This window comes from Thalia democratica, chromosome 5 (genome assembly GCF_965202585.1).
Source record: "Thalia democratica chromosome 5, ktThaDemo2.hap1.1, whole genome shotgun sequence".
Classification (NCBI taxonomy): domain Eukaryota; kingdom Metazoa; phylum Chordata; class Thaliacea; order Salpida; family Salpidae; genus Thalia; species Thalia democratica.
Window position 1 is genome coordinate 12202048 of NC_139169.1, and position 72089 is coordinate 12274136.

The 72089-nt window shown below is 27.0% G+C and overlaps 1 protein-coding gene across 1 annotated transcript; it reads right to left on the reverse strand.

Moving 5' to 3' along the window:
* Positions 1-16087: 16087 nt before the first annotated feature.
* On the reverse strand, positions 16088-49300 carry LOC145835396 (uncharacterized). Its single transcript, XM_082942966.1, has 18 exons — positions 49085-49300; positions 46692-46814; positions 43419-43541; positions 42643-42711; positions 38857-38911; positions 34773-34942; positions 31163-34479; positions 30573-30666; positions 27449-27538; positions 27148-27282; positions 22258-22502; positions 20955-22064; positions 20647-20743; positions 20378-20419; positions 19892-20113; positions 19333-19518; positions 17382-17541; positions 16088-16769 (listed from the first exon to the last, which is right to left on the reverse strand). The coding sequence occupies exons 1-18, from the start codon at positions 49253-49255 to the stop codon at positions 16732-16734; spliced, it is 6447 nt and encodes a 2148-aa protein (XP_082799092.1). The 5' UTR covers positions 49256-49300; the 3' UTR covers positions 16088-16731.
* Positions 49301-72089: the final 22789 nt, after the last annotated feature.

Consider the following 72089-nt stretch of genomic DNA (forward strand, 5'->3'; position numbering starts at 1 on the left):
AAATTAAAATTAAAAGTTTTTAACTTCCAAGAAATATTCTGCTTGTTGGTTATTCATTCTGGATTCAATAAGTTATTAGAATGAAGTTAAAAACAAAACCATAAATAAAACTTTTTTTATAACTCTTAACAAAAAGTATTAAGAAAAATGAACAATTTTTGCAAAAAAAAAGAAAAAAAAAGCATTAAGAAATAAGACAAGGTTAGAGACGAAACTTTGCTGTTTAGAATAACGTAATTGAATCAAGTCTTTAAATAAGAGATTATAAAATTACACAAATCATTATGACGTACTATAGAAGAGAAGCATAAAAAACTGCAGTATAAAGTTTTCAGTATTTTATAAAATAATGTTTAACTTATAAACAATATGAATTTTCATTTGAAAGTTTGTACATTTAGTATGTGCATTTAAGAAGCTGTGTTGTTCGGAAGGCCAAATTTATCAAGATAAGTATTCCACAGGCCGTACTTATTGAAAAAGTTTTCGCAGGCGAGCAAATTTTAAAAAGAAACACTAAAAAGTTTGAAGAACTCTTTGAAAGCGAAATTTAAAAAAAAACAGTTCTACAAACACTACTGTTACTTAAAATGAAACTATAAGCAAAATTGAAAATATTTCATACAGCTTTGCACAATAAAAATCTTACAACTAACAAGTACTTTATTTCAACTGACTCGTTTTTTAATTTAAATTGCTACTAAAGTTTGAAATCAAAATAACATTAAAAAATATGGTTGACAATCGCTTAGAAAGTAGTGAAAGAATTAAGAGTATGTAATTAGAATAGGGATGGACAATGTTTGACCCGTCAAGCAGAAGTCTTTTCAACGACGTATATTTTTTTAAACAAGTTTTATTTTAAATTGCGCCAAAACTGCATAGGGACGTAACGAGCAGATGTAAGTTTTTATCGATTTTATGATAGTTCAAATTGTTTAAAGTTATAACCAATGGTCATCTTATGATACAGTCCTCTGTATTATTTTTAGTGAACTATTGTAATGACAGTGCGAAATTCCCTGCGTTGTCATCGTTTTGGAGAATATTTAGAATTAGATACGCTTAACTGCACGAGCCAATGAGAATCATCTGATGTAATGTTGAAACTAAATACTGATGCAACGGAGCGTCAAGGGTGATAGTCAGTTTCATGTATGCAGTGAGTTTAGTTTGGTCTGCAGCTGGAAGCAACAACATATCTTGAACTGATTTGTGAATGTTATTGTTAGTATTGTTTTAAAAGTGAATATTTCAACTGGTATTTAATTGTTTAAATAATTAAGCCAGGTTTATAGTTATTAGTTTATTCTTTTACAGTTTCTTTTTTACTAAAAGTTCTATTTAATTTTTAGCTTATTGTTTAAAGTCTTTTAAATAGATTTAAATAGCTTGTAGTTTCTAAAACGTTTGTCATAGTAATTCATAGTTTTGTATATGCTAGTATTTCTTGTTGTGTTTTATATAAAAGATTCATCACTCAAAACTGTCTGTCTGATTTATATAAAGTAGCCTAGAGTAGCATTAAATATATATAGTTATTATGTCCAACTTAGATAGTATTAATGATAAGTTGCCTGCAGCGGGTTCTGAACATAAGCCTGTTAGAAGGTCACCCGCTTGTAGGAAAAGTATGAACAAAAAGGTCAGGTTGACCATCTGCCCACAGTAAGTCAACCTGACCCAACTGAGGCTTTAGATGTTGGGCCACCAACATCGGTAGCCCACACTATAAACACTATTTTAAGTACTTTTTTTTTGGTAAGACAATTGCATTTTTATTTTAAATAGGAAAAGTTTATCTTTATATATTTTGTTTAAAATCAGCTTTTTCTTATATCTTGCACGAAATAAAAGAAAACAATTTCTTTTTTTTTTATCAATAAAAATTATACTCAAACAACTTTTGGTTTAATAAGTGTACAGGTTTGTTTAAAATGTAAAGGTTTAGAGTTAATAAAAAGAATATTTAAAACATTTCTCAAAAAATTAAACTTGTTGAAAACTTTGAAAATCATAAAATGGATTTTAAAACTTTATATTGATTCGAGTAGCATAAAAATATGTATTTGAGTCCATTTGTTAAAATATTATCAACATTTTTTTTTTCAAAAATGATAGATCTTATTTTAAAGAGTTGTCACATATTCATAGAAAGAAGTAAGATGTAACTTACTTTTGTTAATTTTGATTTTATCTTTAAAACTTGACTAAATATGTATGTAAAATTAAATTTGAAGGTATTGAGGTTATTTTTAATTAGTATAAAAAATATTATTGTTTTTTTTATTACTTTTAACTGTTCTATTTTTTCATAAATTAATTTTATTGATAACTTCTTTCTAGTATTGTTTCGTAAATACTTACAGCATATTGACTTTCATCTGGTAAAATCGGCTCTCTCTTTACAAAACTTTTTTCTCGTCGTCCTAGATTAGAATGAAATTAAGTTAGTAAACATTTATATAATTGTAATAAATTGTATTAAATTTTTTTTTAACTAAAATAGTTCTATTTTAAACTTATTGTTTTGTTCTATCATATAAATACAATTTGATCAAATAAGAATTTGTTAATAACTGAGGATATATAAAAAAATAGAATATTTTTTTATAACAAAATTCTTCAAAAAATATTATTTTTAATTATATCCTAGAACCAAAGTTTATATTTCCAATTGTTTTAAAAAGACCGGAAAAAATATAATTAAATCAATAAATTGGTAATAATTATACATATAACTAGATGAATTTTAATATGATGGGTTCTATTTGTTACTACAGCAATACACTTTGTTGAAGTTTTCTTCGTTTTAATAAACTTATAAATTTATAAACTACAAACTTGAAGATTTTTTAGTACTTTTTATCTGTAGTAAATTTATTTTTTCCACTTGACAAGATCAGAATTTTTTTCCCACTAAAACCTGGTAGTGGATGAAATACTTACCTTACACTAATATTATTATTTACATTAGATATGTCAAAAAGCTGATATTTCTAACCTTTTTTATTAGCTTTGTTTTTGTCTAGTATAAACTATCATTTAAGATCTTTTTAACCAGAATAGTCTTTTTAAATAACATTTAGATAAAATTACTTTTTCAGCTTAAATTTTATTTTATAAGCATAGTTCCTTAATAGTCTAATATATATTTGAAATATTAGCAACTATGTTGTCATGTAACTCTTATCATAAATAGTTTAGTAATTTTATGTATATCAAATGTTTTATACCATTCATGATTATGAAACTTTTAATTAGCTTCTTAAATACTTAAAGAAAAAAGGGTTAATATCTATGTTTAAGTGTTTTCTGCTGTTAGAGCCCGAATTTGATTTATTGACTCTTCAAAATAATTGAATATACATAGAATACAGTTTCTTCATCAATGTAGAAGCTTTTTAATATACTCTATTAGTAAGCTAATGTTTGTGGTTACGTCATTCAACGAGAGTAAAAAATAAAAAAAAAAAACGAGAGAACTGTTAATCACTTGATGTCAGGTTGATAAGATTATAATAAAACAAAATTTCATTTCAAAGTACCATACTAGATTACTTTATTTTTACATATATTTCCGTTGTAGAAAATGTAAAACGGTTTAAAAACTAAAACATGAAACAAAAACTTTTTAAGTTATTAAACAAAGCTTACATCATAAATTATCTAAAAATAATAAACTACATTACACAGATTATATCAACTTGAGTTCATAGGATTTAATTAGTGGGAATATCGATGTTGGACTTTCTAGAGTTTCTTTGATAAAATGGTAAAATACCAATTTTATAGTTTTTAAACAATTTTATCAGTAGGTACTTTACTCAGCAAAACAATAACAAACTGAATCTAAAAAGAGTTTTGAGATAAAACTATGGTTGAATAAACATGCGTCAGTAAAGTTCTTTATATTAAATTCACTCCCATATATGGTTATCTGTTTACAAAAACTACATATCCACCATTCAAAATAATGAAAAATTTTAGTAAATGCAATTAAAGTAGTAGTTATACTTTAAAATTTTATTAATAAGTATAACTACTACCTTTACACCACTTCTTGTTTAGGTAGGAATTAACAATAGTTTTACGTGAAGTAGTTCTAAAGTCAGTCTCTGCTTAAGTACGCACTATAATCACAGCTAAAATGTGCGAAGTTAAGGAGTCCTGGCCCAAAAAGAAAACACAAATTCTTTGCTTTAAAAGATATACCCTAGTTTTGAAAAAGATCTTTAACTAGATCTTTAATAGGATTAGGTTACTTCTACATAAAAAAAGTGCAATCAAGGCGTTTAAAAAACATTTGCTGCTTTTTGTTTTGTTTTGCTTGAAAATTTATGATTCTATAATAAATAATTGAAAACAAACATGATTAATCGCAACGTCATAAAAATCTTTCCTTGCATAATATAAACAAAATGAGAGCTACGAACAATAACGAAATGAACATGAACCTAATCGATTACTGTAATAAACGGGTAAGATGCCTAAGGAAAATACATAAAAAACATTTAGTGCAAAACTTGAATTTGTCTCTTAGCAACAAACATGGCAATGCGCGGCTGGATTTCGGAGACTGAGACGAAGACAGGCAGATAAGGTTGGAGTCAGCATAGAGTTACTTTGCTTCGTTTTAGTGTTTGTTAAAAGCCTGACTCGCAAAGATAAGTGGTGGTGAATGGTAAAAGAAATTTTACTGCACGCTTTGCTAAGACGGGTACTTTGAAATTGCACATATCCAAAAATCTAAAAGCTCCTTCCCTTTGAAACTCAATTTTAAATTGCTATCTCAAGATAGTTGCAGTAATTCGTTTTCTGTATCTGTAGGAAGATTCACTTCTTCTGAAGCAATATCACACATAAATGGAATTCAAAATAATATCATTGAGTAATAATAATTAAACAGAAAAAGCATTTAATACTTAAATAACAAACTTTACCATAGTTGACACATAGACATTTAAACACTTTTATTATGTAAATTTAAAAAGTTATTTCAAACTCAACTTCTGTTAAAATTTTAAAGACCTAGCCACAACTTTTAAAAATTAGAGTAATATTTTTTATTAAAAAAGTCTAAACAAACTATTTCAAATTCAATTTCTGTTAAAATTTTATAGGCCTGGCCAGATTTTTTTTAAATTATAGTATCATTTTTAAGTAAAAAATAAGCTTTTATACATTATAATTTTAAATCAAGCTTATAGACATCTTTTTAAACATTTTTACAGCATTTGAAACCATACAATATACCAGAAATAAGTTTCTAGTAAAGATATTTTAATTAGTTTTATTGAGTAAACATTTAGAAATTTGTTTTGATTGCTCCTACATTGTTTGCTTTAATGATAATACCAGTATTTTCATGACTAAACTAAAAAAAAAATTCAAAAAATTTGCGCAACCAGGACACCTATTAATAATGAATACCCATTAAAAGTCCTACCACTAGATACACACTAAGCAGATCAATGAATGCTATAATTATATATGTTTTCCATTTTATATGTTCCATTTTTTTTGAAGTATATGATTTATGTTTTTTTTTGATTTCTTTTTTAAATTTCGAAAGGCTTCGCGGAACCCCTGAAAGGCATCGCGGAACCCTAGGGTTCCGCGGAACCCTATTTCAGAAGAACTGCACTAGATAATAGACAGGTTACAAGTGTTGGTAATTACAACGTCTACTAAAATAAACCAAGAATTGGAACTATATATCGCTCTAAATATAAAAATCTAGAGATTGAAACTGAACAAGATAAGTTCAAAATTTTAGACTTAAGTTGAATGTGCTTAAGCTTTAAAGAAGAAAAAGATAACAGTTTAATAAAGCTTATAGTTTGAAAAAGTTTTAATGATAAATTAAATTCCTTGCAATCTCTGTTAACTATGTGCAATACAATGTCATAACAACATAATATTGTATTAGAACCTCTGTTAAAGTTATAATAGGAGTAAAATAAAACAACACATCAAAAAATATTTACTAATTATCTAACCAAATAAGCGTTCGCTGGAACGAACAAAAAGGATTCAATGAAAAAAAGTTTCTAAATTTATTAAAGAAAAGTTTACTTTTACAGTTGTTTATCATTAATAGAGTTTCTGCAAAGTTAAATTCTATAACTTGATATCGATGTGATCGAAAAGTAGGAAAGAATAATTCAAAAATAACAAAGTTTTTGCGATTTTTATTAGTTTTTGAGAAGCATAAAAATTTGAGTAAAGTTAATAAAGACATGATAAAAAAAACTATGGACGAACCACTAAAATGGTTTTTCATTTGTTTAAAAATAGCAAAAAAACACCAAGTTAAACTTTTGGTTAAGTAAATACAAAGCTAAAATTCTACATCAATAAGACAAATTTTTATCCAATAATGCCTTGATCACCTGAATTATCTTCAAGCAATTCTGAATATCAAGCTGTGAATTGAGATAAAACAAATAAACTTTCAACATTCTATTAATGAGCTTTCAACATTCTATTGAAGTGAGTTGGAAACGTAAGAAAACAGCTACAGTTGTAAGCTCAACTTTATAAAGTAAAACTTGATAACGACATTTTATAAGAATAAAGTTTGTAACAATAGTGAGTTTGGTAAAAAGAATTAATAACCAATGATTATTGAAAATATTAAAGTCAGTGTTTTTAACAACAAGCAGACAAATACTGCTTTTAATATTACAGTAAAAAGTAAAAAAAAAACAACAAATTAGAAAAAATTAAAATCGAAACACCACCAGGGTTTGAAGCCAGAAACCAAAACGATTTTTTTTTCCCGAAATGTTAAAGCAAAGTGTCATTATATGTTAAGTTGGTAGTTTAAACCAGTTGTACATATGAGATGCCTATAATTTTGAAGATATTGAAGTTATGTAAATAAGGAAAAAGTTACTGTATGAAAATTCTTCTACAACCTTTTAGAAGAATGAGCTTGCAAAAACAGAAAATATATTATTCTAAACAACAATTTGATATCGTTGAATTTCTATTTATTTTTATAGCTTTGTCTTGTCAAAATGGAACTTAAGTTGAATAGTTACTTTCCTAGTATGTGGTTTAAAACACAATAAACCAGTGTCTGCTGGCTTCAACTTTACATGATACATTCAAAACTTTGAACTTATATTGAATGTGCTTAAGCTTTAAAGAAGAAAAAGATAAAAGTTTAAAAAAACTTATAAATTGACAAATTTTTGATGATAAAGTAAATTTCTGTAATGTGTTTAGTTCAAACTCTGTTAAGTATGTGTTATTAGCAGGTTTAGAACACAAAAAGCAAAAACTCTGTTGTTATATAAAGAGATATTAGTAAGATGTTGAAACAGTTCAGCAAAAAATAATTACCAAATAAGCATTTGCTGGAACGATCAAAAAGGATTCAATGAAAAAAGTTGCTAGACTTGTCAAAACAAAAAAATTACAGTCGATTATCATTGAGAAAGTTTTTGAATGTAAAAGTTAAATGAAATTTATAACTTGGTTTCGATTTGATCGAAAAGTAAGATACAATTCGAAAAATAACAAAGTTTTTCCGATTTTCATAAGTTTTTGAGAAGCATAAAAAGTTCAATAAAGTTAATAAAAACTTGATAAAAAAAAAACTATGGACGAACCGCTGAAGAATTTTTTCATTTGTTTAAGAATATTAACAAAGACCAAACTTATATTTTGACCAAGTAAATAAAAATAATTTAAATAAGACGATACAAATCTCAAATTCTACATCAATAAAATAATTATTCTCCAATAACGATATTGCTATTCTGACCTGAATTATCTTCAAGCAATTCTGAATATCACGCTGTGAATGGAAATAAAACAAATCAACTTTCAACATACTACTTAAGTGTAATGGAAACGTAAACATACAGTTATAGTTGTAAGCTCAAATTTATAAAGTAAAACTTGATAACTGCAATTTGTAAGAAGTTAAATATGAGATTAAAGTAAATTCGGTAAAAAGAATAAATAATTATATATAAGTATAAGAGTTAGTATTATTAACATTGAAGTAGACAAACACTGCTTTTAATATTCTAGTAAAAGTAAAAAATCAACAAAAAAAAATTACAAACTAAACGCCACCAGGGTTTGAAGCCATAAACTAAAAAGATGTTTTTGTTCAAAATGTTAAAGCAAAGTATCATTATAAGAAATTGGTAATCTGAACAAGTTTTGAAATGTTTATAAAGATGAGAGTCACGAGTAATTGTGAAAACTAAAACTATGTAATTAAAAAAAAAATTGCTGTTTTCGAACTCTTCTTCAATTTTTTATAAGAAGGAGCGTGCAAAAAAAGACAATATATTTTTCTAATTAACAATTTGATATCATTGTATTTATTTTTTTTAAATTAAAATAATTTAGTATTTTTGTCAAACCGAAATTTGAGTTGAACAGTTGCTTTTATAATATTTGTTTTATAATATTCTCCTTTTTAAGTCGAGAACTTTGATTGCAACCTTTAATTCAAAAAGTACGCAATATTTGATTCATGATAAATCTTCTTATGTTAAAATTTCATCAATAAAGCAGGGTTACTTTGGATGTGCTTTGCAGCAAAAAAATATTTGAAAACAGAATAAAGTTATAAAAACCACTTAGATAGTATTTTCAAAATTCAGAAAACACCAAGCAGTAACTTACTTGAACAACTTCTAAAGTTTACTGATATGAATCAAAATCAAAGTTAATCAAGTGTACAAGTATGAATTATAATTTGTTTTAAATTAACATTGCTTTTTTGCTTCCATGAAACTATCAATTTTTTATAAATTTTTAACTTCCATGAAATATTCTGCTTGTTGGTTATTCATTCTGAATTCAATACGTTTTTAGAATGAAGATAAAAATAAATTAAAAAACATCAACAAAACTGTTTTTCTAACGCTTTACAAAAAGTATTAAGAAAAATGTAAACATTTTGCACAAGGAATAGAAAAAAAAGCATTTAGAAATAAGACAAAGTTAAAGACTAAACTTTGCTGTTTAGAATAACGTAATTGAATCAAGTCTTTAAATAAGAGGTTTTAAAATTGCACAAATCTTTATGACGTAATATAGAACAGGAGCATAAAAAACTGCAGTATAAAGTTTTTAGAACTTTTTAAAGAACGTTTAACTTGAAGACAAAATCAATTTTCATTTAAAAGTTTGTATTTTTAGTATGTGTATGAGAAGCTGTGCTGTTCGGAAGCCCAAATTTACCAAGAAAAGTACTCCACAGGTCGAACTTATTTAAAAAGTATTCGCAGGCGACCTAGTTTCGAAAAAAAACATTAAGGTTTTAAGAAGTCTTCAAAAGCAAAATTTCAATAAAATGACATTTTTACAAACATAACTTTTTACTTAAAATGTAACTACAAGCACATTTGAAAATATTTTATAAAGCAGCTCAATTCTATTAGTTTTGCACAATATAATTTTTATAATTTTAACCTGTTTACAACTGACTCGTTATCAAACTTCAATTGGAAATATATCCTACAGTGAAGTTTGAGATCAAACAGACATTAAAAATTATTTTTTATTATTGCTTAAAAAAAAGTTAAAAATTAGCAGTATGTACTTAAAATACAAACGGTCAAGCAGAAGTCTTGTGAAGAGCGTGTGTTTTTTCAAACAAATTTTATTCTCAAGATCGTCAAAACTGCAAAGGGTTGTAACGAGCATTTAAATATTTAAAATTTTATGGATTTTATTGTTGTTAAAATTGGTTTACAATTTAGAAAATAGTTAAAAACCAAGGGTAAAGGGGTTTAGGATAACAGTAACAATAAAAAAGGAAAATAACAAAAAAAAGAAACATAATATAAACCAAAAAATTTTATTAAAAAAAGACCTACTGAGAATAAGAAGTAGGGGTAACAGTGATAGTTAAATAAAAATAATAATTAATTAAAAACGAAGAAAATAAAATCATTATAACGTTAATGGTTAGGGATAACAATAACATTAAATTAAAAAAAAAAAAATAAATATAATGACGTAAAATAAAAAGTTCAATCCGTGCAAAAATGTTTTCATGCAAAAATAAACCTTCGTGCAAAAGTGTCTTAGTGCAAAAGTGACCTCCCGTGCAAAAGTGTTCCTTCGTGCATATTTGTCACCTACCCTATAAAAGTGTAAATTTAAAACCCAAGTTAAACATACTTGGTAGTTGGTTAATGTTTGCTTTTGGTGGGCTTGGTTTCTGATTGTTTATGTAGATGTTTTACGGATATAAACCAATTTTACAATTTTAAAAGTTCTCAAAATAGAAACAGTTTAGTCAAAGTTATGCATTAATAATTAAACGCATTATAATGAAACTTGTCTTCGTATTGTAAATTTTGTAATACTATGAAAATTAATAAACTTAACTTTATTTTGTACATCATAATTAAATATAAGAAAAAAATTTAATAAAAACAAGATAAGGACTAAATTGACAAAGTAAAATAGTTAATTTCAAGTACAATTAAACACGTTAGAAACAAATACTGTGATGAAATGAAACTCTCACTTTAAACAAAACTGTTAATGTCATCGCATTTTAAGACAAGTTTTCTCAAACTCGTCTAAGATGCGTCAAAACTGCATAGTGACGTAACAATCATTTATATCGTTAAAATTTTGATCGAAATTATTTTTATTCATATTCAAAAGACAATTTTAGATATATAAAACGAGCAATAAATAAAAATTGACTACATTGCTATACTTTAAATGAGCTGTTAAGCTCATGAATTTTTTAAAATTTTTATTATTTTTATTATTATTTTAATTAATTTACAAATTGTGTTTTGGTTTGTCATTAAACATACTAAATTAGCTTGAGAATAATCTACAGCTATTTAGATAATGATTTCAATTTTTAATATTGATTAAAACATTATTCATAAACTATTTTTTAGACCAGACAATGGGGTTAAACTTTTATTATTTTGTCAAGATTTCTTAAACTATTTAAAAAATTTGTCCTTATTTTTTCATTAAGTTATATATGTTAGTTAATAATTTTCATTGAGTATGTGATCTTGTAGGTTTATACCTATTACACTATTTGTCTACGACTATAAACACTGAGTCAATTGGACTCTATAGAGATGATGGACTTGCCGTTATCAATCAAACAAATAAGAGTAGTATTTGCAAAATAATAAACAAAATAACAAGAAAACTAGCAGACATAGGATTCGACATTACAATTAGCTAAGGTGAAACCTCCAGCAACTTCTTAGACATACATTTAAACCTCCTAACTGATGATTATTGCCCATATGTAAAGCCAAACGCAAAGACCACTTATATTGACAAAGATTCTAACCATCCTAGAACAATTATGAAAATATCCCAAAAATGATTGAAAATAGAATTTCAAAACTAACAAAAAGCAAAGTATCATTTGATAACGCGATCAAATCTACCAAAACGTTTTAAGCAAAAGCAACTTCCATCATAAGCCCGAATACAATCCAACAATTGACAACAACAAAGCAAAAAACAGAAAAAGAAAATGTATTTTTTACAACCCACCTTTCTGCGAATTCGTTAAAATCAAATTCGAAAACTTCTTTTTAAAACTGCTTGACAAGCACTTCCCAGAATCAACAGAACTACACAAAATCTTCAATAGAAATTCCACCAAGATATCGTATTGTTGTTCCCCAAACATAAAAGCATTAATTAGTGGACATAATAAGAAGCTGCTAGAAAAATTACCGATAGAACCGAAGCTATGCAACTGCAAAAACAATTTTTATAACCTCAAATAATTAATTTACTAACATTTTAACATATTCCAATGAGGTTTTTACTAGTTTTTATAAGTCTTTACTAAATAACTAGTGATGAGTAAACTAAGAATTTATACTATGTTTCAATGATACCACAACGTTTTTAAAGGAGCAATGTGTAAACAAACATGTGTAATAGAATAAACGTCATATTAATTAAATTTCTTAATTGTAATTTGCTTAATTGTAATCAATTCGTCTTTGGTACATAAACTTATATTTATATATTAACTTATAAAAAGTTTGAAAATTTTCTAATAACTTTTTCTTTTTTTCTACTTACGATGTTAAAAGCATATTTCACACAGTGGCTGATGTATTAAAAAAAAAGCATGTTAGTACAATAAAAATACTAAAGTTTCAAAATAAATATAAAACAGTAAGAAATGTAAGAAAACACGATAAGTATGATTTTGATAGCTCTAAAAAGGTACATGAAACTATTTTTACTGAGCTGATTAAAAACTTTTATAAAAACTTTTTTTTAAATTTACTTCCTAGTTGTTTTGATCAAAAGTAAAAATAATTATCAAAGTAACAATAATAAAAATAGTGATAGAGAAAGCACTAATGAGAAATGAAACTAGTACTTTTATAAATAAATGAGTATCCCAACTCATTTAAAACAATTCTGACTCAGAAAAGATCGTTTGCTATCCATGTATGTGTAAAAATTACTTGAACAACTATAGACTTAATTAAACTTTTCCACGATTAAACTGCTTGTCACGTTACATTTTTGACGCACTTGATCTTTTTGCATTATAAGCGCATCATCCAAAGTATACATTCTTATTAAACTTTATTATTTAACGTATTCAAATTAAAAACAGTACTTATGAGTCATTTCATTGCAGTGTTAACATCCAAATTAATATCTCTTATCAACTTTACTTAAAAGTTTAAACCAAAGTTCTTATTTACTATATCCATAATAATGAAAACGGTTTTCATAAAAACAAAATATTTTATTCAGTTTTAGCAAAACTAACGAAATATACTACTACTGCATTATAAATTTAGTGCTTGTATCAAAGTTAATAACATTAATTTTATATTAAAAACGTATTGTTTGTCTAACACTATAAATTGTTTATAGTTTTATTAGCTTTGTATAGTGTTTTTAGTAACACTTTTAATTAAACAATAATCGAGTTTATTATTAGTCGTTTTAGCTTATAGTAAAACAAGTTTACTGCATTTTTATTTTTGAAATTAAATGAAGCAGGATTTAGCAAAGTGGGTTATATTTCCTCCTTGACGGCCATTTTTAAAATTTAAAAGCCATAATTTAAAACTTACACTAAATTCTGGAATTTAAGATGAGGAGTAAAAAAGTTCTTAGGTGTATTTAAGGGTAGTTTTTTTGAGAAATCTTATTGTAGGGGGCCGTTGCCAGTAATAAAGGTGAAACAAGTAAAACAAACTTTACAGTTATATGCACTTTATAAGCATAGTAGCTCATTTTAAATATGATGAAGACTGAAGTTTCATAACCATGTGGTTGCAAAAGCTATTTATATAAAATAATTTTTACCATTGTTTTAAACGGTTTATTTGTTTGTTACGTCACAATGAAGTTTTACTGGATTTAAAATTAATGGAGTTAAATTATGAGCATGGTTTTAGGAAAGCGTGTTATTCAAAGTTTTAAATTTTTACAAAAAGCTTATTTATGCAAAATAAAAGCAGTAATTTTAAATAGTTCCACAATTACCATCTAAACTTCTATTTCTAATCAACTTATATGAAAGTTTAAATTAAAATTTATTTCTTACTTCGCTCAATAGGATAAAAATTATGCTTTTAAAAACTACATTTTGAGCTTAATTTCAGCAAATTACGTGAACAATCTAATAAATCCATCAAAATATTTCCAATAAAAAGCAGTTTACTCAAAAAGTTTACGATAAACCAAAAGCTCAAATGATTACAAGCTGAAAAAATAAGCCATAGGTACTTGATAAAAATAAGTTAGCAATTCGCTTGAACTGATAACAAATTGTTTGTGAATATTATGAGTGTCACACCTCACTTTAAAAAGGAAAGATGCAGGTTTTAAATAGGTTAAAATGATGACATGAGCAGGTAAAAAGTATCTTGAATAAAAATAAACTTTATCATAGTTTTAAATAAAGTTGAAACAAGTAATAACTATAAAACAAACTTAACAGTTGTATGCACTTTATGAGAATCGTAGCTCATTTTAAATATGATGAAGACTGAAGTTTCATAACCATATAGTTGTAAAAGCTACTTGTATAAAATAATTTTTACCATTGTTTTAAACGGTTTATCTGTTTGTTACGTCACTATGCAGTTTTGACGTATTTGAAATTAAGGGAGTGAAATTATGAGCATGGTTTAAAACGTGTCATTAAAAGTTTTATAAAATATTAGAAAATGCTTATTTATAAAAAATAAAGGCAGTAACTTAAAACAATACTAATATTGACATCTAAACTTCTATTCGTGATCAACGTGTAATCAAAGTTTAAACTGAAGTTCTATTATACTTTTTTTGAAAGGATAAAAACATAGGTTTTAAAAAATTAACTTCGAGCTTAATTTCAGCAAATTATCTGAACAAAATAATAAATCCATCAAAATATTCCCTATAAAAAGCAAAAATAAATCTAAAACTCTTTTAATATTTTACTGGAGAAATAAACCATAGGCATTTAGTAAAAAAAGGATTTTCTAAAACTGATAAAAGTCATGATTGTGTATTTTATGAGCATCACTGCTCATTTTAAAAAACAATTCACGATTGGTATTCAGAATAGAAAATAGTTAACTGGGAATAAAAATGGCAAAAGAAACAAAATAAAGTTTATGAACATTCAGTTGAATCACAAAACGATAAAATGAGCTGGTTCATTGTTTCTGCATCTGTAGCTTTTATTAATAAACCATTGAATGCTTTGTTTTTTATATCATACAATGAGGTACTTAAAATAATTACAATTGTCATTAATGTTGAAAATTATTATAGTATTCATTTAATACTGTACAAGCAAAAAAAACGTACTGAAGTTTGTACTTCAGTACGTTTACAAATACTAAAGATAAATATGGAATAAATTCTTAAAATTAATTTCAGTTTTAAGATAACTAGTTTTATATTTCAACTGAAGTAAGTAACATTTTCAATTTTATTAAAATTAAAAGCAACTGAATTCTTTTATATTAACACTTTTTTTTTACTCTAACCATTATTTCTTAATAAGGTTTTACACACAACAAAAAAAAAGATTATACTGCGAAATAATATAAATCTGATTACCTACAAGAGATGTTAAACATAAGAAAATTAAAATAGTTGATTATTATACTTGCGACTACCGTTATTACTTAATTTGTAAAAAAAAAAATGTTTTTCCTGTGTAGTATAAACATAACATTTGTCAAACAAAAATATTTGTCCCATTTTCATCCATAGAAAGAATGTGAACAGTCTTAAGGTTGCCGAAGATTTTTAAGAAAAATGCACTAGTATTCTCAATTTCTTCCAGGTTTTTAAAAATACAAGTTTTTGGGTTTATTTTTAGTAATTTATATAAAGTTTAAATATAACATAAAGACTGTCTAAAATAGTACAGCAAAATTAAAAAGATAATGTAAAGCTACTTTAAATGTGTCTTTAATTAAAAATTGGTGATAACCAAAAAAATAAGATAGATATAATTTCTCCTCTAGAATTTGAGACTTTTTATTAATTTTCGGAAAATCAAAACATATAGTATAGATTTTTTGTGTAAAATCGAATTTTTATTACTTTACATGCTAAAGTTGTTTAAAACTCCTGGTGTTTTCAAAAACTCTCAAAATCCAGGTATTTTAAGATTTCTCTAGCATAAATTGTAAAGTTCCAAGCTTTTTGGAATTCAAAGTTTTTTTGGCAACACTGGTAGTTCTAATTTATATGTATACAATAAAATAAATAATATTTTAAATTATATCAGCTGCAACACTTAAAACTATATTATTTTTTAATTCAAACTTAAATATTCTAGTCTAGTACTAATATAAAATGCTATAATAATTAAACAAGAAACAGGTACGAGTAAAATTTATAATTTTCTATTTTATTTGCCTACAATTAGTTTGCGCAAAAAAAAAAAAATTATTCACACCATTTATATAAGCATGCTAAGAATCGAAGTTTATTAAAAAACACAAAATGAAACAATGTTCAATACGTTTATTCGATAATGTTCACCAAAAGTTTAAATGGTTTACACAATATTTTTAATTTCTAATTTATTGTTAAAATAAATTTGCAAATATATCAGGTCTAATTACTTACAAGGCAGTAGAACCTTTGGAAAATAAATTTTATGAATGCAAACATTTTTTGTTTTGTGCATTTTGGGAAACATTTTTAACAAAAAATGATTTTTCATTAAGCTCTTTTTTAGTTTTTTTTTTATTTTTTAAATTTTTTTTAATGTTTTTTTTTTTTTCATTTTTTAAAATTTAAATTTTGGCTTTTTAGCACAAAGAGTTCTAAAGGTAAAAATAAAAAAACTAATGTTCAAAGAAAACTAATAATTTTTGAAGGGTACAAATAATTTTCTCAATTATTTACCTTCATTACATTTGGTGAATTAAGCACAAAACAAGGGCAACAATTGTTCAATTATACTTTTATCTTATATATAGCACCCAGTTAAATACGTCGGAAAAACAATTCAAAGGAAAATTAAAACGTTTAATAAACGAACACAAATTAGCTAAAACTAAATAACTATATTTTTTACCTATGTGGCAAAAAAGTGCGAACTTTTGAAAAAAACAAATTTCAACAACGTTTGAGAGTGTAGCTTGAATTTTCTAGGAAAAATTACAAAAACCACCATTTAGAATTGCAACGAATAATTTTCTACAACGCATATATGCAGCAAAATAGCACAAAAAAAAAAGTTTTTCTAAATTTTCTACTTTATATGTTCAGATATTTCTTGTATTCCTTGTCTTTTTCTGTGCAAAATATTATTATTAAAATACATCAATTTTTATATTGAAAAAAATAACAGATAGTAATACAATGTAAGTGTATTTATACTTATTAAATACTTATTAAATATTTTAAAGTAGTTATAAGTTCATTACTGAAGTTTAAACACAAAATAAAATACTAAAGTTTGGGAACTTTCTATTGGAAATTAAATTTTTTTAAGTATCTCAAAAACTAAACTCATGATATATTAAATGTGCTTAATTAATAACACTTTTAATTGCAAAAATTTATTTATAAAAAGTTATTAAATATACCAACCTTGCAATATATAATATCATAATTTATTTTCATAATGTAATATTTGAATGTAATAAAAACTAAATAAACTAACAAATTTTTTACTCGGAACTTTACGAATAAAATAATAACATCTATATCTTGTGGTTGAACTTTTTTTTTCGTAAATTAATATTTTGAACTAAAAACAATCAAATATACAAACATTGTGGTTTAATATTACTTTACTTCTTCATACTTCAAACTTATAAATAAATTATAAATATACCAACACTTTGGTTTTATTTTATTTTCCTTCTTAATATTTCAAAATAATAATAAACTAATAAACAAACCTTGGGGTTTGATCATATTTTCGTAATGCAATATTTTGTATAGTAATGGGGACCACGGGTTTTCAATGAACGCGCAAAACTCAATATCTTCATTTTCGTCGTATTTATTCTTTAACGGACGAGACGACCTTCCCAGCATAATTGTTCCGTTGTATGTCTCCTGCGAAAATATATAATTACAAGTTGTATGTCTCCTGTGAAAATAATTATTCACTAGTTGTATGTCTCCTGTGAAAACAATTAATTACTAGTTGTATGTCTCCTGTAAAAATAATTATTTACAAGTTGAATGTCTCCAATGAAAATTATTATTTACAATTTGAATGTCTCCTGCGAAAATAATTATTTACAATTTGTATGTCTCCCGTGAAATTAATTATTTACAAGTTGTATGTCTCCTGTGAAAATAATTATTACAAGTTGTATGTCTCCTGTGAAAATTATTATTTACAAGTTGTATGTCTCCTGTGAAAATAATTATTACAAGTTGTATGTCTCCTGTGAAAATTATTATTTACAATTTGTATGTCTCCAGTGAAAATATTTATTTACAAGTTGTATATCTCCTGTGAAAATTATTATTTACAAGTTGTATGTCTCCTGTGAAAATAATTATTTAGAAGTTGTATGTCTCCTGTGAAAATAATTATTTACAATTTGTATGTCTCCTGTGAAAATAATTATTTAAAAGTTGTATGTCTCCTGCGAAAATATTTATTTACAATTTGTATGTCTCCTGCGAAAATATTTATTTACAAGTTGTATGTCTCCTGTGAAAATTATTATTTACAAGTTGTATGTCTCCTGTGAAAATTATTATTTACAAGTTGTATGTCTCCTGTGAAAATAATTATTACAAGTTGTATGTCTCCTGTGAAAATTACTATTTACTAGTTGTATGTCTCCTGTGAAAATTATTATTTACAAGTTGTATGTCTCCTGTGAAAATAATTATTACAAGTTGTATGTCTCCTGTAAAAATTATTATTTACAAGTTGTATGTCTCCTGTGAAAATAATTATTTACCAGCTGTATGTTTCCTGTGAAAAAATTTTCTAAACTAATTATTCGTTAAAAACAAAATTAAAATTTAAATAACTATGTACTGTACACCTTAGGTCTTCCTCGCTATCATGAACATGAGTAATAACACAGAAGGGTTTCCTAAAATAACAGCAGTTTTTCCAAAAAGCTCCTGACAAAAATATAAACGATCTCTCCACCTTTAACAAATTCCAGAATGTAAAATTAAAATTTCTTGTAAAAGTTTTTAGGAACCCCTTAAGACCCCTTTTCAGTTTGTCGCTGCCTGACTTGCTAACCACTTTGGGATGCATTACAGAGTTTTTGATCGTTTCTTAACCTTTGCAAGCGTCATCTAATAAGAAAGTTGGCAACTTTTTTACTGAATTTCATCCAGGTTTTATGAATATCTTACAGATTTTTAGTGATTTTTGTTCAAATTCCAAGTTTTTTTTTCAAGTTTTCTCAATTTCCAGGTCTTTGTTTGCCTAAATTTACAAAAAGTGTCACTTTAAAAGCTCAAACGCCCGAACGATGAGTTGAACAAACTTTTTGAACACAAAAAAGACAGTTTCTCTTGTGAGCGAAAACTTTAATATTGAGTTAAATATTTTTTCTGTAGTTTTCGTTTTTTTTTTGTGTGGTATACCTGTTTTGTTTTGCTGTCAACGCAATCAATTCGGATACTACCTGAAACTAACTACAACTTATATTTGAGCATAAAAATATCTTACTTTGCAAAGAAAATTTAATAAAATAAAAACTATTTATAACAACTTACTTTTAAATAAAAACACATTCCACTTATATGAATACTTCATGCGTAATAGAATACAATGCAACCATTTTATTATCAAAATTATATCCAGTCTAACTACTTTTATAACTTTATGGGTGACTAACAATAAGTAATTATTTTATATCTGACCTTTCGAATAACTTTATGGGTGATGGACCTCACGGTCACCATGACCATGCCCCCTTCCTTGGTGACCAGTTTTCTGCGGGTGCCCAGCACTTGGTCTATCCTGTCGGGTTGGACCACCTGGTAGTACCACGCCAGTTTCGAAATATCAGGGTCCTCAAACAGCAAGTTGATCACTTCTTTCGATATCTGATGAAATATTTATATGTATAAATTAATGATTCATATTAAACAATAATTTTGATTTTAAGTAATCATTTATTGTTGTTGGTTTTAAACATGGTTTCCCAATATGGGCCATTACAGAACTTTAGGGGACCATAAGCAGTAAAGGGGCCGCAGGGGAGTAACATGACACCATAATTCGAAACTAGATATTCTGGAGTTGATGATGAACACCAAAAAAAAGTCTTGGCGATTATAATGGAAGTTTTTTTAGAAAATCTTTTTTAAGGAAGGCATAGCTTTTTTAATTCTTTGAAGAGAGCCTTTTGTAAAATGGTTTTGGAAACCTAGTTTTAAATAAAACATTTGCACTTAAAACACTAAATATCAAACTAACGGTTCTGAAATTTATGGGATATTCATCCTTTATGGGTCCGTCGCAAAAAGCTTCAAATTTCTCGTTGCCATCCGAAAGTTCAACGGCCAGTTGCGACCCCCAGTCCTTCTTCCCTGACAACGCGTACAGGTTCACGTTGCTAGGCACCCTGTAGTTGCTAGGGTGGAAGTATTGGTCGCGCATCATCGATTGCGGTGATGACGTAGAATGTTTTCCCATTTGCTGTGTTTATTTTATTTTGTTAAAATAAACAAAAGTAAATAAATGTTATTTCGATATACACTTATCAAATTAAGGTTATAAAGTGAAAAATGTAACTGAACATTTAGTCACCGAAATAAGATGAGCTGAAACAAGGTTATTTGAAGTAAAGAAGTAATCAACTTTGTTATGTAGAAGTGCATTACTTGTATTTTTAGTTGATCTTTTAACATTTTAAAAAACATATTTAAAAGACGTCGCGAGCATTTAATACATAAAACTAACCATCATGTCGAAGAAGGTTTTCTTTTCATTGCCAATTTCCAACTGCAAATATATTAAGCGTTGTTTAAAACACAAACAACTTAAGGACTGAGAAACAATAATAACAGCGAGTGTATTTTTAAAAACATTTTTCCATGTCAAATTGAGATAATAAAACGTTTGCAATAGTCTATCAATTTTAAACACAAAGTTGTTTAGTAGTTACAGTTAGCAAGATCAACAACTTTAGTAACTTTACAACAAGTATTATTCTCTATATCAAATAAAACCTGTATAACTGCTTCATTATTTATTTTGCTGCAAACAATTTGATCTCCCTGCCATTTCGGAAAATCTGGCCAATCTTCGTGTGCTTCCAAGTACCACCTGTTCGTTATATACTCTGTATTCTATTTACAGTTGTTAGATATATATTTATATGTATTTCGGTAAAGACACGAATAAAACCTTAATTTTAATTTCAAGTATTTGACTTATCATCTCACCTGTAAAGGTCCATTTATTTTCATATATATATCAAGCTGATTACCTCAAATACTTTACATTACTATTTACTTTGTTCAAACAACTATCCAACCTGAACTTGCCGGTTTCCCACAAGTACTGGCCGACGTGGTGGTTCTTGATGGAAGTCAAATTCTCCTTTCTCGCCTCCAACGACTCTATGTACTCCGGCGAGTACTTTGGAGGCGCTACGTCATCGTTACAGGGCATATTTTGAGTGACGTCATCAGTTGATGCACTGCTTGTGACGTCATCGCCGTCAGCATCTTTCTTCATCAACGCCTCAACTTCTCTGGCCACGTCCTCGGGACAAAACAAGCCGGTATTCATCCAATTAGGATCCAGAAATTCCATGATGACGTCATCAACTCGTTCCGCACCAGCGGTTTCTGCTGCAGTTTCATTGGGCTGCTGAATTTCAGTCATAATGACGTCATCGTTCAGATTAGGGTACGCGGAACTTTCCTGTGAAGGCTTCCTGATCCGAATGGGAGCTATGACGTCACAACATGCTTGTTGAGCCTCCGAACTATGCTGTGGGGTTTCTTGTTGTGTTTCCATGGCAACTACTTCTTGCTGTGTTTCCATGGCAGCTACTTCTTGCTGTGTTTCCATGGCAGCTACTTCTTGCTGTGTTTCCATGGCAGCTACTTCTTGCTGTGTTTTCATGGCAACTACTTCTTGCTGTGTTTTCATCGCAGCTACTTCTTGCTGTGTTTCCATGGTAACTATTTCTAGCTGTGTTTCCATGGCAGCTACTTCTTGCTGTGTTTCCATGGCAGCTACTTCTTGCTGTGTTTTCATCGCAGCTACTTCTTGCTGTGTTTCCATGGCAGCTACTTCTTCCCCTACCAGCTGTTGCTGTTGTTGAACTTCTCCACAAACTACCGCTTGCTCATTTTGAACAAGGCCTTCATGCGGATAGTTGCTCTGATGAGCAGTTTCTCCTTGTGTCAGGTCGACAAAAGCGCCACCTAGCTGATTTTGTTCTACACCCTGCATTACATTTGACTGGAGAACATTTCCGCATTCTACCATCTGATTGGATGCTGGGTTCAATACCATCGCGTGATTGGCTGCAGTTTGAAATACTTCGTCGTGATTGGACGAGGAGGGGCTGCAAACCGCCGAATCGTATTCCACCGATTTCCTTGAAAACTGTTGGATGAACGGTTCGGGCAACCTGCGAAAGAGTTCAGATGTTCACAATGCGCGAAATGTAAGTTGAGGTTTTTTTAAACGTTAGGTCTAGAGTGGGATGGGTTAAAGATTGAGAAATATAAACATTAACAAATGATAAAAAGAACTTAAACAGTGAGAATTAGGAGAATGAGGGAGATTTTCAAACCATCTCATTCACAATATCTGAGACTCACTTGGTTCTTTGATCGATGATTTCGAATTTTTCCCTGCTGTTGTGCATCGCTCCCTGCATCACAACCTTGTACTCTTCCGTCTCGTTGCTGACAAAGTACTGGGTGACCTCGACTTCTCCCTTCTTGGGGTTGTAGCAGGTGACGTACACCTGCAACCCCTCGTTCGTCAGCGTCACCCGCTTCACGTCCTCCGGCGGAGCTTCCTTGGAAACTTTTGCATCTGACTCGCTCTCGTTGCCCGAATCCTGCGGAAATTTTTCGAGTTTTATTGTGACGTCATCATATGTGGTATGTTTATAGATGTATTGATATGTATTAATGTTATAAAGAAATGCCTGTAAAACATCTCATAAACTTTAACTTTTAAAAATAGATTTTTGCAAATTAAATATTTTATTCACGTTTTCAAGCAAATTCAAGCAGTTTAATATTTTAATTTGCTTGAAAAAGTGAGTAAAATATTTAATTTGCAAAACTCTATTTAAATAATCTCTTTACATTCCAGTATATTGAGCAATCTTTTTTACTAAAGGCAAATAACTATATAAAGAAATACTTTTAAAAATCTTACAAACTTTTCATTTCGTTTCCTGAATCATGTAGAAATGTTTCAAAGTTTAATTTTACAAGGTATCTTGATTTTAAGATGCAATGCTGTAAAAATTTACTTATGGCAGATATCATAAAGTTATAAAAATTATTTTAATATTCGATTACATCTTTATGAGAAAAGTACTCATTTATTACCAATGTTTACTTTAACTCTATTAATCAATATTGACTTATATTACGAATCCTATAAAATCAATTATTTTTTTTTTTAAAAACAACAATTAGTTATTTTTAAACAAAGAAACAAGTGACTTAGATTAACTGAAACCAAATTGTTTCGATAAATTTGAAGGTGAGTAAGCGCTTACTTAAAAATTATTTATGTAGATTTGTCTTTTCATCAACTTGAACTAAACTTTTTATAATAAAAATTTCAGCTCGAGGTGAGGTATTTTGGAAAAAAATAAAAATAAATTTAGTTTATTAGTTAATACTATCGATTTTAACAGTTTTTTTTAATAATCTATACTCTATTAAAAGTACATGAACAATTATAAAGATCAAAACGCATTAATTTAAAAGATTTTGTATTATATTGACCATAAATTATGTCATTAACTTTATTATGTGTAATTTTGGGGCTTTAATTCAATACAATAACTTAAAGAATAAATAAAACTAAACAAACTATTTAAAACTATCACTTTTCAAATGTTAAAAAAACAAAAATTTTGAAAATATTGTCAAAAAATTAAGTTTATATATTTAAAACATGTTTCATTTTTTTAGTATACAACACTAAACTGAATTTTATTGCAAAAATAAAACATATTTACCAAAACTTTAAAGAACTTTTGGTAAACTAGTACATTTCACAAATACAAAGTAGGAACATACATTGTATTTAAGGAGAATTAACTTACTAAATTCCAATAAATTTGAACAATGTTGTTGGAATTTTAACCGGAAATTATGGTCGAGCTTTGGAACCTTACATTAGTTTGAAGCTAAATTCTGATTAAATCAACTTTGTTTAAAGAGAATTGGTATCTTAAGAAACATTGTGTTGCTTTTAATGAAAAATTAAACTGTATAAAATATAAATGTAAACAAACATTTTGAATATCAATTATAATATACACTTTTCTCTTTTTTAATTGCTATATATATTTTTAAAAGTTTTTGATGATTTTATTGGCTTAATACTTTCAAAGTATGTTGTTAGTAAAACTTTTTTTTAAATCAAGTTTTAATTTGAATGACATCGAAAACAAAAATAATGTAGTTTTTACAAAAAAAGTTTAAAGTGAAGTTGTATTGTAGAAACAGCAAATCAATTAAACCCACATAAAACAAATTTAGTTGAAAAAGAAACATACTTGAATGAATGAAAAATAATAGTTTACGTCAGGGAATTATGAGTAATCACTTGAAAGGTTTTGACAAATTTGTTTTGACTCAACCACTTAACATAATGAAACATATAGTAGTAGTTGTTACAACATAAACTACTATATTGTAAGAAAGCTTTTGCTAGTAAAACAGTTTAGAACACGTTAAAGTACTATCTTAGAACAAGCTGTTAAAGCATTAATTTTTATTTCAAATTAATGTGGATAGAAAACCATTTTTCAATACTGCTTGTAGTATATTAAATATTTACACCTGATATTTGAAATTAAGAGCAACTTATCTTTCATGATATTGTTACATCGGGTAATTCATTTTAATTATTTGGTTTATTAATATTTTTAAAGATATAATATATACACACAGTATACAAACCCAAATGAAAAAATTATTTTACGTCTATGAATTCAATTAAACCTAACTTAAATACTTGAGCTACCAATAGAACCTGTATTTAATTTTAAGCAAGCTTTAACAGCTTAATGTGAACAGAATTATTTAAAGAAGTTTATGTTAAAGTAAAGTGTAAAACTGTTGTCAAATTTAAATTTTATCAAAAGTTCATGTAAATTAAGAGTTTGAACCATGAAAGGATAATATTCAGAAACATTTAAAAGTTGAAAAAAATGAAAACAAACAAATTTGACACACACACAAAAATACTGTGTTGTCATATTCATTTAAAAGTTTATGTAAATTAACAGCGCGAAATAAATTTATGGAAAGAAAATGATAAGGCGTTTTCAACAAAAAAAAAGTTAAAATATATGATAACAAACAAAAATTTACTATTCCACAACACACAAAAACCGCCGCATATAAGAATTTCGCAACAATAAAAAAAGCGCCAACACGTCTCTCATATTTTCAATTCTCTCGTTTGTGTTTGTTTTGCTCTCAAAATTTCAACCACACAAAGCGCTAGAGAGCTACAATTTTTGAATTTCACTCGTGATATGCTAGTTTTGTGTGTAGGTGTGATAATTTTAATGTGGTGATTTTTTCTACTAAATTTTCTGACGTTTTTGTGAAACATTTTTTATTTGATCTATATAAACGCGCCAAAAGTTAATAAATAATTTCCAAGTAAAGTTGACCTAAGCTTTAACTGAAAAAGAAGTAGAATAAAATTATGGTTTATTTTTATTTATTTTATTATTGCTTATATTATTAGCTAAGTGAGTATTTCATCTAGAGTTGGATACTAAGTTTAATTATAAAACTATAAAAAGCCTTTGAAAAATGCGCCAAAAAGTATTTCCTTAACTTTTTATGGAAATATAAAACACAGAACTAAAACTTTTGCATTAATAATCTGCCAAAAAAACTTAATTATCATTTAATCTTATACAACAAAATTGTTAACTTTTTGTTTTTTATAAAATTTAATAAACATTTATTAAAAAAATTAAAGTTGTAATGCAAATTAGTCAAGCTATTAGTTAAGCATTTTGCAGCAAAGTATTTAGGAACTTTAAAATCAATTCTTATTTATTTTTTAGTACTTGGTTAACTTATTTTAATTTAATAGGTGAAATATTCATCTTAAAACTTTGAAAACTTTAAAACAAATTAATTATTTTAAAGACAACAAATTAAGTGTTTATGTGTTTTTATCTTTGTAGAAAAGAGAAGTTGTTACACAACTCCATACGGCGATTACTATAAGGTTGAATGAGTTTGAATAAAATGTATTTCTAAACATTTAACCTCAAATACATACTTTGTTTGAACTAACTTGACTCATGAAATTACTTTGGTTTTTTTTTTGAATTTAAAAAACTACCTATCGAACGCTTAATGCTACGTGACTATGGTTTCAGGTTATATACTTTCAAATGTACATATGACTAATCAAGCACATATATAAATTAAAAAAATAATCACTCACAGTAAAATAATTTAATTATGTACAAATGATGTCATTATAGTTAATTAAATTCGCCAAGGTTGATTGAGTTTACATTGAGTTTGAAGTTTTCAGTAAACAAAGTTTTTTTGAAACATATTGAATTTATTTTATAAAAATTAACTTGTTGAAATATATATAACCAAACATATGAATATTCTTAGCTAAGAAGTGAAAAAATTCTAGTTTGCATAGAAAACTAAAGTGAAAACAGTTCATAGAAAATAAATAATTAAATCTAAAATAAAACAATTTTGGTGTTTAAAATAATGTTTTCTAAACAACATTATACAGTATACAAATTATAAATAGAACCACTAAAAACTTTTAAAGCCATATATATATATATATATATATATATATATAATATAATATAAATAATATTAGGTTCAATTAGCTCAATTTTTATAATCATAAAACAATGTGTCAGATTTGTCCTAAGAAGTATACATCAAACAATATGTACAGATTTTAAATACAATTCAACTTTTATCAATTTTTTTTTACAAAACCATAATTTCCTTTTTTGTTATTCTGTCATACTATTTCACACGCTGCGGCTAAAACTGAACAAGAAAAATAAAGTTTGTGATTATAAACAATTTTGAGAAACATACAACTTTAGGTTTACAAAATTTGATGTTTAAGGATAAGATATGAATTAACTTATAAATAGAATGTTAGTTATAAGATTTTTTTACGTTGTTTATCTTTAACAGCATCAACCTTACGTAATAGCTAACTACATACATTTCAAACAACAAAATAACTACTAAAATTATTTCAACTATAATCACTATTCAGCCTAGAAATACATCAAAAAGATATACAATAACTAAGATGTTGTTATATTAGTCAAGATTTCTTTAATATATATTATTAGTAACACAATTTACCAATTTATGTCTGAGTTCTTCAAAGCAGTAGTATTTTTTAGTTGTTAATTATTATAACATAATGTATTGAATATTAAAACAACTGTTAATATTTCTAGCCATTTTCTTACAAACACAACTAACCAATCCCTGTTCGAATTCTTCGAAGCACCGGTAGTGGAAATGTTTACCGTTGAAGCTGACGCCTTCGATGTACGAGCACCCTTCTCTCGACTTTGACGTCACCCATTTCAACAACGTCGCGCAGTGTGGACACCACTTTTTGATTTATTACGTCATAATTTTTATTCTTAGTATTTGTTAAAAATATTGTGGAATAACAATAATAATCGTGATTGTGGAATAAAATGATTAAATTACTGTTAAGACTGTTTCACTATAAAAACCTTAAAGAAACATTTTAAAATAGTTTACAAAGACTAACAGTTTTCACGCATTTTTCAAATATTTTGTTTTCTTCTATTCTTTTTATACTTTCGTTGTGGTAATTCAACTTACCACCAGATATAAACTCCTGTGTAAAATTTTATTTCTTAAAAACATATGCATACAAAATTATTTGATTAAATTTTTTTTTTGTTATTATGTTTATTTATGTAGACATTCATTACGTCTAACATGTAAATTGAATTAAATAATTGAAAAAAGGGAATTAAGTTTTAACAATAGTTTAGGAAATATATTTGAAGGTAACTAAATTTTGTATCGGTTATGTTTTAATTAGATATTAATAAACAATATTATTCTTATACTAATTTTAATTTAAAATCACAATTTAAATTGAACTTTAAATTAACCCAAAAAATTATACTAAAATTAGAAAAGCATAAATACTTCATACTTTTTACATCAAAATATTAAATAAAACTAAAATAAAATATAACCCAATTTTAGCTATACATATTCTTATAAATTAATGTTATCTAAACTTTACCCAGGAAAAATCTACTCTATTCAATTCAAGCCATTAACAAAATTTATACACACATTTCATTAAAAAAAACTATCAAGAAAATCAGTTAAATTTTTTATAAATAAATTTCAAACAACATCCTAATTATCTAATTAGAGGCAAGTGATTTCTACGAGCAGTAAAAGGTTGTCACTACGCATTAAATGCGCACGCGACCATATAAGGTTGTCACTTAAAGCAATCTTGCGTGTCCATTTATTACGTTATGACAACCTTTTACTGCTCGTACAAATCACCTGCTTGGATTCAATTAGATAATGATAGTGACGTGTGGGATTTAAATGTTTAAAATGTATCTGATTTCTTTTTAAGTGTTTCAAATTGCTTAGTTACATTTAGAAGTATCTATTCGAGCTTTAAAAAAGCGAATATTCTAGGCCTAAAAGTACGAGCATAAAAGGTTGTCACCTAACACCTTATGAAAAACTTTTTTCTATTTAGCTCGCTCTAAATTAAAACATTTCATTTTAGTCTAACCCGTCATAGCACAGGGTTGTCACCTAACGGTATGACTAATGAGACGTTATTTAGCTGTGCTTACACGTTGGGCCTAGACTAATAAATATACTTAGAAATGTTTTGATTTAGTGCGAGCTAAATAGAGAAAAGTTTGTCAAAACGTGTTAGGTGACAACCTTGTGTGCTCGTACTTTTTATAATTTTCAATAAAGAAAAGTGAATGCAAGCTAAGAAATTTAAAATACTTTAAAAGAAAATCACATATATTTCTAACATATAAACCTTAGACGCCGTGTTAATTATCTAATTGAGTCTGAGTGATTTGTACGAGCAGTAAAAGCTTGTCACTACGCACACGCGTGTGAATCTACTGCCACGTACTTTTTTTTAATAAGTACACACGCGTGCACAAGTTAGCCATGCGTGTGATAACCCTGAATTTATTGCGTGGTGACAACCTTGTGCTGCTCGTACAAATAACTCAGATTCAATTAGATAATTAGTACGACGTGTAAGGTTTTATGTTAGAAATTTATGTGATTTCCTTGGTATACTATTAAAATCCACACAATTTTTTTTTCTACATTTTTTAACTTATTTCATATTATTTTTTTCACTTATGTGATTTCCTTGTTTGATTTTCTAACTTGCTTAGCTTGCATCCACACGTATTTACTAAAGCGTATAATTATATATACGAGCATATAAGGTTGTCACCCAACAGTATATCGATTGCTGCGCTATTTAGCTTGCTCATAAGTTGGGTTAGATTTAAAAAAACTAAATGTTATGATTTAGTGCGAGCTAAACCAGTGCAAATTTTGTCATGTACCGTGTTAGGTTACAACCTTGTACGCTCGTACTTTGGGCCTAGAATAATCGTGTTTTTATACATTTGAATAAATAAGAGTGAAATCAAGCAAAACTAAGCTAAGTATATCAAATACAATGTTATCAAACTTGAAAAGGTACTGAAATTAAAGCACTTAATGATTATTTCTACATTAGTTAGTTTAAATTAGTTTTGTTATAACAGGGTTGCCACTTGTTTTTCCAAAATTTTTAAAAGTACACATTTTTGGGTCTACTTTTAGTTTTAAGTTAATTTCTAAATAAGAAACTGTGTTAAATAGTATAAAAACATTGAAAAGATATTGTAAAATTACTTTTAATGTGTTTTTAAAAAAAAATTTTTTTGATGATGACAAAAAAAAATTACTTATATGACAGATTTTTTGTGTCAAATCGAAATATTACTACTGAAAATGTTAAAATTATTTTAAATTCCAGGTTTTTCCAGTTTTTTGATCAAAATTCCAGGTTTTTCCAGGTTTCTTTCAAAATTATCAAATTCTAGGTTTTTCCAGGTTATTTTTGCCTAAATTGTCGAATTCCAAGTTTTTCAAGGTTTTTCTAAGTTTCCAGCTGTTATAAGTATGTAATTCTAATTAATATAAGTTTTAAGTAAGCAACAAATCTTTAAAGGGACACATTTTAATCATTTTATAAGTAATTATAAGAATTTTAAGTCATCTTTGACAAAAACACTCTTTTGTTTTGAAAACATTGAAAATTAAAATAAATAACGCACCTGAATAATTAATAGTTGATGGGTATATATTTTTTTATTTGTCAACGTATTAATTAGTTATTACAATATAAAAATTAATTAACGTATTTAAATAGCAAATATTTGTCCATAAAACTTAATAAACTACAAAAGTTATATGTACCAGTTTTTAAAAAAGTTACTATCACATAATATTTAAATATTAGTTGTGAGGCTGATTCAACTATTTGTTAAAATAAAGCTAGTTAAACATATACTTGACTATAGCTAGATGGACATACAAATACTTAATACTAACAAGTAATACAAAACTTTTTAAAAGTAATATCCTTAACTTAAGCTAATTTAAACTATCAAATATTTAATATAAATCATACGTTACTACATATTGAAATAATTAATGTAGAAGCTGGTTTGTAAAACAAAGTACTTACAACAACATATAATACTTACGTAAAACCCTTCAAATCTATTGCATAAAGTAATTTTTAAATTATTTATAAAGTAAAACATTTTTTTATTTTAAACAAAAATAAACAAACTAACTGTAGCCGAAGGGTAAATGAAATCAGCAACAGTGTTAATTCTTTTCGTTGCGAGTTTTTCAGATATGTCCGTTTTCAAGTTTAACAGTTTGCTTCTGCAAATATTAGTTATTTAAATGTTATTAAATATATATATATTAATAGCAATACTAAAACTAAAAAAATATTGACGAGTGGTTTTAAATTCAAGAAATGAAAATACAAAAATAAATATAGTGTTTTAAAAAACACATTTAAATTATTATTTTTAGTCTAACATAACTACTTTAATTGCCAGTTATGTTAATTCTACATTTATTAGACTTCAAAAATATTTTAACGTAAATTTACTAATTTTATATAGAGTTTTTTTATCAAAATCATTTTAACGTTTATTACAAATTATTAAAAATTTCTGTTTTAACATACTTATTTTAACATAAAATTTAACTATGTTTAATTTTTAAAAATTTAGATCGATACAGAGGTTGGCAAACTACTCATTAAAACTACCTTTAAAAACATTAAAAATCATTAAAATTTAAAAACATCAAGGATAAACAATCAAACCTTTTAAACAGATTCTTTTACCTAGTATTAATCATCACATACCTTTTAAACAGATGTCCACTGAAAGCTTTCTTGAAACTGGCCACGCACTCGTTGTAATCCGTCATCCTCATATTCTCCTTCTTCTTCTTCAGCTCCATCCTCACCCTTTCCTTCTCCCGTCTCACCATCTCTCTCCTCTCTTCCTCCAATCGCCGCTTCCTCTCCTCCGCTTCGATCCTCTCCTTCTCGATCCGCTCCCGCTCCAACCTCTCTCTCTCGATCTTCTCCGCCTTGAGCCTCTCCGCTTCTCTTCGCTTCCTCTCTGCTTCAAGCTTCTCTTTCTCAATACGTTCCCTCTCAATCCGCTCTTTTTCGACCCGCTCCCTTTCTATTCTTTCCTTCTCAAGTCGTTCTTTCTCTATTCTCTCTGCTTCTTTCCGCTCCCTTTCAACCCTCTCCCGTTCTGCCCTTTCCTCTTCCAGCTTCTTCAGCCTCTCTTCTTCCTCTTTCTCCCGCCTGACTTTCTCCGCCAGTCTTTCTTCCGCTTCCCTTCTCTTATTTTCTTCTTCTTCTTTCTCCCGCCTGACTTTCTCCGCCAGCCTTTCTTCCTCCTCCCTTCTCTTAACTTCCTCTTCTTCCCTTCTCTTCTTCTCTTTTTCTTCTTCCTCCTTCTCCTGCTCCTCCTGTGCTTTCTTCGCCTTGCCCAGCTTGATCCTCATCCTCGGCACCTTCTGCCTTTCTTCCTGGTCGCTGTCCGACAGGATCTGGATCGTCCCGTGCCGCACTTCCTCTTCCGACATCTTCTTAGACCTCGTGCTCCTCCTCCCGGGAGTCTCCGTCTTCTGCTTCTTCACCGCCGACTTCTTCGTGGCGCTCTGCCGCCTTTTTCTCTTACCAGCGGTAGTCTTTGACGCTGGAGCTTTTTCGTCAGCAACACTCGCTTCTTTTTCAGGAGTTTCTTGCGTCTCCTGAAGGTTTCTCCCGTTGATCGCGTCCAGGAAAGTTTTCAGGTTCCTTTCCTCTTTTTTGCTGCTGTCGTTGGAAACTTTAGGTGTCTCTTTTGAGGCTTCAGTTACCTCGGGAGCTATCTCGACTTTCTCTTCGGGTTTATTTTCAAGAGGTTCAGGCTCTTTGGTTTCGGTTTTACCATTCTTATTGTTTTTCTTTGCAGCCTTTTTAGGCTTCTTTCCGACCGCAGGTTTTTCTCCACCCTCTGCAGACTCACCGCCCGCCTTCCTCACGGCTTTCTTCTTTTTAGGGGCTTTTCCGGGGGTCTTGTCATCCACGGACTTCTCAGACTGCGTCCTGCTGCGAGTCGTCCTCTGAGTCGGCTGCGTCTTTGAAGAGTTCCTTCTTCTCTTCCTTGCAGGCTTCGGGGGCGCTGGAGGTTCCGGGGAAATTATCATGTCCTCTTTGGCTTTTTCCGGCTCCTTATCAAGATCTTTTGGACTTTCTTGATCATTTTCTGTATCTTTTACAGGAGGTTCGGAGCTTTTACCTTCATCTATTTCTGCAACCATCTCGCAGCTGGTGTCGAAGCTCGAGTCCTTGTGTTGCTCGTTGCTCTCAATAATCTCCTGCTTGATCTCTTTAGTGACAGCTTCTCCGGACGTTTCAATTGACATTTCAACATGTGTGGGGTCGACCGGCTCGGCTTTCACCTTGACTTGCGACAAATTTGCTGATTTTTTGCTTTCATTTGAAGCATCCCTGTTGATGGAATTCCGCCTGCTGCCTTGCGAGCCGTTTCTCCTCTCCTCCCCACTGTACTCTCCCCTTCTCCTGTCAAACCGCTGGTCTCTCCTCCTCAAGTCCCTCCTGCCTCGGTCGTCCATCTCGTCAGAGTACCTTCTGTTTTCATTCAAGTTGTTGTACCTTCTCCTGCCCTGGGAAAAGTCTCTGCTGTGGTTGTTTCTGCTCATGACGCGTCCCCTGCTGTAATCCCTGCTATTACCGCCGCGGAACCTTCTGTTGTCATGGTACCTGTCCCGGTCGCCCTCGAGATCGTCATGCTGGTCGTTGTACCCTTGATCGTTGTAACCATCACCATAGTTGTTCCTGTTGTTGAACCTTTGATTGTTGCGGGGTCTGGACATATCTCTCTGCCCCCTGTAGCTGTCGTTGTTACCACGGAAATTGCCCCTCTGGTTGTCAGGGTAGCCGTTTCTTCCCTGAAAGTTGCCGCCAAAGTCGCTGTTTGCCATGAGACGGTTGGTATACTGTTGCTGTTGGTAACAAAGTGCCTGGTTGCCGGGGTAGTCTTGGTTGTTGCCACGGTAATTCCTGCCATGGTCAAAGTTGTCCTGCTGGTCATAGTTGTCATTTCTACCCTGGTTGTAACTATTTTGGTTCATGGGGCCCCTTTGGCTGTTGTTAGGGAAACTGTTGTAATTTTGATTGCTGTAATCATTTGGCTGGTTGTAAAACGATTCTTGATTTTGTGTATTGTTGAAATTTTGGGGATTACCAGAGCTGTTGAAGGACCCCTGGTTTTGTGTATTGTTTAAATTTGGGGGGTTATTAGAGTTGTTGAAGGACCTTTGATTTTGGGGATTGTTAAAACTTTGGTGATTATTAGAGTTGTTAAAGGACGCCTGGTTTTGGGGATTGTTGAAATTTTGGGGATTATTAGAGTTGTTAAAGGACACCTGGTTTTGGGAACTGTTGAAATTTTGGGGATTATTAGAACTGTTAAAGAATCCTTGGTTTTGTTGGAAGTTCTGGTTATTTCGAGAGGACCTTGTTTGGTAACCAGAGTTGTTCTGAAACTGGTTCGAGTTGTTTTGAGCCCCAAAACGATCACTGTAGTTGTCATTGACGGTCGAACCCATGGTACTTCCGGAATAGTTTTGTCCCATGTTCTGATTATTCATCTGCTGGTTGTTGGAGTTTTGGTGGTTAAAATTATTCGCCCGCGAAACTTGCGCATCAGACACCGTTGAGTTGTTCGAACTGTGCTGATTGTGATTGTGAGCCACAACGGATTTCGCTTGCTGGTTGTAATTCTGAGGCGCAACGGAAGATGCTTGCTGGTTGTAGTTCTGAGGCGCAACGGAAGATGCTTGCTGGTTGTAGTTGATCATGGAACGGGCAGAATTTCCGAACTGATTGGCTTGCTGTTTCTGGTTGAAGCTGAAAACAGAGTTGCAGCCGTCTAACGAGTCATTGTCCAACGAATCTCTCCTGTTCTCAAAGTGAGGAGGGGCGTCTTCAAAGTTTGGGGCCCGCCCCACCTTTGGCGGCTCGGGTTGTTGCCTAGCACTGGGCGTTGGCGCATGCTGACGGATCCTGGGGTTTCCCCGGGATCTTGTTTGGGTTGTGGGGCCCACGCTGCTGTTTGAAACAATCGAACCGTCTTCCCACTGCTCATTTGATTGCTGAAAAATATATTTGCATTTTAATTGAATTCTAAACAAAGTGGGTGTTTTGTTTATAAAGAAATATACCGTTTAATAAACAATACTTGTTATTAAATCAATACGGTTAGGGTCTAAAAAAATTAATAAATAGAGATTGGTAATTTAAATGCTGTAGCCAGCAAAAGAACAAGTATGTTATTTCAAGTCAAAAAAAATACCGTTAAGTTTTATTGACTTTCTAAAGCTCAAGTTTATTGATTGCTTGATAAGTAAATTTTAATAGATCATTTGCATCTTATATTTATTATTACCTGGCTTGTTTCAGACTGTTGTACGGTGGAAAGGGCGTCTTGCAGCGCGTCAAAGTCAATATTTTCAATCAGTTTCTTGCTCCCTGCCAAAATAGGAACTTCTGGTAACGTAAGAATCGTCTCTTCTTTCTGTTTCGCCGCCTCGTTCAACCTCGAAGATTCCCTTCGTTCTGAGGTTGGATTTTTGTCATTAATTGAAGTTTGTGTTTTTAATTTTTTTAACGTTTTTTAAATTTTTGTGTGTGTAAAATAAATAAACGTGTTCTAACTAGTGGTTGCTCAACATTTCAAGTTATAATAATTCTGAGAGATTGTGAAATTTTTTTTTTGTTTTTTATTGTCCATCATTATCTTTTAAAAAGGCCCTCTAGTATATACTTGTATTTTTGTGATATAGCCTCAATAAAGCCTGAAATTTTTCATGTTTTTATATAACAATGTAGAATTTGTATTTTAAAAAAAATTCTTTAAACAAGCAGTGCTTGACTTTTTTAAATTGATAATTCTGTGAGATTGTTATTTATCTTTCGAAGCACCAAAATACTTATTTGAAAATTCTCAAGTAAACAAATTAGTAGTCCTGATAAAATTGTCTTTAACAACCTGAATACTTACTTAATTTATGTAACTTAAGATGAAAAAGTAAAGATATAAAGAAAATTTAAAACTTAAGAAAATTGTAAATAAGGTTATAGTGGAAAAGCTTATTATTTGTTTTTAAATAGTAACTTAAATTTGGAAATAAACACTTCTGTTTCCAAAGTTGTTGATTAAAGTTTTAAGTAAATTAAATTTTTATAGTGCATATACGGCTGTTATTTCTCAGTATCATTGAAAATTAAATACTTATTTTGTTGTTTACAAAGGAATAAAAACCACGTGATGTTTTTAATAAAATTTCAAAAGTGTTTGAAACTAAGTCATGCTGTTTGATTAGTCATATGACAAATAAACTTGTGGTTTATATTGACATTAATATTAGCTTATTTGTGTGTAGTACCACAAATGAACTAGTCATATTGTAAATAATCAGTTTACTTTTAAATAGTGAGTATTATTGTTTTCCAATTCAAGTATTTGAATGAGGAATAAAGTAAGTTTTAGTTTTGAATTGTACAAATATTTATCTTATCAATGTTTTTGAATTTTTTTTTTGTGGCTAAAAAGAAATAAAATACAAAAAACAAAGCCATAATTTGCTCATATTATGTCATTTATAAGGTGATTTGTCTGTTGAATAAGTCGCAAAAACAACAATAAATAGTATTATATAACATTTTAGGTTAATTTTATAAAATTGTTTAATTTTAAAAACAACTATCTTTATAATATTTACATTTATTTTCTTTATTTAAGTCAATCACTAAATTATATTACCCATATTTAGATACACCGATTAATAAATTTTCATGAACAACTTCATTAAAAGTTTGAAACTAAGTTAGCTTAGTAAAACTAAAAAAATGAATAATAATATAAACTTAACATATGATTTTTTTTTAACTTACAATAGAAAGTTCATATACTTTATCAAGTTCTAATTTAATTCTATGAAAACCTTTGAAATCAAAAATATAAAACAAACCTACAACATTTGTATTTATATAATGTAGTATCATGATATTTTTTGAAAGAAAATTTATTTTCATAAAAAATGTAAGTCACAAAATACTGCATTTAATTTTACTGCAATTATGTAGGCTTGTGAGTAAGTTTGCAAGCATTTTAGTGGTCTGAAGTACTTGTTCAAATGGATGGATTAAAACTACTTGAACAAAACTAAAATTATGAATAATTTAGATGAAATTTAAATTTTAGGCTTGTTATTTATAATTGGTTAAAAACTGTCCTCAAGATAACTTAAAGAAAATTTCAAATGAATGAATTTTATGTTTGTATAACTGGTATGGTTATTAGGTAAACATTTGCAATGCAATTTTTATATGTTCTCGAAATACTTGTTAACATAGGTAAACCAAAATTACTTTAAAATTCAAACTAATGAATAATTCAAGTGAAAATCAAAATTCAAGGCTAGTTATTTATAATTGATCAAGTTTTGTTCTCAAGATGGTTGATGGAAAATTTTTAATGAATTTAATGTTTGTTTGACTTGTATGCTTATTAAGTAAACATTTGCATTAAGAATTTTTATCAGCATTTTATACTTTTAATCAGTTAGTCTCAAGTTAAGTATTTTTACGAAAAACTTAATAAATAACTTAATAATTTGGTCGCTTTGTTTAAATACAATGTTCTAATAAACTAGTTAAAATCTACAGAACTTTGATATAAGTTACATTGATATTATAAAAACCTATAAAAACTCGCTTTTGATATAATTATTTTACATTTTTATCTATTTGAAGAAAAAAAATATAAATAGTATATGTTTATTACACATTATTTAAATATAATAATTGAATTTCATAATTGCATTTAATCTAAGTAAAACATTTCAGTGCTACAAAAAAATGACAACTTAGAAAAAACAACAATATAAAAAATTGATTTAATACAGCATAGTAAGGAATTCTATTTTTAGTAATACAAAAACCTTAAAAATCAGCTATTTAATTCGCTCATAAATGTACGCCTTTTTAAAGGAGAAAAACTTACAAATTATACAACTTCTTTGTTACAGTGCATTGCTCAAATACTTTTTGATAAAAAATCATTTTTATAGTTCTAGACAATTTTGTGAACTACTTTTTGATATCATTTAAATTGCCAGTTTATGATGTTAATATTATACTATTTGTAATTGAATTTTTATGTATAATGCAATCATACTAACTATATGATATATGGTTATTTGAAACTATTTTATTGTATAACTATAATAAATAACATATAACATATAATATAGACTGCACTATATTAACAATTTATCTTTCTTATCAAAACTTTTGAGTGAATATAGAAATGCTTTAAAACATTAAAGTTGTTTATTAAACAACTTTAATGTTTTAAAGCATTGTTATCACTTGTTTATTTTATGGTCAATGTGTAATTTATCTTTAGACAAAATAATATAATTTGATAAGGAGTGCAGGAAATACTGCATACTGATGAAAATAATTTTACTGCAATTCTGCAAAATAAACATTATTTGTTTTATAAACATTCTAGTAGTTATGCAATAATTTTGTAAATAAACGTTTTGTTATTTTTAACAAGTTAGCATAATACTTTGGCAAAAAAAAATTGTACTACACTCAGCAGTAATTCTAAAATAAATTTAAACCCTTTTAATTTTCCATAATAATACCGTTGTTTGCAATAATTAATATTATTTCAAACATATTTTTTAGTATATATATTTAAATTTTATTTTTTATAATTTTTGCAACTCATTGATTGCATTGTAAATATAACTAAACAAACCTTTTATATGCAGTGTATATATTATATTAATAAAAATATAACAGATTACAATTTATTTTAAACAGAGTAAAATATTACTTGCCACAACTGTCTGAGTAATTTATTCTAGAATTAATACTTTATTTGAACTAAGAAATAGAGATAACTATGTTGAGTATTGTTTATTGCTGACAAGATAGTAGGGTGATTATAATTTAAAAATTTGGTAACTTAAGACAATACTCGAGGAATAATGTTAAGTTCAATAATTAATAAATAACTAGAACAATAGCTTTCTAGTAATCTTAAGAAATAATTTAATATTTAGTATATGCATATGCAGTACATAAAAATTATTCTAATAAAGAAATAAAACAACCGTTATTTATTTTGTTACCTAATTTTAAAAAAATACCTTTTGATTCCTAAATGAAATAAAAAAAATTGTGCTCTATTTCTTAAAAACAAACTTAAAAACTAAGTAATTTAAGTACTTTTTACAAAAACTTTTAAAAAAAACTTTTTTATGGGTGTAGTTTATTATTCGATATATGTATGTAATATGTACAAAATATTTTACTGAATAAAATATTTTTTTCAAAATAAAACAAACTTTTTTTATGTTTAAGTAGATAAATAAAACTAAATTTTTTTAAATACTGTTTAAAAAACAAACTTTTTTATATATTTTATTTAATTAATAATTTTTTAAACAAACTTTTTTTATGTTTTGGTGGCGGCGGTGGTGGTGGCAATTGAACATTTTTATTTTCCTAAAAAAATAATAAAAACATAAATAATAAAAAATTACTTTAAATTTAAAAATTATTCAAACTTACTAGTGAATTCAATGTAAGAATCATAGTTGCTTTTAAAATATAACTAAAAACCCTGAGATAAAAACAAGACAGCAAATGATTTATATAGTGCGCATACATGTAGGACATTTAAATGAATTCATAATAAATATAAAGAAAAAAACATTTTGTAGCATAATAAAGTTTTGATCAGAGTTAAAAATATACTAAAAGAGAATTAATATTTTGGTTTACTTGCAATTCCAACCCGCGATCAATTCCCACCCAATTTATTTTATAACTTTCTCTTTTTATTATTTTCTTTACTATCACTGTTACCCCAACCCTTACCCTTGGTCGGTAAGCGGTTCTCGGATTTGATCGGGTTGGAACTGTGCAGTTCTCAATATTTTTTGATTCTGCGAATCGGAGCGTTAAAATATATACATGGTTGCCACTGATCAGGCTGAGAAAAATTTCCTGACTTTTCCTGACTTTTTACCAAAATTTTCCTGACTTTTCTAAATCATACTCTTAAATTAAACTTATTCTTAAATACGTAATCGAACACTTAAATTATATAAAGCTTTCAATCTAATTTTAATACAGGTTAAAAACAACAGTTTTTTGCTGAATTCTATAATCAAACTTCCATGACATCACTTGAACCATCTGTGTATGATTGATGTTTGTAATAAACAGCTCTATCAGCAAATTCTTGTATTATAACATTATAAACACAGCTTGTCTGAAAAAAGACACATTTTTTAGCTTTTCCTAGCATAAATGTATCTAGATAAACAAACGACATATAAGGAACTTTTACAACTTAAACCTTGAATTAATAACAAACTTTAACAACTAAAATCTTAAAACAATAACAAATTTTTACAGTTGAAACTCTAAAACAATAAAGAACACATTTTTTTAGAATTTCCTAGCATAAATGTATCTAAATAAACAATAGACATATAAGGAACTTTTACAATTAAAACCTTAAATCAATAAGGAGCTTTCACAACTCAAACCTTAAAACAATAACGAACTTTTACAGTTAAAACATTAAAACAATAAGAACTCAAATACTGTTTTTTTAAATGTATGTACTAAAATTTATTTTCGCCGTCTTTTTTTATTAGCACTTCAACCTCTTCATCTAATGAAGATATGGTTTCCTTCATCTGAACTGCATTCCACTTCATTTTCTTGGCAGTTAAAATCATTTGCCTCATTTTACTTAAATCGCTCTCATCTGCTGCCCCTACACTTGTTGAAGAGAATCTTTTCTCTAAATCAAGCCACAACTTGTGGGCTTCATTTATTTTGGCACTCATTTATTTTTACTTTCATTTATAAAATATTTCCTCTTATCATTTAGTATAAAATTTGTAACAAATAAATATACTCCTATTAACTTTAAAAACTTAAGTTACTCTTAAAAAGATACAAATAATAAGTAAATTTAATCTTGGCATATACCTCTCTTATAAATTATTTTATAAATTTAAACAATTTTGAAAAATTATAAAGAGGTAAAGAATAGACATTAATTTGTTACATAAAGTACTAAACTAACTTCTTAGTTATAAAGAACACAACTATTTACTTCAACAAAAAACAATTTGATTCTATAAGTATGCTAGATAAACTTTTGTGTATATATCACAGTTTCACTATGGAAGTGTCCTTGCTACAGATCATCAATACTAAAAAGCTTACAAAATCTGCTTGTTCAAGTAGGGTACTTGTTCAATATGTTACTAGAAAATTTTTGCAGTTTTGTGAAGGATATTTTACTAATTTATACCAGATGAAGGAATTGGAAAAAAAAATTAATATTTTTGTAAATTTCTAGGAAAATTTTGGATTTTTTTCTGACTTTAAAGGACTTTTAATTATTTTTACCATTTGAAGGCTTTGGAAAACAGGAAATTTTGTAAATTTAAACGGACAAAATCTGACTTTTTTTTATTTTATCAAATTTCCTGACTTTTCCTGACTTTTGTCATTTTTTAAATTTTTTCCTGACTTTTCCTGATTTCCTGACTTTTCCTGACCGAGTGGCAACCCTGTATATATTTTTTTTTTTTAAAGATTCAGTATGTTTTGTAGCAAGCAAAGTTTCAAACATACTAATATTAATTCTAATATTCAAGTGTGTAATTGAGAAAAGTATAATAAATATTATTATCAATATTTTTCTGATAAAAAAACAGGTATTATACATTCCAATGAAAAAGAAAATATTAAAATTATTAGATTAAAAAATTGTTTTAAAGTTTATTTTAATATTTCTATTTTTATAATTTCAGAGCATAGGGGGGTCCACCTTGATTTTTACAAGTTGATCTTATTTTATAGAGTTTTATCTGAGCTGTCAGACATTTTTTACCACTTGAAAAATTCAAAGTAATTTTTGAGATATTAGCGATCAAAGTCAGTGACCTCAATACAATCTTCTTCAAATTTTTGAAGACAGCGTATTATTAAACTTTCAAAAAATTGAATTCAGGAATTTTTTGATTATCAAAAACAAAATTTTTATAAAAAAAAACCTATATTTTGTTTTTAAATTTAAACTTTTTATTTTTCAATATTTTTTAAATTCCAGCATTCAAAGTCTTTTAAACTATAAAAGGAACGTTTCCTGAAAGTATGAGGTCTTTAGCTCAAAAAATGAAAGAGAAGATAGATTTTTAGTGATTTTTTAAATTTCCAAGAAAATTGACCCCAAACAATTTGTGATCCATATGTTTGTATCGGAAACTGTTTATAAAAATCACAATATCTCAAAAGTTAATAAGATTTTTTAACTCTATAAAAATCGGCTTGTAGTTTGTTCTTCAAGCGTTCATATAAGATCCAACGTTATTTTTAGTAAAAAAAATGTCGGACCCCCTTCCCCATGCCCTTAATATCGAATAAACACAGATTTTATTTATTTTTGAACAAAATACGAAAATTGATTCGAGTTTAAGAAACCTTTGCGTTTTTTTTGTATTTCCATATTTTGTAAATTTAAAAAGCAATAAAAAAGGTGAGCAAGTAACACTGAGAATACGTTCGTAGTGGATATAGTGTTGTATTTTGTAGTGGATATAGTATTACAGTTTATAATGATACTTTCAAGTACTTGAGTGCTTATTTCATTGTACTACAAAATACCACTCGTAATATTTAATACATTTAATTCTTTATAAACTCACTATGACATTTAATTTACAAATTATTCGGGTAAGGAAGTCCATTTATTGTTATATAAGTGTTAAAAAGGTTATAAAAAGCATTACAAAACTTTTGGTCTTTGATAATAACGAGTTTGTAATTTTATATAATTGTGTATTAATTGTGTAAAAATGTAATATTAACTAAGTGTATTAGTAGAAAAAAGCGGCTAGTATCAAAAATTATTAACATACAATTATATACTTGATAGAAAAAATTACTGCTATGATGACAAAGTTATTTTTATTTTTTTTCAACCTGGTATAATCATGTGGCAAGCAAATAAAATTTTTAAAATTAAAACAAACGGATTGGTGAGTCTATCACGCAAAAAATTAAAAAACTGGAAGTGGTTGGAAGTTTTTATTAACTACTTATTAGTAAAACTTAAAAACTTTATTCAAATATTTTTTTGTAATTTTTCTCATTTTATCTAAAAAAACTAGTTATAAATGATAGTCGTATATGTTTTAAAAACTAACATTAATTTTTTGAGTAGAATTTTTTTTCCTCCCAGATTTTTGCACTGGTGTTTGTGGTGGACATGCATTCTAAAAATAAAATAAATAAATAAAAAAAATTAACAAATAAAAACATGTAAATAAAAGTGTATGCAGGGTTGAGACTCGTTTTTCCAAAATTTTTACGGTTTTCCAAAATCTTTCAGGTTTTCAACAGTACACATTTTATAGTCTATTTTTAGTTTAAAGCTAAGTTTAAGGTACGAAACTGTGTAAATTAGTATAAAAACATTGAAAAGATACTATAAAGCTACTTTAGATATGTTTTTTAATAAAAAAATTTTTTGATGATGAAAAAAAATTTTTTTATATGATAGACTTTTTGAGTCAAATCGAAATTTCACTACTGAACATGTGAAAATTGTTAAAATTACAGGTTTTATCAGGTTTTTTTGTCTCAATTGTAAAATTCCAGGTTTTTCTAGGTTTACAGATTAAGTGGCAACCCTGTGTATAAATTAAAATAAAAGGTCGAGCTTAAATATTTAGAAAAAGTCGAAAAAAATTAAAAATTACGGTTCAATTTACAACATTACTAAATTTAATACTAGTTTGATCATAGTATTAGTTGAATTGACCCATTTGTAAAACTAATTATGACTTATTAAGCATTAAATTGCTTTACTTATAATTATTTGTGATCATTAAGCTTTTTTTTAATTAATAGCAAGAATAATAATTCATATTTATCATACCAAACTATACTGCGTAAATAATAAAAAACGCAAAATATTCACCTTAATTTTTTTGTACTGCTCGATGACACTCTCGATTTGCTTGTAAATTTGCGAATTGAAAGTTTTGTTCTGCTTCCATGACTGGTTGAATTTGCACAAATTGTCTCTGCCGTGCCTATCAGTCTGTTTAACAAATATAAATAAATACATATACATAATAATTGGTTCAACTTGTATCCAAGATGTATGTCAGTCTGCATAAAAATTTATAATAAATAATTAACTAATATTTAAAAAAATATTTGTTTAATTTACACACAGTGTATCTACCATGCCTGTAAGTCTGTTTAATGAAATAATATTTTAAGTTTACTTATGTACTTTTAAGAAAATTGAGGTGAACATCAATCACTTTAAAAAAATTCAAACAAATTGCGAAAAATATAGTAAATTGACGACACATAAAAAAATAGTTTTTGTTTTCAATTTGATCAATAAAAGTTTTGAGGCAGTCAAGCCAACTTAAACCTTGACTTTGTCAGTAAAAATAAACTTTTTAATGGTACAATGTTACAAAGAAAAACAACATTTTTAGAAACTACATTCAAATAGAAACCGTATTTAAACATTACTTTGAACGTTTCATTTTATATAGCGATATAAAAAACTAAGCATTACAATTTACTAGGTACTAAATTAATACACAATAGAGTTAATAAATTATAACAAAAGATGTTTCCATAAATGATTAAAAATCAACTTTTAGGACTATATAGTTTAAATACTAATTACGTAAACTATAAACATTAACTTTATGACGGAGACTAAAACGTCGAAAACATTTTTACCAAAATAAATTGAAAGTTTTTAAATTCAAAGTACCCCCTTAAAAAAAACTTTAAATAAATTATAACTTACAGAATAGACACTGCAAACGAAACCGGTTTTTAATTATAACTATTAGGACAATTTAAATATCAGTTATGTAAATTATAAACATCAATTTTTTAACCGAGACTAAAACTTTGAAGTGTATAAACCGAAATAATTGGAAAGTTTTTAAATTTAAAGTACCCCCTGAAAAAAAAAACGTTGAATAAACTATAACTTACACAAAAGACACTGCTAAACGAAACCAGTATTTTACATAACAATTATCATACTAAAATCAGCTTAAAGCATTTCGGTTTCGCCTTAGGTGCCGTTTATAGCAAGTAATGTGTATCAGCTGACTTGTATATTGAGCTAATTATTTTACAGTTTTTTTGTTAAAAATCGTTTTTTAACATAGTTTACGATTTTTAGGTTTTACATTAAAATAATTGATAAAGGCGTACATAGTTTAAAACTTCAGCTAAGTTTTACAGGACCTAAAGAATGTTTGGTGATTATAAAACTAATTATTTTTTGCTAAAAGTTTATAATTTTAATGTATTTACATTGAAAACAATATAAACTAAAACTAATTTTAAAAGATGAGTTCTTAAACTATTATAAATCATACGACTTACATTAAGTTATTGTTTTGTAGAACTTTATTATCTAAAAACAACATAAATCTTCAATTAACTAATTTGTTTTACAATCATAAACTGTATTGAAGCTAGATAGCCACTGTACTTCAGTGAAGATTAAAAATCACTTTGTGTGTTTTAACTAATAACCACTTAACTGTTTAATCGTTGTAAATTACAAGTACTTGAAATACATAAGTATGCATGGAACTTACAGTTATGTAATTTTGGGAAAATAGTTTGAATTTATAATAAATTCTTTCTGGTACTAAAAAAGCAACTAACACAAGAAAAGAAAAGCAAACTTATAAATTAATCAATTGATAAATAAAAAATCATATTACGTATTTTTATTGTTTATCCTATTAAGGGCATAGGGGTGGTAAACACCCTTTTTTGGTTTTTGATCTTATTTTATATAGTTTTTACTAAGCTACAAGATGCTTTTTAAAGATTTAAAAAATTCAAAATAACTTTTGAGATATAGCCGGTCAAAGTCGGAGGCAACAATAGGATCCTTATGGGAGGCGCAAACTAAAACGGCAAATAACTAGAAATCACTAAAAATCTATCTCCTCCTACGTTTTTTGAGATAACTACCTCAAATTTTCAAGAAATGTTCTTTGCAGTATTTAGAAAATTCTGTCGGAACAGAATTTTAAAAAATTAAAAAAAAAATTTATAACAAAAAAACAAAAAAAAAAACTGTTTTTTTTGTTTATTTTTTATATAAAATTTTTATTTTTTTCAAAGTTCCTTCCGACTGAATTTTCTAAATATATTAAGGAACATTTCCTAAAAAATTGAGGTAGTTATCTCAAAAAACGTAGGAGAAGATAGATTTTTAGTAAAATAGTCTATTTTTGCCGTTTTAGTTTGCGCCTCCCATAAGGAGCCTATTGTTGGCTCCGACTTTGACCGGCTATATCTCAAAAATTATTTTGAATTTTTTAAATCTGTAAAAAGCATCTTGTAGCTTAGTAAAAACTATATAAGATAAGATCAAAAACCAAAAAAGGGTGTTTACCCCCCCTATGCCCTTAAATGCTACTTGATAAACTTTTCTACATAATAAACTTAAAACCAGATTTTATTGCATGTGTAACATACATTAATGTCAATATTTAATTCAGATTTTTAAACGTTTAACAAAGCTCAATATACCATAAAGTAAGATCCTAAAGTTTTATAACCTTCAGTAAACTACAACTTTTTTCATACTAACTCTATTACATAGCTAAATTTGTAAACTTTTAACTAATAAAATAAATAATTTAATCTAACTTATAAAACAGCTTAATAACAAGCAAATTAATATAAAGAAATATCAAAAACTTATATACAATAAGTATAAAAGAAACGGGTTAATTTTTAACAAGGGGACACTTTTGAACGAGGACATTCTTTACAGCGTCAATTTTGAATGAGGGTCTATTTAGCACAAGCGTACTTTTTTGCAGATAGGGTCACTAGTCTAGTGTCCCCTTGTGCAAAAAAGATACCCACCGAAGTATGACATATCTCATAAAATTTTCTTCAGTTAAAAACATTCATTATATCAAATTGTATTTTACTGAAGAAAACTCAAAGAACTATAGTGGAATTATAGTATTTAAATATTTCATACTTTTATTAGTGTAAATTTATAAGTTGTTTTTTGAATGTAGATAAGTGTCTAATAAATAATAAATTATTTACTGAACATAAACTGTTAAAAGCTTTTAATTTATAAGTTAATATATAGTACATTATAATCAGCCACTTACCTCTTGAAACCTAAAAATTTCAACGTTTTTAAATTGCATAAACAAAAACCAACCTTATTGTATGCCAGTTCAAAAGCGTCAACAACTTTGTCCTGGAACAATTTGGGGTAGCCAGGGTCGCAAGTGACCATTTTGTCGATCATCGACATGAAAGGCATGTACCTTGATTTTGTGTCCTGTGAATATATAATATTACTACTTAATTTACTTATAATTATAATTATTATATGAAATTATAATTACTTAATAAAATAATTAAACAGTTTTTAATCATGATCATAAAACCCATGCATCTCAATTTTGTGTCCTGTTAAAAGATTACAATAAAACAATTTACTTAATAAACTAGTTAAAAATATTTTTGATCATGCCCATAAAATGCATGTATCTCAGTTTTGTGTTCTGTAAAATATATTAAAACTATTTATAATAACAATTCAAAACATAGTACATTAAAACTTTTATAAAAGTTTGAAACAAAATATCATTTCAGGTATAATTTTCATAAAAAACAAATAACATATCAAACACTCATTTTAAAAATTAGGTAACAATGTTTTTTTAATCTTTTTATACTATTTGTCAAGGTTTATTTTTATATATCTCAAATCGACTTCAAACAAAATGATGGCAAAACAGATGGCAAAACTACAGCTTTTACTGTTTGCATCTTGTAAGTAAGCATTTTTATAATAAATAAATATAAATTATATAAATACTGTAAACAAGTACTTTTATTGAGCCATCTAGTTTTTTTTTTCTGAAAACTATACTCAAGATATTATTTTATTCTTGTTTTTTATAAAACTTTTGATAACTTAGTTTTTTTTAAGTAATCAACTTGAATCAAAAAATTAATCATTACAAGCAAGACTCTACCTGTCTTGGGAAAATGCAAAAAAAATAAACCTTCTAAAAATAAAAAATAACCTCAAAAAAAAAGATGCTTTATTTAAATATAACTGTTGTCTGTCCAAAACCATAACAATATTTGTTTAAAAGTGGCACACACCCTAACAATATGATTAAAAAGCAAAACAATAATAAATAACGTTGTATAAACTGAAGTCATAAACTAAAGTGATTAATTTGATAGGCATATTTATATAAATAGTAAATATAGACCTTAACTGATATACTTAAACATTAAGAACATTATTCAATTCTAGACTTAAGGTGAGATTTAAATTTATTTATTTTTTTTATGAAATTCAAGTTTATCAGTAGCTTAAAAACAATTCATTTTAAAAGAAATGTTTAGTTCAAGATATAGGAATAATTTTTTTAAGTTATTAGACAGAAACTAAGTTTAGCTATCAAAATTAATGATTTTTTAATTAATAAAGTCAGTATTCCAACAACAATTATGAATTAATTTATATTTTGATAAACAAATGTCTTGAATAACTAAAAGTTGATTGCAAAACTTATTCAAGTAAATGCCACTCTATAACATATTCAACAGACAACACAAAGAAACTTTAACTAAAACATTAACTTTTAAAAATATGTTAAATTATGTTCAAACTAGACAAAAAAAGCTTTTAGATAGAATTTAGTATTTTATTAATTTATTTCAGTCCAAAACAACAAATATTGATAAAATTGAGTAATCAATATACTATAAACCTAATGAGAACAGGTACACAATAGAATTTATTGTCAAAATAAATCATCTATTGTAACAAAAGCATGAATATAAATGTTTTGACTGTGTCTCTGCACAGACTTAAACAAACATCAAATGAAACTTTAAAAACCATGAGTATTTTCTTGTTGATTACTATCTACCCACAGACACGCCTTGATTAGTTTGACACAATAAACATTTTAAAAGCAATAAAAAATACAAAGCAAACAAAATAAACATCATAACTTAAAAAATTCATGACACAGTCTGTTGCCAATAAATGTATTAAAACAACAATAATATATAATAGATTTAGTTTACACTGACTTCTGCTTTTTATATTAAATACACATTTAAAAACAAAACTTCATAGTAGTTTCATTTTAAAAATAATATTTTAATCAAAAATTAAACAAATAGTTTTAAAGAGTACAACATTTAGTTAAACTAGACAGAAAATGCTGTCATAGTAAATCAAAAACCCTACAATAATCACAAAATATGATGTTAAGCAACTATTTTCACCAGATTATGTTATCAGCAAACCAGATAATTGATAATTTTACATTAGGTAATAGTTTATTAAGTATTTTTATTTACTTTGTACACTACTTACAAACCTAATATAAGATACCAAATAAACATCATCCTTTGAAACACTAACAAACAATTAAAAACCAATATCAATATGATATACTTTTTGAAAACATATATTAATTTGGTGATATCGATTTATGCTGACATTTTAAGAAAACTAGTACAAACTACTCTGAATTAAGCTAACTTACAAATTAAAATAAATAGAAACAAACTAACATAATCGATGGCCTCACAGCAAATTGTCACCAGGCACTTTGCGTCAGAGGGGCAATCTTTGATGACTTTCTTGGCAAACCTCTGCAGCTTCACGATGCTCTCCTTCGACTCTGCCTTCGTGAAGTCCTGCAGCTGTGCCTTGAAAAACTTCACGTCTTCAGAAATTGGCATGTTTGTCCAAAAATTACGGAAAAGCTTTTCTACTTACTCTAGATAGTAAAATAATTTTAAACTTACAAGTACACTTTTTTGTTTACTTTATATATATTTTTTTTAAATAAAAATAAACTGTTAACTACAATTATATGGTAATATATTGGTTACATTTATTTTATATGATTGTTTAAAATAACTTCTTTTTCACCATCTGAAATTACTGTAAAACCCTAGTTATACTTAAAGAAACCAAAAGAAAATAACTTTAAAATTTTTAATGATTACTTACTCTATGAAAATCAAAACAGTTTTTACAAAACAATAGAGCCAAATTTTTTTAAATGAAAACATTTACATTAAATTTCAAATATCTACAAGAGACTGTGATACTTTAGTTATACTGTGATTATTTAGCTATACAAAAGGAAATAATTTCAATCACTTAAAGATAATTAAGTAATTTGAGTACATTTTTAAACTGTGAAGCAACTTAACATACTAAGCAACAATTTAAACTAATTATCTTATTATCCAATATTTTATGGTGAAGAAAAACAAAATTTACAAACAATCTACATTCAGGGTGGCCACTAGTTTTGTAAAAACTACTTCCAGATTTCCAGACTTTCTCTTACATTTCAAATTACCAATTTTTCGTCTCTTTTCAGTATATACTTAAACATAAAATTGTTTATAATTGCAAAAAATAAAATAAAATAAAAAACTTGAGAGTGAAATTGGGCATGTTGGTATAAGACAAGGTTATTGTTTGGGTCCTTTGTTGTTTCTTGTGTATATAAATGGTATTTTTTTCTTTTATAGAGATTAAAATGAGGTTGTTTGCTGATGATGCCTGCTTGAGCTACCAACATAGTGATCCTGCTTGTGTGAACAGTGTTTTAATGAAGAGCTGAGAAAAGTCAGTGTCTGGTTGCGTGCTAAAGAACTTTTTATTAACTATTCTAAAACAAAATTCTTGCTTTTCAACAATTCATCTAAAATGTGATTTTAAAGTCAATATAAATGGATTTAATACTGAACAGAGTGAAATTATAAAATATTTAGGTGTGGTTTTGGATTAAAAACTAAATTGGAGGTCTCACTAAAGATCTTTCAAATCAAAGCTGTCTAAAAGTTGTTTTGTGTTGTCAAAATTGAGGTACTATTTGGATGAAAGTACACTTAAAAGGGTATGTTAAAGTTTGTTTTATCCGCATACTCAATACTGTATATCTAATTGGGGTGGTGCTGCTGAATGTTATTTGAAACATATTGTTAGTATGCAAAAAAGGATAGTGAGATATGTTTGCCGTGTGCCTACTTTGACTCCAATAAACCCACTGTTTGTGAAAACTGGTCTGCTGAAATTAAAGTTGTGTTTAAATTGCAAGTTTGTAAATTGATGCAGAATAGTATGACTGGATTTGATGTTGAGCTTAAAAGTTATACTCTTGCTAGTTCTCTTCTCTCTCACAATACAAGGTTTTCTAAAAATTTTAACTTCATAACTGAAAGACCTAGAACAAGACTTGGCCTAAACTCCTTTAGGTATTTGAGTCCAAGGTTTGGTAAAGTGTCCCAGAAAATTTAAAAAAACTAAAAAAAGATAAGTTTAAATGCAAATATTAAAATTTTCTATTAACTTGTTACGAGAAGTAAAACTGGAGTGCTTAAAATCATATGTCTGAGTATATTGTTTTATTGTCTTAATTTTTTGTGCACTTTTGTATAAACTAAATTAGTTATAATATATTTTGTTTTCCCTTTTGATTTCTACATAAATTCTAGTTTGAATACTTTATGTTAATTACCTTATTTTTATTATGTAAAGGAACATTTCTGTTAAGATGTTGTACTTTTTTAATGTAAGTCTGTTATAAGAGAAACTATTTGTCAATTTTTTAAATATTGATCGAGAATTGTGTTAAGTAATTACTAGCAATAAATTGCATTAGTTTTTCTTTTTTTCTTTTAGAAGTTTGTTATTTTGTATTTTTTTTTTAATTTATACTGCTTAATGGTATTTGCTACAAAGGTCTTCAATGGCTAATTGTGGAATCTCTTTGGTGGTAGTGATATCACAATTGGATTGTTGCTATTGTTGTTTTGTTCAGAACGTTGGCAGCACTTGCTTGGGGATTTGAGGTTCAGGATTTTTCTGCACTATGTGGTTTTTAGTGTTGAGATTTTAACCTTGAAATGTTTGCCAAACAACGTGTCACCAGGGTTTTTTACAACAAAGGGTTAGGATTAGTTTAAAGTTCTACTTTTTTTGTTTATATTAGATTTAGTTTTCAGGGTTCGTGCGCGAAGTTTTTTTTATTTAGCCTGACATTTTTCAAAGTAAGGAAAATCCCCTTTAGAAGTCAATTTAGGTATTGGGGGGGGGGGGGGGTCTTGATTAGTACTATTATAATTACTGACTTCAACCAGCTTTATCTCAAAAATATTTTGAGCTATAAAAATCAGCTAAAATCAACTCATAGTTTAGTTACAACTAAATAAAATAAGACTAAATTGTGAAAAACGTGATAACCCCCCTATGCCCTTAACATAACAAATTCAGTGATAAGTTTTAAAATAGTTCTTATATGTTATATATTACTAGTGTAAAAATTTTATTTTACTAAATACAATTGTTTAATTTAATTAAGCACTAAGTAAACACATTATAACTAGAAGATTTATAATAAAACGACGTGCATTGTCGTGTTTTATTTAAAATGAAATGTTTACATTAGTATTAAAATAAGTAAAAAATGTTTATTATAGTATTTTGACTAATACTTAAAATTGATACATAATTATGAATGCTAAACTATAAATAAATACAGTGATTGTTGATGTCATATCAGATTTAAAAAGCTTACACTTAAATAAAAATAACTTTTAACATTTTGTTCCTGTAAATAAAAATGAGTTGTACCTAAAATTTGTACTCCCACAAAACTTAGTACTTATATCATTAAGCTAAGTTTTAGTGTTGTGAATATCTCTAACAACTTTAAACAAACAGTAAAATATATGAATTAACTATTAAGAGATTTAATCTAAAAACTATTTGGTATAAAGCCTTTAAAATAGAAATTTAAACAGTTCAACCAACTAAGCTCTGAGAAACATAGCTGATGTAAACAAATTCAAACAAACAGCTAAGTAGTTGAACTAAACTGTTAAGTTTAAACTGTAATTTTTTATGAATTTTCTTAATTATGACGTATATAATCTACTCAAAACAAAATAATGAAGATTTTTTATTTTTTTAGAGATTCAACAAAAGGTTTTAAGCATTTATTTTTACAAAAACTGACTGATTTTGTCTTTACTCACTAAATATTTTTTTAGGATAAATTCACATCTCAATTTGATCTTAAAATATTTTTTCAATTTTTTCTATCAAAAACATTTAATCATTTGAAGGAGAAAAACTGAGATTCTCAAACTTTTAAATAAAAAAACTGATTTAGCCTGGCGTTTTTCAACTTTTTTCAAAAAGATTGATTTAGCCTGACTTAGCCTGATTTAGCCTGACGCGCACAAACCCTGAGTTTTATTTTTTAATTAAAAGGTAATTTTTTTGCTAATAAGTTTAAAGATAGGGCAGGTGGAATAACACATGATGAGCTCAAACTCACTTACTTGACCTTCAGAAAACACTTATCGTTGCAGAGGGGAGAGTGTGTTCTCTGATGGTTTTCTAGCTTAAAAAACAAAAAAAAAAGTGATATGCTACTTGGAATTCGTTTAAAATAATTAAACTTCTGATTATTTATGTATATGGTTTTTATATTATTTCACTGTATAGTATTGAAAATATATTAGTTAGTATTTATTATTTCAAATTATTTAATTTCTAAGAACTTCAGGTTTTTTATAACTTTTGGTGAAAATTAAAGGTTTTTCAATTAATATCAAATCAAATCCACAAGGCTAGAAAATTTTCAAACAAGAACTTACATAATCAATAAAATTATGTTTTTGAACTAATTTGGTTATATAAAATAACAAAACATTTAAAATGTATCATTTAGTCACATTCTAGATTTATAAATAAACCTTACCTGAGATTTTTATATAAAAAATCAAAACTGCCTTGAGTCATCCTGAGTTTGAATAAAAATTTCTCAGAGTACATTGTATGTGTGACAACCCTGCTTTATAATGTTCTAACAATTTTTATAATACATCAAATATTTTAAATATATAGGCTAAATTAGGTTAAAAAAATTACAACAATAATCAAAATGATTTTAGAGATATCAAGTTATAATAGAGGTAACTCATACTTTTAAACACACATAAAATCTCAAAGAATATGTATAAATTTAATTGGTATATTTCAATAATAATAGATAACTGTAAAACATTTTTAAAAACTAAATTTGTACTTTAAACTTAACTTTTTTACTCTTAACAAAACATATACAACTTGTGAAAAACAATAAAACTATAATTATAGATTTTAAAGTTCTATCAAAAAGTTTTATAAGCATCATAATAAACAAATGCTAATTAGCAAACAATCTTTAAGTGACACTAATTTTATTAAATTTAAAACTTCACCTAAGAGTGTTGTCAAAACAAGCTAAAATATAGCTATTTATCCATACAATGTGATAACATAACAAATTCTAAAACAAATCAATTTAATAAAAGAAAAATACTTGTAACTAGAAAATCAATTTGCCACCCAAAACTTCACAAAAGTACTAACACTGTTCTCCACTATTATATTTGCTCACTTTTAAAAATTTCCATTGTATTAGTAAAAACTTTTCGCTTGAATAGTTAACAATCAGCATTCAAAACCATAATCTTATATTTGAATTTGAATTGATTCATATGGCAGCAAGGAACAATTACAAGCAATAACAACAAGTAGTTATAAAATAGTGTAACAAAATCGTTCTACTTCTAACTAAAGTCATTATAATGCGTTTAAACTGGAACTTTTTATTTTATAACTTAAAATTAAAAAACAATTCTTTCATAAAGCCAAATTATTTAGAAAAATTACTATTTACTTTTGCTTAAGTAACTTATTTTTAAACAAACAAATTATTTCAAATTACAAAAAAAATATTTTGAGGTTTGTTAAAAATAAAATTTTTTACTTAAAACTTATTTAAATTAAAAAAACCCAAAATTTTACTAAAATAATGTACAAATAGCAATAACGATATTAATACAAAATTTATTTTGAAATTAAACTAATTCAATCAAAAAACTCAAAATTAATTTATAAACTTTTTAACTTTGATTTTACGAACTTAAAATATTATATAAGATCGGTAAAACATACACTAAAGCAGAATTAAAAAACAAACAAAACAGGTAAAAGATATTTTGCTTGTGAAAAAAGTATTAAGCAGAGGGACCTAGCTTTAAGAAGTTTGCAGCTCTAAAGTGAGCTTTTTAAAATTATTAATTTTTTTTTGAATATATTTTCTCTAACGAAACTATAACGAAGAAAATTACTTTTACATTTGCTCAAAATATTTGGTATTTGGACCTGGTGCACGAAGAACTTTTCGGTTATCGAGTCGCACACCATAAATATCTTTTAATGTTTTGGATGCAGTTTAAGTTCTTGTTGAGGACAAACTAAAAAATAGATCAATTGTAAGTTATATTTTGAGTAAATTCAATCGATGCAAAGTTATTCAAGCTACGTGCCTAGTGTGTGGTATTTGAATATTTGTTCGATATATTTTCAACCAATATCATAATTTCAACTTTAAATAGTATGTTAAATAATATATTATTTACTTTCTTTCTGATTTAAGAAAAGATTACTACTTGATAACCGAAAGGTTTTTTTCGTACACCATGTCCTTAAACAAACTTTTTGAGCGCTTTTTTGTCGTTTAAAACACAAATACTAGGTATGTAACAGTAAAAATTATATAAAAATTTAGTTTAAAACGTTTGTACTAACTGCGAAGTACTTTTCAAATTTCATTCAAAATAACTTGAGATATACTACAAACCTTTTTTTTAATTTAAATTCTTAGATAATAAAAATATTATTTTCACTAACAAATTAAAAGCTTACAACTTAAATCTTAATATTATAAAATGCATGAAAATTATGTACGTAGTTAAGAAACAAAATTTTGTAAGTATTTACTAGATTTACTTGTAATATACTTACAAGTTTGTATTTTTATGGGTACTTTTACTAAAAAAGTAATGCTAATATTATGGTTTCAAAGTAAAACAAGATATTCTAAACAAATAAAAATTTTCAAGTAATTACAAGTTTTAGAATTTTTGTTTAGAATAAGTTTACTTCTTTCAACTTGTGTTTTATTATAAGTTTATTTATTTGTTAAAGGAGTAAGACTATGTAAGCAAAAAGTATAAACCTAAATCATCAATTACTTATAAACTAGTATAGTTGTTTAACCTTCATCTTTAATTCACAAACTAAATTTAAACTAATTAAAAATTTTACTCTATAGTTGTTTATTAATTTTAAATTACTCCACATCAAGTTTGTAATGTAAAATAATGTACTAATCACAAAATAAAGTATTAAATTTTGTTGAAGAACATCAGCAACAGTGTTATAAAAAATACTGCACACAAAACAACTTGCTAACTAAAATACATTTTAAATTTTACAATATATTGAAACACAGTTTTTTTGTTTTTGAAAGCTATAAAAAAAAATATGGTAAAATTTTTACTTAGAAATAACAGAATATTATCTATTATTTACTTTGTTTGAATAAATTAAATTTATTTATGGTGTTTTTCATCTTTTACTTACTGTGTGATTAATATTTGTTAGCTATACAATTTTCAATACAAAAAAAAGATTTTAAATACGATTTTCTAAGTTGATGAGGTATATTTAGTTCAGAAGTGTTTCTAGTCTTTTTTTTAAGTAGGGTAGCATATTTTATTAATAATTTTTTTCTATAGTTACTTAAAATAAAACACTTTTTGAAAATAATTAAGAGTCTAATTTAATATTTAAGCGTGGTTATATTGAAATATATATCAACTGTTTAATTTAGTTTTTGTTAACTTTACAGGTACTATCTGTAGCCTAAAAATTAAGATAATTAATTATAAGTTTAAAACAGGAACTAAATAACCCTAGGTAACTTCAAACTAGAAAATAATGTCTTTTAGATCGAACTTGAAGAATAAAACTATATTGTCATAGTTATTTAATTTTGAATTTCCTATAAAGTATTTACTGTTTTTAACATTGGAAATGTAAAATATCTTTAAAAATATTGAGTTTAATTGTTTTAAGTTAGATGCTAGTTAAAAGAAAATGCTGAATATAACTTTATATTTGTAATGATAAGGTTTACTTAACTACAAGAATAAAAACTTAAAAACATAAAACGAGTAACAAAAAAAAAACACTATAGAGACGTACGAAAGTCCGTTTTTATATAATTCATTGTCTGTTTTCCGAATGGCTAAAAAATTAAATTAGAAACATATATTTTCTAGAATTTGATAAGTGTAGTTTTACTTTAACAAGTGAATGTTTTCAAGTAAAACTGCAGTATAAAGTTCATAGTCTCAGTTGATTTAATAATTCTAGCCTTTCAGTTTTTTTATGAAATTTTTCAAAATTTTCATTTTACAAAAAGTCTTTCATGCAAAATTGTTGAAAATTCTTATAATTTTGACCATTAAAATTGAAGGATAAACCAATTGAAGCTGTTAAAAAAAAGATAAATATTACTCAAACCCAGTTTAAATGCGCAAAAGTAGTAAAAGTTCCATTTTTCATTGGTTGTGCTTTCAAGTTTTTGAAAGCTGTTAATAAAATAAAACCTTTTAAACTTATAATAAAAACTTATGGGTTGAATTTATTTATCAATTTGTTGTATGTATTTTAAGTAGGATCTCTAAAAACTAATTTATTTTTGATTGCTGGCAAAATATGTACGTTTTGTTTTCATTAGTTTTGTTATTTAACAAAACAAAAAAAATATTTAATAAGTTTAAAATATCTAGTTTGTTAAAACTTTAAGATAAATAAAAGACACATTGATAATTGTTAACAAATAAAAAAATTACAACAAAATCTTGAAGCAAAACTTGTACCAATCACAATTGCTACTGAAACTGGATTATTCTAGATTTCGTCACATGATTTCTAACTTAACGCTTGATTGCACGCAACGTAATCATTGTTAGTAGTTATTTCAATTTTGATAAATCATTTTTTATTCGAAGCTTCCAAAAAAGAGCTCGAAGCAATATAATAAATGCTTGAATTTTCTAGAACTTGGTCATGTGACTTTTGACTTAACGCTTGATTGCATGCTACGTATCAGTAAGTTTGTTAAAATTTTCCATTCACTTTCCCGCTTGCTTAATAAAATAGATGAATCAGCAGTTTAATTTTTTAAATTATTTTTATACGTAAAAAATTTTAACCAATCCTAAAAAAAAAATTACTAATTTAAAGTATTCTCTAGTCATTATTTTGCAAAGTATTTTCTTAGAGTACCTTGAAAAATTGATTGATATAATAACTTTATTTTAGCTTTATACTACAAACATTCTCAACAAACTTATTCAGACAGTAATATCTACTGTATGTTTATAAACTTTACAATTTGTTCAATTTTTAACAGTTTTCAACAACTCTTATGCTTCTTTACATCATTTTGAAACATTAACAGTTTACAGTCTATTAACTATTAGTAGTATCAAACGTCTACTGTTTTTGAAGACTAAAATCTACAAAAATTTGATTATTTAAAGGTGTTACGCATAATATGAAAACTTTTCTACTTTTCAAAAATAATTTTTTTTATAAATTGATATTTTTTAATATATTTGTAAATTTAAAAAAATTGCAACACTTCATTATAAGTCAAAGTTTTATTCAACATTTAAATCACATAACTAGGGTTTTGCACTTAATGTATTTGGCGGCTTTAATATAGCTGTCTTTTAAATACATAAATTGAGATTAAACGTCATTTCTATCTAAAACTAACCGTATCTGCTGATTTTTAAATTAAAAAAGACTACTAAAGTAATTATCTATTTATAGATATTAAACTTTCAATCTTTAAATTTTCTAGTTCATTTCTGTATATAATGATCAAAAACAATTCATAAGCAAGATATATTTTAAGTAAAAATAGTTATAACTGTAAGTTGATTTTTCTCCGATTGCACAGAGCAAACAGATTTCACAACTTTTTGTCCATTCGGATCAGCAAATACAAACCCCATTGCAAAAACAAGCGGCCCGCGATGTAAATTTAGCTACTTTTTTTAAGTAATAAAATATAAGTACGTACAAAACGGATCTTAAGCTGACATATTATTGGTGCTTAATTATAAACTTGTTGATTTCCAATAGAATTTTTTATATATTTTTACAACAGTGTTTCCAAAAAATTTTAGGCAACAAATAATTTGATATAGGACCGCTGTTTATAGATAGCTACGGAGTTAGTAGCTTTTTATATGTTAACAAAATTTTAAAGGATAAATTAAGACAAATTTTATTATAAGAGAATGTTATTAATGATAATATTTTATTCAAAAATTATTTTAAAAACTCGAATGTTATTGATTTCTTATCACTTAAGAGTGTAATGTTCGACTAAAAATCAACATTAAACTTTAAGAAATTTTCACCAGTTTTGACACTCATATATACATTTAGCATATTAATATTCTAAGGTAGCAAAGTAGAATCTTAAGTGGCATTATGTACTAAGAATGATATGTCTATAAATATGTCTGACATGAAAAAGTTCACTAGTTCGGACACACAATCAGTATTATACAGTTATTATACATTTAGCGTATTTCTTATTAAACTAACAAATATAAGCTAATGTGGCTGTCTGCATTCAGACACTAAATCTGAAATTAAAACCACAGAAAGAATAACAAATGGTTACCTAGCTGTAAAAGTAGAAAAAGTAGTTGAATATTTTACTAATAAAAAAAACACAAGTATAAAAATTGTAAAAAACTACTTTAATTCGTAATTTTATGATCGTTAGAATAGCGCATTGTTTAAAAATAATACTTACAGAAAAAAAAGCATATCAAGGTATTAACTAAAGTTAGAATTCTTATTATTTCTTAACAACTAAATTTCAAATTAATAAAAGTTACTTATTTTCTTTATTGAGAGGAGGAGCATAAAAATGCCAGGACTGCTCAATAAACTCTTTCTAAACTGTGTTAACTGTTTTGAAATTAATATTATAATAATTTTATAAAATGTTTAAAAATGAGTATTTAAATATGATAAAAGAAAAGGACATACATGAATGTGTAAACTTTCGCTCTCAATTGATTTAAGTATCATTTGAAAATACAATTTACGTCTATTGAAAGTTTCATATTTTATTAAATTTCATAAACTAGTTAAATAAAGTATCAAAGTTTGAAAAAATATATATTTTTCGTATTTTAAAACGAAGTCTTTCATTAAAATATCGATCTAATTACACTTTTGAACGTTTAAAAATGTATAAAATTTTTTAGGTGAAAAATTGAGCAAAAATTTTCAATCAATAAATTTTGTAAACTCAACTTTAATAAGTTTTCAAATAAGCATAAGCAAGAATGTTAAAATCATACAAAACTAAGTTTCATACAAGTAACTTGTACTGTTATAAATACTGTTGTTTAAATTGATGAGATAGTTTTTGATTTAGGAATGTTTCTAGACTTTTTTATTAGGGCAGTAAATTTTTTTTAAACAGATTATTTTCTTTAGTTGCTCAAAACAAAACGCTTTTAAAAATAGTTCAAGAGTATAATCTATTATTAAAGCATTTTAGTATTGAAATACGTTAATAACTATTTTGTTAAAACTTTGTTGAACTTGCAGGTACTATAAGTAGATATAAACTATTAATAAAATTAAAACAACTAGTTATAAGTTTGAAAAAGAAACCAAAAAACCGTATGGAATTTCAAACTAAAAAATATAATTTTTATAGAAATTGAAACTAAATTTATTTTTTAAAAGCTATATAATTTTGATGTTATAAACTTTAATTTAAAGATTAATTTTTTAGCATTAGAATTGTAAAACATCTTCAAAATAATGAATTTAAGTAATCGGAGATAGAAGCCAATTTAAAGGTGTTACGCCTATTATGAAAACTATTCTGCTTTTTTAAAATTATTTTTTCTATACACTAATATTTTTAAATATATTTGTAAATTAAAAAGTTACAACACTTCATTACATAATCAAAGTTTTATTCAATATTTAAATCACATAACTAGGGTTGTGCACGTTATGTAGATGGCGGCTTTAATATGACTATCTTTCAAATACATAAACCTAATTAAGCCTAACTCTTTATCTTAAAATAAACCGTATCTGTTGAATATTTAAAGTCTAATATTAAAGACAATTAAAGCAACTATCTATATATAAACATTGTTCTGTCAAAATCTTCAAATGTCTAGTTATTTTTTGTTCATTGTAATCAAAACAAGTTTATAAGCAAGATAAATTTAAAATAAATATAATTATAACTGTAAGTTGTTTATTTTTTGTTTGCACAGACTAAATAAATTTCCCTAATTGAAATTTGTACAGATCCTGCAAACTGCTGGTTTGCGGGCTAAAAATAACCCTAAATGCATAAATCAGCAGTTTGCGATGTGCCATTGATATATAAATATATTAAAAAAAAGTACGTACCATAAGGGTCTTATATTATTGAAACATAAGTGACCAGTAAATAAACAACAAGATATACAAGACACACAATTTCAATAAAATTTGATATATTTCGAGCAATTCTCATCAAAAGAGTACCAAACTAACAAGATTAAGATTTTACAAACTTATTTAGTGACCAAGTAATCAAAAAGTAATCAAGAGATTAATAAAAGCGAAAGAAGTAAAACCATTTAAGTTTACTTACGTTATAATTAGTCTACAGTAAAACTAAACATCAGTATAATGAAAACAACACTTGAAAGTATTACGTAAATAAAGAAACATTATAGTCAAAATATTTTTGCTTACATAAAACAGGTTTCCTTAACAAAATAAAAATGGCTTCTAATATAACCAAATCAAAAGTATTACTGTAAGCTTTAAAAGTTTACAATCTATTTAGATTATAACTGCTTGGATATGTTGTATTATTAACCAAATGTTCTGCAATAGATGAACGTTTCAATGCATTTAAAACCTTGACCGGTATATCATCTTTCTTAAGTGAAAAACTAAAGTTCTCTACTATTTTTTGGGCATGCTCAATAAATGGTCTTCAACTAGAAATGTTTATTGATTTATAATCGTAAAATTTACCATCTTATTGATTTTCAATGGTATTTTTAATTAATACTACATAAGTTCCTTTAATATAAGTGCTGCTAGCTGCAAATATTTTTTGGGAAATTTGGCCGTTTATAGCCACTTTATTTGATAATAAAATTTAGAAATAACATTAATAATCTACTTAATATTTTGCTAATGCTTTGAATATTAAAATTGCGTTTAAAAATAGTATTTAAAACTCGAAAAATATTGGTTTGTCTCAAATAAAACTTATAAGCTTATTTATAATTGTGAATCAACTTTGAACTTTTTAAAATTTTCACACGAATACCATTAATTTATCATTAGCATATTTTTTGCTAAAACTACGTAAAAAAGAAAATATTCTTACGTGGCGGTGCAGGTGTTTGTACTAAGAAACTAAATCTAAAAATAGAACCATATTAAAAAAAATCAGTTTAACCATTACATGGCAGTTACAGGGTAAAATATAGTTTAGATTTCATAACTTTTTAAAACTTTACTTTAATATTAACACGAGTATATAAATTGTTAAAAATACTTAATGTATAGTTTTATGATAGTTAGAATAGCATACTGTTTGATAATATCAAGACTAGAAAATAAATGTTTTAAAGTTTAACTAAAAATTATAATTTACATTTATTATCAAAAATTAAGTTTTGTTCTGATGCAATTATTTTACTGTCTTAAATCAGAGACGACGCATAGAACGTCAAAGTAGTTTAAATCAAACTTTCTAAAGTGTCATTACTCTTTTGAATTAAAGTGTATATCAATCAATATTACAAAATCAAACCTTGAAAAAAATAAGATAAACAAACATATAATTTTTTTGGCGAAATTTTGTTTTCATATAACCAGACAAGTGCTTGTCTTCACATGGTTTTTATATAAAGAAATATACATTAAAGGAAAAAAATTACATATTTTCAATATTAAAAGCTTATTTTTTACATTCGCTATAAATTTTATGTTACGATAAATTTGGTAATGCATTTGCTCTTAGTTTAATTTTTGAACATAAAACTTGTATATTTTCGTTATGCTTTTACCTTTAAAACTTTTTTCTTAAAGTTTTCTAAGCAATTAATTTTCTTAAATGATTGGCTTGTCCCTCATAAAAGACTGCCTACCATTTTCTTTCAGCATATTTAAGCGTAACCAATAAATGTGATAGGCAATAAGTACTTAAGTACTGTTAAACAGTATTTTGAGGAGTTTTTGATCTTAAATCTAATATATTTATTAATTTTTTTTAAAAGTTATATACTACGAATTATTACTTAAAAGCGCTGAATTTAACTTTTCAATAATTTTGCAACACTTAAAGTATATTTTTAACTTCAATTTAGGTATATTTTTAAAACTGCAAGTATTTGTGTCATTTCGTTAACTCTTTTAAAAAGATTCATAAATATTTAAACATGTTGACTTTTAAACTAGTTTTATAAGTCGTAAGTTTGACAACTACTCAGTACTTTTAATTTTGTATGCTTGTTGTTCAAAAGAACAAACATTTTATAATATCAATAAGTTTTAGTTTCTGTTTAAACTGAATTTATTTTCAATTTAGAATTTGTTACCAGTCGCTTTTAGGTTTTCATAGTTCGTCGAAGAAAATTGTTTTAAACTTCCTATAATTTTATTGATTAGCGTTTATTTCTTTACAACTAAGTAAGAATATTTGATGTTTCCCATACTATTTAAAACAAATATGTTTTAGCTGAACAATATAAATCTCCTAATATTGGTAAATAAATTAAAATATTGGTAATATTTTGTACATACTTTAATAATGACTTTTGTTTTCACTGACCAAGTTCTCCACAGAATACTAAAAGTAAAACATAATTTTAAGAAAGAAAATTACTTTTAAGTTAAAAATGTATGTAAAAAACAATAGTACGACAAAATTAAGATTAAAATATACCAGCAGAGTATCAGAGTATACCAACCAGCACAAATGATTACATTTTCAAACATTCGTTCCAAAAATGTAACAAGCAATACAAGTTTTATTTAATTAATATAAATAGAGTGCATCCTTTATAATCCGGCCGGTTTATGTCAAGAAATAGATTAAATTAACTTTTAGTTTAATTTAGATAATAACAATGTTTTGGACTTAAAATTTTAAAACCCCGTAATGAAAACAAACAATGCGGTAACTATAAATACATAGTACTTTAATTTCTATAACTAAGCAAGCAGTTTATATTTACGTCATATATTATAAATTTTTTAAATTTATTGTTATAACTGTTTAGTCTGTTACAAAAAAGAAAATTAGTCAAATTAAAAACAACAAATTGATATAACGTGCGTTTAACTATATGCCTTGTATAATCTTAGATGTCCTTACCGGCCGAAGGTGACCTAGCTATAATTGCAATAAAAATCTTGCCCAGTATTGTCGGATTAGCGAGGATGACTTTTCAATAAGAAAAACAATTTTTAATATTCTTGTTACAAAGCAACAAGAATATTTTAGCATTGTATTTTTACATGAATACGTTAGTAGAAAGTTTTAACAGAAAGACACTATCAATTTAAGTTTAAAAAAAAAAAAAACAAAAAACATTAATTATGTGATTACATAATAGAAATTAGAATAAAACCTACCGCTGTTGATCCAGTAGCTTTAACTATTAAGCTGTAAACTTTTTGTCATACTTTATACTTCTAAAATAAAACTATATTAGCAAAGTCGTAATCTCGAGGATACACTGCACTGTTTGTACACCCATGAAGTGTTTATTAGTTAAAGACACGTTTTAAATAAAAAAGTTTTTTTTTATTTAACAAAAAAATCTACAAATTTATTAGTATTCGTTATATTGCCTAAAGTACTTTTTAATTCTTCTTCAAGTAATTTGAAAATACTTTATGTTCTAGAAAGTTCTAGATTTTGAAAGTTCTTTAGGCAATATAACGAATACTAATAAATTTGTAGATTTTTTTGTTAAATATTTTTTTTTTTAAACGATTTTGATAAAGACAAAAAAATCACGAAGAACAACACACAACCAAGGGAAGATTTGAGATACTTAAAACTATAATATTCTTACTGTAGTTAAAGACACGTCATGAGCTTGGCAGACCATGAGGTGTCTTTGCCTGTCAGACCATGTTTTACAGATAGGCCGTAGTTTGCCAGCCCTTGGCTTAAATTAAGGTTGTTAATATTGTTAAGCTGTTATGTAAACGAATGCTGTTCAAATGTGTTCTATTTATAAAGTACTAATATTTAAACATATTAGTTTCGATATTTGTTTTTGTTACTCACTGGTTTAAGAACATAGCTATGAAGACTCCGAAAAGTTTCTTAAGTAAGAATTTCGACTTATATTTAATCATTAGGTAGCTTCGTGCTAGAACATGATATGTTTTTTTACAATTAGGACTTACTTCAATTAAGACTGAATTCTTTTTCAATGAATATAAAACTTTCTAAATTTAGCAAGAGCATTTATCTGATAGTTGAGTTGATATAAACAACATTTGTCGTTGATAAATGTTCCGTTTTTTTCACTGTACAGAAAATTTGGGCCAATGTTTTTATGTTGAAATTAAATTACTTAAACAATTGTTTTACATATTCTAGAAATATAATTTACATTTACTTGTGATTAATGTTAATTAGTGTTTATAAACTGTTTAAACTACATTTCCCTTTTTAGCAACATATACATAATATTTTGATACAAACAATTTTATTTCGTATACTATACCACATATTATTTCGTTAGAAGCTTAAATTAGTATGACTTACAAAACTTGTGAACATATAAAGTTTTAATATGGTAGAAACTGTAAATTAAACTTAACTTAATTTAAAATTAAGCATAAAATCCAAAACGTTGAAAGCCTTAAACAACAAAGTTTTATACAACTAACTTTTAATAGTAATTAGTATTTTTTGCACAAGTTACTGTCCTACATTTGTAACAACTTATTTAACAAGCCATATCGACTGAAGTTTTTTCTAACGCTTTCTTTTAGGTCTGAAGTTAAAAAATGAAACAATTAAAGACGGCATATTTTTCAAAATAATCATGTATAAATATTTTTTGTTTATGATAAGTTTAAAAAGCATGTCTTTTATTGCAGTTTTTGTTATTTTGAATGCAATATTAAAGCAACATCATCTTATGACAAGAAATTGATGGCTGAAAATCAAGCTTTAACGTGTGAGTACTTATATGAAGCTAAATTCGGCAACCGTAGTCAAGTTTGAAGCTTGTAAAATTTCGGCTTTTTTTAGATTTTATTTAAAATTTTTGTTTTTTTTGTATGAAATAATCAAGCTACATCATCTTTTGACGAAAAATAAAGTCAGGCTTCAACGCTTGTTTGCTTATATGAAGCGGATTTCGGTAGCTAGCGACCATAGTCAAGTTTTAGGTTTGTAATATTTTGGCCGTGACGTAATCAGTGCTGAAATTCTCATCAAATTGCTGCTTTGATTTTTTCCCGTAGTTGCTTACGGTCATGTAGGAAATTCCTGCGAAGACAACTTATTCTAGTTACTTTAATGCTTCTGAGTCTCGCTCGACGGTTCAGGACAGTAAGTTTAAATGAAACGTTCGTGCTTACTCGTGTGCGAAACTTCTGTCGGGGTCATAAGCCAATACAACTTTGCTCTCGCATAAATAATATTTTAACACACTACCGTTTCGTTCGGTGGTACTGGCTCTGATACGACACCTTTACTGGGTCCCTCGCTTAAAAATAGCAATGAGGGTGATTTAATGAGTCCATTTGAATTTTTCAATGGTCTTCGCTTTTTTCACTCCTTGTCAGTTTTAGGATTATAATCATCATTCGATCACGATAACTAAATTTGATAACGTTACTCATTTAAAACAATTTTTTAGAGATTAATACTAAATTTGTTTCAAATAAATACTACGCTCGGCATTTTTTTTTTAATTTGGCCAGACGTAGTTTTTTAATATTAATAGATTCAAGCAATAAGTTTTACAATCTACGTTTTATTTTAGTAATGCTAAGAATAATACAACTGCGTTTAAAGATAATGTTTAAAACTCGAAAAGTACAGATTTCTTGCTACTAAAAAAACTGACTTTCAACTGAGAATCAACTTGGAACTTTTTGAAATTTTCACACGCATAAGAGTGTTATACATATTTAGCATTTTTCTTGCTAAACTTACGTGGCTGTCCAGGTGTATGTACTAAGAAACTAAATCTAAAAATAGATTTACACAAAGAGATTCAATTTTATGATTACATAGCAGTTTGAAGGTAAATAAAAAAGTTTAGTAATCATAACTTTTTAAAATTTTACTTCAAAATAAACACAAGTAAATAGATAGTTAAAACTACTTGATGCACAATTTTATGATCTTTAGAACATCATAATGTTAGATAAAAAAAGTTAGAATATAAACTTTTTAAAGTAATAACTAAAATTTATAATTATTATTAATTTTTAACAATCAAGTATTTTTTTAAGCAAGTATTTTACTTTCTTAAATCAGAGACGACGCATTAAACGTCAAAGCAGTCAAAAATAAACTTTCATTTCTAAAATTTCATTACTTTCTTCAAATGATGTGTATATTAATATTACAAAATAAAACCTTGCACAAAATAAGATATACAAATATATAGTTTTTTTGGCGAAATTTTGTTTTTAGACTGAAGATAACCAGACAATCGTTTGTCCTCAATTTTTTTTTTATGAAGAAATACATTTAAGGATGAAATTTTTATATTTTCTGTATTAAAAGCTTATTTTTTTACGTCTGCTATAAATCTTATGTTACGATAAATTTGGTAATACATTTGCTTTTAGTTTAATTTTTGAACATAAAACTTGTATTTTTTCGTTATGCTTTTACCCTTAAAACTTTTCTTTAAATTTAGTAAGCAATAAATTTTATTAAATGTTTGGCTTGTTCCTCATAAAAGACTGCCTACCATTGTCTTTCAGCATATTAAAGCGTAACCAATAAATCTGATGACCTATAAGTATTTAAGTACTGTTAAACAGTTTTTCGAAGAGTTTTTAATTTTCATATTTATTAGATTTATTTTAATTTTGTTTTGATTTTTTTTTAAAATACAGACTACGGATTATTATCTAAAAGCGCTGACGTTTAATTTTTCAATAATTTTGCAACACTTAAAGTATATTTTTAACTTCAATTTAGGTATATTTTTAAAACTGCAAGTATTCGTGTCATTTCGTTAACTCTTTTAAAAAGATGCACAAATAGTTAAACATGTTGACTTTTAAACTAGTTTTATAAGTCGTAAGTTTGGCAACTACTCAGTACTTTTAATTTTGTATGCTTGTTGTTCAAAAGAACAAACATTTTATAATATCAATAAGTTTTAGTTTCTGTTTAAACTGAATTTATTTTCAATTTAGAATTTGTTACCAGTCGCTTTTAGGTTTTCATAGTTCGTCGAAGAAAATTGTTTTAAACTTCATATAATTTTAATGATTAGCCTTTATTTCTTTACAATTAAGTAAGAATTTTTGATGTTTCCCATACTATTTAAAACAAATACGTTTTAGTTGAACAATATAATTCTCCTAATATTGGTAAATTAATTAAAACATTGGTAATATTTTGTACATACTTTATTTAATGACTTTTATTTTCACTGACTAAGTTCTCCACGGAATACTAAAAGAAAAACATAAATTCAAGAAAAAAAAAAAACTTTTAAGTAAAAAATGTATGTAAAAAACAATAGTGCGACAAAATTAAGATCAAAGTATACCAGCAGAGTATACCAACCAGCACAAATGATTAAATTTTCAAACATTCGTTCCAAAAATGTAAGAAGCAATACAATTAATATTAATAGGATGCATACTTTATAATCAGGCCGGTTTTCAGTCAAGAAATAGATTCAATTAACTTTAAGTTTTATTTAGCTAATAACATTGTTTTCACTTAAAAACTTAAAATCTCGTAATGTAAACAAAGCGATAATTATAGATATATATTACTTTAATTTCTAAAACTAAGCAAGCAGTTTATGTTTACGTCATTTATTGTACAATTTTTAAAATAAATGTTATAACTGTTTAGTTTGTTATAAAAGAAGAAACTTAATTAAATTAAAACAACAAATTGATATAATGTGCGTTTAACTATACTCCTGGCCTAATCTTAGATGTCCTTACCGGCCGAAGGTGACCTAGCCATAATTGCAATAAAAAGCTTGCCTAGCATGGTCGGATTAGTGAGGATGACTTTTCAAAGAGAACAACAATTTTTTATAATCTTGGTACAAAGCAACAAGAATATTTCAGCATTGTATTTTTATATGAATGCGTTAGTAGAAAGTTATAAAAGAATGACACTATCAATTTAAGTTTTTTTTTAAATAAAAACAAAAAACATTAATTACGTAGTTACATAATAGAAATTAGAATAAAACCTACCGCTGTTGATCCAGTAGCTTTAAGTATTGAAGCTGTAAACTTTTTGTTATACTTGATACTTCTAAAACAAAACTATATTAGCAAAGTCGTAATCTCGAGGATACACTGCACTTTTTGTACACCCATGAAGTGTTTATTAGTTAAAGACACGTCATGAGCTTGGCAGACCATGACGTGTCTTTGCTTGGGGAACCATGACGTGTCTTTGCTTGGGGAACTATGACGTGTCTTTGCTTGGGGAGCCATGACGTGTCTTTGCTTAGAGAACCATGACGTGTCTTTGCTTGGGGAACCATGACGTGTCTTTGCTTGGAGAACCATGACGTGTCTTTGCTTGGGGAACCATGACGTGTCTTTGCTTGGGGAACCATGACGTGTCTTTGCTTGGAGAACCATGACGTGTCTTTGCTTTGAGAACCATGACGTGACTTTGCTTGGGGAACCATGACGTGTCTTTGCTTGGGAACCATGGCGTGTCTTTGCTTGGGGAGCCATGACGTGTCTTTGCTTGGGGAACCATGACGTGTCTTTGCTTGGGGAACCATGACGTGTCTTTGCTTAGGGAACCATGATGTGTCTTTGCTTGGGGAACTATGACGTGTCTTTGCTTGGCAGACCATGACGTGTCTTTGCCTGGCAGACCATGTTTTACAGATGGGCCGTAGTTTGCCAGCCCTTGGCTTAAATTAAGGTTGTTAATATTGTTAAGCTGTTATGTAAACGAATGCTGTTCAAATGTATTCTATTTATAAAGTACTAATATTTAAACATATTAGTTTGAGCTAATCACTGGTTTATAAACATAGCTATGAAGAGTCCGAAAAATTTTCGTAAGTAAGAAATTTGACTAATATGTAATCATTAGGTAGCTTCGTGCTAGAACATGATATGTGTTTTACAATTACGACTTCCTTCAATTAAGACTGAATTCTTTTTTAATGAAAACTCAATTCTAACTTAAGCACGAGCATTTGTCTGATAGTTGAGTTGATATAAACAATATTTGTAGTTGACAAATTTTACGTTTTTTTCACTGTACAGAAAATTTGGGCCAATGTTTTTTATGTTGAAATTAAAAAACTTAAACAATTGTTTTAGATATTTTAGAAATAAAATTTACATCTACTTTATTTCTTTTTTTATTACTTATTTATTACTTTCATTGTGATTAATGTTAATTAGTGTTTATAAACTGTTTAAACTACATTTCCCTTTTTAGCAACATATACATAATATTTTGATACAAACAATTTTATTTCGTATACTATACCACATATTATTTCGTTAGGAGCTTAAATTAGTTTGACTTACAAAACTTGTGAACATATAAAGTTTTAATATGGTAGAAACTGTAAATTAAACTTAACTAAATTTAAAATTAAGCATAAAAACCAAAACGTTGAAATCCTTAAACAACAAAGTTTTATACAACTATCTTTCAAAAATATTTAATATTTTTGCACGAGTTACTCTTTTACACATGTAATTTATTTAACAAGCCATATGCACTGAAGTTGTTTAAAACCTTTCTTTCTAACGTTTAAAATTTAAACGATTAAAGACAGCATATTTTTAAAATAATCGTGTATAAATATTTTTTGTATAGGATAAGCTTAAAAAGCATGTCTTTTATTGCAGTTTTTTGTTATTTTGAATGCAATATTAAAGCAACATCATCTTATGACGAGAAATTGATGGCTGAAAAGCAAGCTTCAACGTGTGAGTACTTATATGAGGCTTAATTCGGCAACCGTAGTCAAGTTTGAGGCTTGTAAAATTTCGGCTTTTTTAGATTTTATTCAAAAGTTTTGTTTTTTTTGCTTGAAATAATGAAGCTCCATCATCTTTTGACGAAAAATAAAGTCAGGCTTCAACGCTTGTTTGCTTATATGAAGCGGATTTCGGTAGTTAGCGACCGTAGTCAAGTTCTAGGTTTGTAATACTTTGGCCCGTGACGGTTTATCGTTGTGAAATTCTCATCAAATTGATTTATTCCCGTAGTTGCTTACGGTCATATAGGAAATTCCTGCAAAGACAACTTATTCCAGTTACTTTAATGCTTCTGACTCCCGCTCAACGGTTCAGGACAGTAAGTTTAAATGAAACGTTCGTGCTTACTCGTGTGCGAAACTTCTGTCCGCGTCATAAGCCAATACAACTTTGCTTTCGCATAAAATAGATTTTACTTAATCAGTTAACCTATCGTTCGGTGGTACTGGTCCTAATACGACACCTGTATCGGGTCCCCCGCTTAAAAATAACAATGAGGGTGATTTAAGGAGTCCATTTGATTTTTTCATTGGTCTTCGCTTTTTTCACTCCTAGTTTTAGGATTTCAACACGGTTTTCATTTTAACCATGACAGCTTTTGATCTTGTTATGTTAAGAGCGATAGGGGTTCACGAGCTAATGATCACCAGGTTACAGTCAAAAAATGTTGAAGTAATCGCAAGTTAATTCACCAAAAGACCAATCATTCGAGCTGGTTTCACTCTTAAATGTGCAACTCATTTTGTACACATCTACGTCAAACTCAAATTTCTTCTACAACAGCGATCGTAGACGTCAAACTAATTATACCCTCTGCAAATACCTTCTCTTCATGATTGATATTACGTCATATTGCGCATCTAGAGATTCATAATTCGATGTTACTGTTTTTTAAACACGCACCTTTGTGAACCGTTCAGCTGAACAACATTTGATACTCAAACCGCCCAGCTAAAAAACGTTAGCTACAAAACAATATACGTCGCTTACTGTTTGAACCCCTCCGTCTCCAAAATTCACATCTATCAAAAGTCATGGTATAATTTGTTGTGACATTAACAAAACTTGTTTCAACATAACAAAAACTACAGGAAATTAAAAAGGTTAAGTATATAAACAAATTTGAATATTAAACTCAATTTATACAAAATTGTATCTAGCTAGTTTATAAAGTTCATTTTGTTAAAAAACTAGTATTTATTTTTTAAACTTGCAACTAACTTAAAATAGTAGTAACACTCTGCTAAAAATTGTCTACTTTAACAGTTATGTCTTTTTACTGACACTACATTTGATTTACGTACAGCGCTATAAAATTTACTACTGTAACATTATTTGAATTCTACAAAAGCATTCTAAGAG

Excerpts from the sequence above, each read along its gene's own strand:
- LOC145835396 (XM_082942966.1), bottom strand. The coding sequence starts at position 49,255 with ATGCCAATTTCTGAAGACGTGAAGTTTTTCAAGGCACAGCTGCAGGAC. Across the intron at positions 43,542-46,691 it reads TTGAACTGGCATACAATAAG|ACTGATAGGCACGGCAGAGA; the intron begins GTTGGTTTTTGT and ends TTTGTTAAACAG. Across the intron at positions 20,114-20,377 it reads AAACCTTCTTCGACATGATG|CAAATGGGAAAACATTCTAC; the intron begins GTTAGTTTTATG and ends AAATAAACACAG.